Source organism: Delphinapterus leucas, chromosome 8 (genome assembly GCF_059928025.1).
Source record: "Delphinapterus leucas isolate spDelLeu-1000000601 "Yukka" chromosome 8, BTC_Dleu_Yukka2, whole genome shotgun sequence".
NCBI lineage: Eukaryota > Metazoa > Chordata > Mammalia > Artiodactyla > Monodontidae > Delphinapterus > Delphinapterus leucas.
Genome location: NC_143136.1, coordinates 60,793,646 through 60,852,130, shown reverse-complemented (window position 1 = coordinate 60,852,130; position 58,485 = coordinate 60,793,646). Strand labels below are relative to the sequence as shown.

At 36.1% G+C, this 58,485-nt stretch overlaps 1 protein-coding gene and 1 pseudogene across 3 annotated transcripts; one reads left to right on the top strand and one right to left on the bottom strand.

Moving 5' to 3' along the window:
- Positions 1–3,436: 3,436 nt before the first annotated feature.
- HAT1 (histone acetyltransferase 1) lies at positions 3,437–53,307 on the top strand. 3 transcript variants are annotated; one of them, XM_022570038.2, is made up of 11 exons: positions 3,437–3,528; positions 8,452–8,556; positions 20,685–20,760; positions 24,381–24,501; positions 33,488–33,667; positions 33,940–34,061; positions 34,562–34,666; positions 34,992–35,098; positions 43,777–43,928; positions 46,784–46,900; positions 52,927–53,307. In XM_022570038.2, the coding sequence occupies exons 1-11, from the start codon at positions 3,522–3,524 to the stop codon at positions 53,092–53,094; spliced, it is 1,260 nt and encodes a 419-aa protein (XP_022425746.1). In that variant the 5' UTR covers positions 3,437–3,521; the 3' UTR covers positions 53,095–53,307. The 3 variants fall into 3 exon arrangements, with proteins under 3 accessions (XP_022425746.1, XP_089772794.1, XP_089772795.1); XM_089916668.1 differs by lacking the exon at positions 52,927–53,307 and adding an exon at positions 52,200–52,489 and having other exon boundaries at positions 3,459–3,528; XM_089916669.1 differs by lacking the exons at positions 3,437–3,528; positions 52,927–53,307 and adding exons at positions 3,561–3,700; positions 52,200–52,489.
- On the bottom strand, positions 37,088–43,255 carry LOC149748572 (28 kDa heat- and acid-stable phosphoprotein pseudogene; annotated as a pseudogene).
- Positions 53,308–58,485: the final 5,178 nt, after the last annotated feature.

Sequence of the window (58,485 nt, the reverse complement as noted above, 5' to 3'; positions counted from 1 at the left end):
CCCTCCTCCTATCCTGAAGCTCTTCTACATTGAAAAACAACACAAAACAACAGCAAAAAAAAGTTTAAAACAGAGGAATAATGGTCATTTTTCTGTTGGCTAGAATGGAAAAAAGAATTAATATTTGAAGTAATTTTTAACTATGAAATGTCATAGGCATTATTGTGTTAGTCACCCTAAGTAGACATACATAATTAAAGCCATTTTTACAAACTATAGTTTCAAAAAGTAAAGCGGGCATCACTGGGTGGTCATTTTGTAAATAAGAATAAGCAATTATAGTCCTCTTCCCTCATTTTGACCAGTCTTTGCTTGTAAATAATGACAGAATGCAAAACTAGAAATATTAATTTTCAATTAACTGTTCCTTGTACCAGTTAAGCTGCTTCTCTTTAATTCTATGTATCATAATTTATAGAATGTAGAGTGTAGAGTTAGCCACCATGTTTAAAAACTTCCAAAAGACTGATAAGTTTCTAGTTATGAAAGAAACAAATACATCCTCATTAAAAGAAGCAAACAGCATTTTTTTAAAAATCCCTGATTAATCCCCATCTCCAAATTCCCTCTCCTAGAAGGAGCCACAGTTAAACTAGCTGGTTATGCTTCCGGATGTTTTCTATGTTTATATCAAAATACACTTTTTTATACAAGTAAAATAACATTATAATGTTGTTAACTTATTTTTTAACCTATTATATAGTATTTTCCCAAGTCAGTACATATTAGCCAGCCCATTTTGATGAATGTTTAGGCTATTTCCAATGTGCCAGTAAAATTAATGCTGCCTTGAACATCTTTGATCATTTATCTTTGCATTCTTGTGCAAATAATTTTGTAGGACAAATACTTCTAAGTGGAACTACTACCTCAAAGGATGTACAAATAGAAACGTGTTAAATTTTTTAAATTGCTAAATTGCTTCTCAAAAAGTACTAGTTTACACACCTATGGGTAGTGTATGAGAATTGAAATATGGAATTTGCAAACTGTTGGTGCTGTGCATCTTAATAATATACATACCTTCCTCTAACAGTAGTTTTCAATATGAGCTGGCCTATTTTTATTTTCTTTCTTTTATCCTATATGAAAGTCATCTAGCTGGATAGGGGATTCTGGATAATTGTTCTGGGAACTGAAACTCATACACCACACCCCCACCATTTGCACTATGAGCTAAACAAATGAGTTAACTAGCTATTCTTATTTGTCTGTAGAGATGTATGTATTTTGAATTAAAGACACATCAAGTACCTGCATTTTTCTTTTGGATCTCAAATTTCCTACATCCACTTTCTGATAACCATCTTTTTAATACCATGTTTTTTTAAAAAAAAATCCCTTCCGGAGGTTTCAAGACATGATGGCAAAATTTACTAGTCCATATGCAGTTGAACCTGTACCAAACATACAGTTGCTAGTTCATTCCTAACAGTGTAATATGGCCTTTTTCTATGGAGAAAAATGCCTTTTCCAAATTTCCTATTCTAGAATGAATGGTATCATACTAATACCACCTCATATTAATATAGGATTTTACAATTTACAAACCTCTCTCCTAAATTTTTCCATTTGATTTTCACAACAACTCAATGTAATGACTGGGAATTTCATCACTTAATAGATGAAACAAGGTCACACAATCACGAAGTAGTAGAACTGAGACTAGTAGGGCACTGAATTTTCCACACCACTATGCTGCCTCCTTCCTATACATGAGGACAGCAGATTCCTTTTGTAGAAATTGTATTCTATGGTGGTAACATTCACTTCCTAAATCCCCTTTAGAATAAGGTAAAATATAAATTGAAAAGAGTGGGAAAACCCTACAAAAATATTTTTTCCTTTTTGGTAATTTTATTTTTACCTTTCTGAAAGAAGTCATTCATTTAGGTTTTAGATAAACTAGCTAAACATGTATTCTGTGACATTTTTAATAAATATGTGTGAAGAGTTCTAAGACAAGGACAATTTAAAACTGTAACCTCAATTCTGCAAGCAGATCATATGAAATATTAGTCATATAATATATAGGTTTCATCGTATTTCTTATTCATATTCATCTTATTTCTTATTCATATTATCATATATGTTTCAACATATTTCTTCCCTACAACCAACCGTAAAGTCACATAAAGTCATAAAATCTGTTTCAGATTTGCGGCAGTTAAGACAAATTCCTCTTGATTTCTTATTTTAAGGATCATAATTGCCGGTCAGCTATTGGCCAATCTAAAGGTAAGGTAGTTTTGGAAAGAAATGCTGAATCTTGCCATTTTGAAAGAACGATTATATAAAAAGATTGTTTTCCATTTTTGATCTAAAATGTCATTACTGACAACGATTTCAGTTTTCTTCTTAACATTATGATTGTAATTTCTTATGTTTCAATAAAGCTTAAAGAAAAAGGATCTGAGCATTCTCAGTACCTTTTCTGATCTTTACCTTCAGGAGGGCCATCTCCATGTAGTCAAATACTGAGCTGAGTATCTGGAGAACTGGGCTCTTGTGTAGGCTGTACACTGAGTGTGAATTTGGGTAATTTCTCTTTTCTGGGCTTTAGCTTCCGCATCTCTAAAACGAGGAAGTGTGTTAGTCCTAGATTATCATCCCAAGGGTCCATTTTAGCTCTAGTATCATCATTGTAAAACCTATTAACCAACATTTGTTGAGACAAAGCATTCTAGTGTACAGACATCATGGGAGTATTTGTGGATACCTAAACAGTGGCTTATCCTCTGGGACAAACAGTTTCAGCAGCTACTAAACACTAACAAGCCCTATGGCCCAAATCAGGTAGCATCCTGTGATGTGGTTACGCCACGAGGACTTGAGAGATGTAGAACCAGAACAGTTCCGGTCACCTAAATTATTACTAGGTAGCAATTTCCTTACACTAAATTGTTGCCTCATAACCTTAAAATGCGAAAGCCGAGTGCCTAAGATATCACACCGTATACATACTGTTAAAAAAACATAAAAGAAAAACGATGTTAAACAACTATTTACCGCAAAAATAGAAACAAATAAATATGGGAAAATTTCTCTGGCAACTAGAACTCAATCCCTATATTTTACCTGTAAAACTAGGGCTCAGGTGTTTGGATCTACTGTCCAGGCCAAGGGAAAAGCTTTTCTAACAGTCTCCAAAACATCGTTAAGGGGGAACAGAAAACTGCCAGAGGTATGTATATTATGCAAATCAACCCCAAAGAAACTCTCCTCGAGCCAGCGAGCATCTCAACAGAGAAAATCCCTTTGCGGCCTCCTCCTCCAATTCAAGCCTCAAAGAGGTTGACTGCGCTGGCCGTGGCTAGGCAACCGTCCGAGCCTTCCCTGCCGTGTTAGCCCCGCCCCTCGAGGCGCTTCCATCACCCCGCGCCTCGAACCCCCTCCTCTCATTGGCCAGCACCAGGCCAGGGGTGGGCGGGGGAAATGCGTCAGAAAGTGTGCTCACTTCCGGCCAGGGAGCGCGCGGGTTGATTCGTCCTTCCTCGGCCGCGGGTCCTCGCAGCTCGGAAATGGCGGGTAAGTTCCCGGGAAAAGTTTACCAAGGGGAGGGGGCGGGCAGGTTTGGGAAAGAACGCCGAGACGGTGGTGACAGTGCCCGCCTGGAACTTTCGGGCTGCAGCCTGGTTTCTAGAAGGCCTGTTTCAGCCTGGAAACGCGGAACTCTCAGCTCAGCTCCTTGTCCGCCGAGGTTCGTGCCCCCGCCCCCAACGGCTCGGGGTTCTGCACCTTCTGCGGGGAACTCGGCCCTTAGGAGGGCCGAAGAGGCCAGGAGAAAGCGTCGTGATTTGGGCTTGTAAGGTGCCAGGTGCCTGGACGCCTGTTTCTCTTCTCGTTCCCTTTACCGACTGCTACCTCATCCACTAGTCTGGTTCTGTTCCCGCCAGCTGATTTTAATGCTCACTCTTCTCTTCCAGGTCTCTCTTCGCCTTCCGCTACAGTCAACTTCTGAGCTAGCGCATTGCTGTCTTGCCCTGCACTAGGGCTCTCATTTGAATCTTGATTGACTCCGTAATAGTCTCCTTAATGCCTCACACTTTAGTATTACTAAGATCTATTTAGATTTCCTTTGAGAGAGAGACAGTGAAGCATTCTTCCTTAATCTAAACTTCTCTTTTAGGGGGTGTCTATTTTAATTTTCTTGTGTTTATTCTATCCACCTCTTCTTTATTGAGTCTCTTCAGTTCACAACATTTAATAACTAATAATTGCCATTATTCTGTACGTTTATAAAGATTGTTTTGGGTTGAGTATATACTTTTTTTTAATCCATTTACATATCTTTTGAAGTGATGGACAGTTTCTTTTTCTTTTATCTTTCCCCATTGCCTTTATAGTAGTCTCAGTACACTTTTATGGATGTGCTGGATACATAGGCTATAGCATGAGCTCTACAGGTGTTTAAGGAAAGGCTCTTCTACCAAATAGAGACTGTAGGATTTGGGGGTACACTGGTACTATAAAAGAGGGGGGACGTGTATTGCACAGGGTGTAGTGTTATAAGAATTACACCTAAATTCGAATCTCAGTCCCACCGTTTAGTAATCGGGTTCCCTTTAAGGAATAAAACCTCTTTCTTTTTTAAATTTTAATTAATTTATTTATTTTTGGCTGCGTTGGGTCTTAGTTGCTGTGTGTGGGCTTTCTCTAGTTGCGGCTAGCGGAGGGGCTGCTCTTCGTTGCGGTGTGTGGGCTTCTCATTGTGGTGGCTTCTCTTGTTGCGGAGCACGGGCTCTAGGTGCACGGACTTCAGTAGTTGTGGCACATGGGCCCAGTAGTTGTGGTTCGCGGGCTCTAGAGCGCAGGCTCAGTAGTTGTGGCACACGGGCTTAGTTGCTCCGCGGCATGTGGGATCTTCCCGGACCAGGGGTTGAACCTGTGTCCCCTGCATTGGCAGGCGGGTTCTTAACCACTGCATCACCAGGGAAGCCCAACCAAACCTCTTTCTAACTGAGCTTTTGAATATGAAATAGGGCTGATAAAGTATCTACTTGTCTTATAGAATTGTGGGGATTAAACTAATGTATGATTTGTTTCTTAGATTATACATAAATGCCTTGAGGTGGGTTTTATTATCTCACTTTTATAGGTGATGTTTGAGATGGGTTCTATTATAACATTTTTATCCAGTAGGGTCAGAGAAACCAAATAATGTGCTTTAGTTCACAGATCTAGTAAGTAAATAGTGAAGCCTGGATTTGAATCCAGCAGTTCTGACTCCAAACCATTAAACTATACTGCTTCAAGTGTTCCCCACATTCTGTATATGTGTGTTTTAACCGCTTACTGAAGTTTGCGGCATGTCATTGTACCCCATTTTTCATTTCTGCTCATGACCTTTTTTCCCTGAATTTTTCCTAATTTTTATGATCATTTTGTCAGGAGATTTATTGTCATCTTTGCTTGAAAGTTTCTCTTCATAATGGTTTCTTCCATTGTTAATTATTATATACATTGATGGGTAGCCAGGTTGTACTAAAACCATTTTGTTACTCCAGTAGCCTATGACTGCATGCACATGGTTACAAAAATTTTGCTAATACAGTGAAAATTTTCTTTCCTAACCCTGTCCCCTTTCCTTCTCTTTATCCTAGAAGTAACAGTGGTTACTAGTTTCTTGTGTATCCTTCCTGAGATAATCTTTCTATGCATTATTAGTTGTTTTTTTTTAACATCTTTATTGGAGTATAATTGCTTTACAGTGTTGTGTTAGTTTCTGCTGTATAACAAAGTGAATCAGCTATATGTATACATATATCCCCATATCCCTTCCCTCTTGCACCTCCCTCCTACCCTCTGTATCCCACCCCTCTAAGTGGTCACAAAGCACCAAGCTGATCTCCCTGTGCTATGCAGCTGCTTCCCACTAGCTATCTATTTTACATTTGGTAGTGTATATATGTCATTGCTACTCTCTCACTTCGTCCCAGCTTACCCTTCCCCCACCCCACATTCTCAAGTCCATTCTCTACGTCTGCATCTTTATTCCTGCCCTTCCACTAGGTCCATCAGTACCAGTTTTCTAGATTCCATATATATGTGTTAGCATACGGTATTTGTTTTTCTCTTTCTGACTTACTCTAGGTCCATCCACCTCACTACAAATAACTCAATTTTGTTTCTCTTTATGGCTGAGTAATATTCCATTGTATATATGTGCCACATCTTCTTTATCCATTCATCTGTCGATGGACATTTAGGTTGCTTCCATGTCCTGGCTATTGTAAATAGTGCTGCAGTGAACATAGTGGTACATGGCTCTTTTTGAATTATGGTTTTCTCAGGGTATATGCCCAGTAGTGGGATTGCTGGGTCATATGGTAGTTCTATTTTTAGTTTTTTTAAGGAACCTCCATACTGTTCTCCATAGTGGCTGTATCAGTTTACATTCCACCAACAGTGCAAGAGGGTTCCCTTTTCCCGACACCCTCTCCAGCATTTATTGTTTGTAGATATTTTGATGATGGCCATTCTGACTGGTGTGAGGTGATGCCTCCTTGTGGTTTTGATTTCCATTTCTCTAATGATTAGTGATGTTGAGCAACCTTTCACGTGTTTGTTGGCAACCTGTATGTCTTATTTGGAGAAATGTCTATTTAATTCTTCTGCCCATTTTTGTATTCGGTTGTTTGTTTTTTTGATATTAAGGTTCATGAGCTGCTTGTATATTTGGGAGATTAATCCTTTCTCAGTTGCTTCATTTGCAAATATTTTCTCACACTCTGAGGGTTGTCTTTTTGTCTTGTTTATGGTTTCCTTTGTGGTGCAAAAGCTTTTAAGTTTCATTAGGTCCCCTGTGTTTATTTTTGTTTTTATTTCCATTTTTCTAGGAGGTGGGTCAAAAAGGATCTTGCTGTGATTTATGTCATAGAGTGTTCTGCCTATGTTTTCCTCTAAGAGTTTTATAGTGTCTGGCCTTACATTTAGGTCTTTAATCCATTTTGAGTTTATTTTTGTGTATGGTGTTAGGAAATGTTCTAATTTCATTCTTTTACATGTAGCTGTCAGTTTTCCCAGCACCACTTATTGAAGAGGCTGTCTTTTCTCCATTGTATATTTTTGCCTCCTTTATCAAAGATAAGGTGACCATATGTGCGTGGGTTTATCTCTGGGCTTTCTTTCCTGTTCCACTGATCTATATTTCTGTTTTTTTGTGCCAGTACTATACTGTCTTGATTACTGTAGCTTTGTAATATAGTCTGAAGTCAGGGAGTCTGATTCCTCCAGCTCCATTTTTCTTTCTCAAGATTGTGTTGGCTATTCAGGGTCTTTTGTGTTTCCATACAAATTGTGAAATTTTTTGTTCTAATTCTGTGAAAAATGCTGTTGGTAGTTTGATAGGGATTACACTGAATCTGTAGATTGCTTTGGGTAGTATAGTCGTTTTCACAATGTTGATTCTTCCAATCCAAGAACATGGTATATCTCTCCATCTGTTTGTATCGTCTTTCATTTCTTCATCAGTGTCTTATAGTTTTCTGCATACAGGTCTTTTGTCTCCTTAGGTAGGTTTATTCCTAGGAATTTTATTCTTTTTGTTGCAGTGGTAAATGGAAGTGTTTCCTTAATTTCTCTTTCAGATTTTTCGTCATTAGTGTATAAGAATGCAAGAGATTTCTCTGCATTAATTTTGTATCCTGCTGTTTTATCAGATTCATTGATTAGAGTTTCCTGGTAGCAGCTTTAAGATTCTCTATGTATAGTATCGTATCATCTGCAAACAGTGACAGTTTTACTTCTTTTTTTCTGCTTTGGATTCCTTTTATTTATTTTTCTTCTCTGATTGCCTTGGCTAAAACTTCCAAAACTATGTTGAATAATAGTGGTGAGAGTGGGCAACCTTGTCTTGTTCCTGATCTTAGAGGAAATGGTTTCAGTTTTTCACCATTGAGAACGATGTTGGCTGTGGGTTTGTCATATATGGCCTTTATTATGTTGAGGTAGGTTCCCTGTATGCCTGCCTTCTGTTGTTGGTTTTTTTAATAGTTGATCTGGAAGTACTCTGGGTAGAATTTTTTCAGTATTAGAAATAAAATGCTATCCTGTAATTATCAAAGGACATTCTCACCTTGATTCTTAGCGGAGCAGTAGCATCCTTTTTATATTTCTTTTAAAAAGGCTACTTAGGTATAAATTCTAGCAGGTAATTTATATTAATATTAAATATTCAGAAATGTCAGTAGTCTGTCATTTTAATTATCAGCTTTACTCATTTATGTAAAGCAGGTCTAATTCACAAGCCTCTATCTCAAAAGTGATTTTTTTTCTGTTTTATGATGAGACAGTCATACTCAGTACATTTATGTAGGAGTATATGGAGATCTATGATCTGTTAGCATGTTGTAAGTCTTACCTTTATTCCAGTTCTAATAAGAACTCTATTTGTAGGTTTGACTAATTAAGCCACTTCCACCTAGACTTTTTAAAAACGTTTTTTCTTAGGATTTGGTGCTATGGAGAAATTTTTGGTTGAATACAAGAGTGCAGTTGAGAAGAAACTGGCAGAGTACAAATGTAACACCAACACAGCAATTGAACTAAAATTAGGTATGTATGCCTTTTCTAAGTAGTATTACGTGTGTACTGTGTGTGTATATATAATCTTTCTTTTTAAATTTGAAGTAGAATTTTATGTAAGAGCAGTTTATTGCAGACATTTGTATAGTTATTGTATTGTTTTTGCAATTTAATGTTTAGTTTTCTACACTTATTGAACACATTCAGATTTTATTAAGTTTTGGTTTATGTCATGGTGTGGGTAGATGTTTGAGAGATGGCAGAGTTTACATATAGAAAGTTCAGTGTGGCAAAAAGTGACAGGTATAAGTGGTCTCAGCCTCTTAAAAGTATTTACTTTTACTTATTTGCTTATAAAAATAATAGAAAATAAGTGTTGGGGAGAATGTGGGGAACTTGCATATGTTACTGATGGGAACATAAAATGAGGCAATTACTTTGGAAAACAGTTTGGCAGGTTCTTAAAAAGTTAAACATATATATTTGCCATATGACTCAACAGTTCAACTCCTAGGTATCTACCCAAGAGAAATGAAAATGTTTGTCCATACAAAAACTTGTACATGAATGTTCACAGCAGCATCATTCACAATAGCCAAAATAAATAGCCCAGATATCAATCAGCTGGTAAGCGGTTAAACAAAGTGTGGTATATCCATGTGATGGAATACTATTTGACGATAAAAAGGAATGAAGGTCTGATACATGCTACAACACTTAAAGCACTTAAAGCAGTTGAGTTTATGGGATGTAAATTATAACTCAATAAAGCTATTTAAGAAATAATTATAAGCTCATTCTGGTTCCATCACTTTCCATTCCTTAGGTTTCTCATCTTTAAAATGGAGTTAATATTACTTACTGTATAGTGGTTGTAAAGATTACATATGAGGTTAAATACAAGTAAAGTGCTTAAACAATTTGATTTAGAAATTCACAATAAATGTTAGCTATTATTATTTAAAACAGTACAAACATAACAGAAATACAAAGAAAGTGACAGATAATGGTGCCCTGATGCCTCACTAAAAAGATAATACTGATCTAAGTTTTTTTTTCTTGTACATACATTAATTTTCTAAAACCAGGATACTGTTGTAAGGCTGTTTTGTTATTTAGCTTAATAGTATCTTGAATATCATTCCTTGTAACTATATATAGAGCTACCTCATTCTTTTAAATTATATAATACAGTATGACTGTATCATAACTTATTTAAGTATTCTCTGTTGGGAGATGTGCTTCTCCTCTTTTGCTGTTAAAAGTAATTCTCCAGTAAATATCATTGCATATGTATGTACCCACTTGTGTGAGTGATCTGTAGAGTGTGTGGCTAGAAATTGAAATGCTGGATCAGGGTTTTTCAGCTTCAGCACTATTGACATTTTGGGTTAGATAATTTGTTATTCTGTACTTTGTAGGATGTTTAGCAGCATTCCTTGTCTATTAACTAGATGCCAGTAACATTCTCCTTTAGTTGTGACAATCAAAAATGTCTTCTGGGGCTTCCCTGGTGGCGCAGTGGTTGAGAGTGTGCCTGCCGATGCTGGGGACACGGGTTCGTGCCCCGGTCCGGGAAGATCCCACATGCCGCGGAGCGGCTGGGCCTGTGAGCCATGGCCGCTGGGCCTGCGTGTCCGGAGCCTGTGCTCCACAACGGGAGAGGCCACAACAGTGAGAAGCCCGCGTACTGCCAAAAAGAAAGGTCTTCTAACGTTGTCACATCTCCTGAGGGTTGTGTGTAAAATTGTCTCTGTTTAAGAACCACTGTGCTAGGTCAAAGGGTTACAAACATATTCTACTTTAGTAGCCGTTGCTAAATTGCCTTCCAAAAAAGTACCTGTGCTTACACCAGAATTTGAGATTGCTTTTTTACTTATTACCCTGGTCAGTGTTGCATATTATCATTAAAAAAAAACAAAGCAGAACACCCTGCCCCTGTGATGGGTGAAAAATAGCTTCTTGTTTTAATTTGCAATTGTAGTGAAAAACACATAACTTAAAATTTACTATTTTTTACCATTTTTAAGTGTAGAGTTCTGTAGTGTTTAGCATTTATACTCACATTATTGTGCAGCTGATCTCCAGAACCTTCTCATCTTGCAAAATTGAAACTCTGTATCCCTGTTTTCCCCCTCCTGTTAGCCCCTTGCTAACACCTTTTTACTTTCTGTTTCTAGAATTTGACTACTTTAGATACCTCATATAAGTGGAAGCATGTAGTATTTGTATTCTTGTGACTGGCTTATTTCACTTAGCATAATATCCTCAAGATTCATCCATGTAGCACGTGGCAGGAATTCCTTCCTTTTAAGGCTGAATAATATTCCATTACATGTATACACCACGTTTTGTTTATCTGTTCATCCGTTGATGGACGCTTGAGTTGCTTCCACCTCTTGGCTATTGCGAATAATGCTGCTGTAAATAGGGGTGTGCAAATATCTCTTCGAGATCCTGCTTCAAATTCTTTTGGATATATACCCAGAGGTGGGATTGCTGTATCATATTGTAATTATATTTTTAATTCTTTGAGGAACCTCCATACTGTTTTCCATAGTGGTTGCTGCTCCATTTTACATTCCCACCAATAGTGCACAAAAATTCCAATTTCTCCACATCCTTACCAACACATTATTTTCTGAGGTTTTTCTTCCCCCACAGTTTTTGACCATTTTTTGATTTGATAATTAAAATTGATTTTTAATCCTAAGAGAAGTATATCCTTTATATTCTAAAAGAATCAGCCCTTCTTTGGTAATATGTTGCAAGTACTTTTTTCCCTGTTTTGAGTTTTGGTGAGTTTGTTATGTAGAAGTTAACATTTTTTATCTAGGGAAATTTCTTTTTCTTTTATGAGTTTTCACTGTGTCTTATAAAAAGGTCCTTCCTACTCTAAGATTATGAAAAGATTTATTTATTGTTTCTTTTAATAATTTGTCGATTTTTTTTCTCTTTTTAAATTGAAACCTTTGAATCTTTATCTTGATGAGGCATAGGGTAGGAGTCCAGCTTTATACTTTTCCAGATGGTTTAGTCAGTTATCTAGCTGCTGATTTGTTGTCTTCAACAATTAAAATTTCTTTTTTAATCATACTAAAATATTATATATATTCTTGGGTTTACTCTGGGGCCTTTTTATTTTCCCTGAGCCATTAGTGTACTGTTACAATAAATGTTGTGATTAGTATATGGTGTGACTAGGTCCCACTCATTTCTTTAAGAGTTTTCCTGAGTTTTCTCTAATGTCTTCTTCTAGGTGGACATTTTATCAGGTTCCAGAGAGGTGTTTGGTTGATTTTTTTTAATTGAGATCCTGTTAAAATTTAAGTTTAATATGGGGAGAACCAACATCTTTACATTGCTGAATCTTCCTTTCTAATAGCAAGAATATCTTTCTATTTATTCATATTTTTTCATATTTATTTATTTCATATTTATTTATATCATATTTATTTATTCATATATTTATATATTTATAGAGAACATACTGAATTTGAATAAATACATATTTATTTCATATTCATATTTATTTTTCTATTTTTCTATTTTTTCTATTTTTTCTATTTATTCATATTTATTTTTCTATTTTTCTATTTTTTTCTATTTTCTATTTTTCTATTTTTTTCTATTTTTCTATTTTTCTATTTTCTATATATTTTCTATTCATATTTATTTTATGTCTAGCTGTGGAGTTTTAAATTTTATGTACAGATGATATACATTGCTTAAGTTTATTCCAAGGTATTTCATCTATTTTACTGCTGTTATAAATGGGATCTCCTCGTCCATTATATTTTCTATCTTTATTGTGTATGGGAGAACTATGGAAAATAATTCTTAATACATATCTTTTTCCCACATCAAAATCTAGTTTACATAAATTTTATACATATTTGACAGAACTAAAATTGACTGGGTTATTTGGTCAGTCTAATCCCTTACAGTCAGCAGCAATAATTTGCTTCCCTCAAAACAATGTTTCTTCCTATCTCCCTCTTTCCCTTCCCCTTCTACTTTCTCTGGAGAAATGTTTATTGAAAGCTACCATGTGACAGACATTGTACTAGACACATGGGATAACTTTAACTCTTGACTGCATACCAATAATTCCACTAAGGTTTATCCCAAGATTCTTCTCCCATAGCAAGCTATTTTCACTTTGTGTGTGAGGGATTGATAGGCACACTTTTCCCACACGGGTCCAGTGCTCTGGGGGTAGGTTACTGTAGAAAGAGTGAATCTTTTTTTCTATATGTCACTTTAATTATGTTTAGGTATACAATTAGGTAGCATTAACTACCTTCACAGTGTTGTGCAGCCATCACCACTGTCTGTTTCCAAAACTTTTTTATCACCCCAAACAGAAACTCTATATACCTGTTAAGCAGTAATTCCCCATTCACCTTCCCCTCCAGCCCCTGGTAACCTCTAATCTACTTTCTATCTCTATGAATTTACCTATTTTAGATAATTTTTTAAGTGGGATATTTGTCCTTTTGTGTCTGGCTTATTTTACTTAGCATAATATTTTCAACTTACTTAGCAAATGTTTCATGTTGTAACATGTATCAGAGCTTCATTCCTGTTAATGGCTGAATAATATTCTGTTGTATACCACACTTCGTTTATTCATTCATCTGTTGATGGACACTTGGGTTGTTTCCTCCTTTTGGCAATTGTGAATAATGCTGCCGTGAACATCAAGATATAGTTGTCTATTGTCCTTGTTTTCAGTTCTTTTGCCATATAGCTAGGAACAGAATTGCTGGGTCATATGATAATTCTATGTTTAGCTTTTTGAGGAATTGCCAAATTATATTCCATAGTGGCTACACCATTTTACATTCCCACCAGCAATGTATGAGTTTCACTTTTTCCACATCCTTGTCAGCACTTATTATTTTTTTATATATAGCCATCCTAGTAGGTGTGAAATGACATCTTACTGCAGTTTTAATTTGCATTTCCCTGATAACTGATGACATTGAGCATATTTACATGTGCTTATTGGCTGCTTGTGTATCTTCTTTGTAGAAGTATCTGTTCAGATCCTTTGCATATTTTTTCATTGAGTTGTTTGTCTTTAATATATTTTTTGTTGTCATTGTTGTTTTAATATATTTTAAAAACAGATAATCTTACTGGATTCTTCTACGGTTGTGGAGAGTGGTTTCAGCTGATTTTCTTTGTTTTTCTCAAGCATGCAGTCATAGCATCTGAACATTTTAGTAAATTCACTTTCTTTTCTATATATACCTCTTACTTTGTTCTCTTTTCAGTTTGCATTGGCTAGCACGTTCAGAACAGTGTTAAAAAATGATAGCCGTCATTCCTCTTCCTTAAATTAATGATGCTTCTTGTTATTTCTCCACTAAACATGATCCTGGCTTATTACATTGGAGAGTATTTTTCAGTTTGCGAAGAGTTTTTATTCAAACATGCATATTAGACTTTATTGAGTGTCATTTTGGTTTCCCTGGAAATAATTTTTATTATATTATCTTATATACAATGTAAAACATAATATTTAAATAATTTTATTTTTAAATCTTTAGATTTTGAACCATCCTTGCATTTCAGTACCTCGAGATATTTTGTTTTGATGAAGACTATATTATCTTTAAATATTTTTACATTATTGTTTATAGATGATCTTGGTCTGTGTTTTTCTCCTCAAGGCTTTCTTTTTAGGGAAGGTGAAGGTCAGCTTTTGTACTCTTTGTAACTATTTCTCATGGCCTTCCCACTTTACCATTCCTACTCTCAGCAGTTTTTAAAGCATTAGGTATACTTGTTCCTTAAAGGCTTGAAATAATTCACCTTAATCATTTTGAAGAGATTGTCCTCTTAGGCCATTTAATGCTTTTCTTGCCTTAATACAATTTAGATTGCATTTTCAGGTTTTGTGTTTTACAGGCTACATTTTTTTGTCCTTCCATTTACTTTTAACCTGTCATTCCTTTTAGGCATGTCATTTATAGAGAACATACTGAATTTGATTTGTAAAAACTTTTTTAATCTAACCAGTTTATCTCCATTACATTTATTGTTTGTTGCTTTTGTCATATTTTTCTGTTGCTTCCTTACACTTTCTCATTCCTCTTTTCCTATGTAGTGTGTGTTTTGTTTTCCTTTATCCCTTACTCTCCAGTATACTCTTTTAAATTCTACTAAAAAGCCATATAACCAATTATAAAAATACAGTGTATTGTTAGTTCTACTGAGATGATCTTTGTTTTAAGTTTACTACCATTCAGCAAATACTTGTTTAGGTGTACTATGTGACAGGCACTTATCTTGGCACTAGAGGTAGAGCAGTATACAAACAGTCCCTCTTTTCATGGTCAGCAAATGAGAAACAGACATATTAAATACATGACACATTGTGATATGTGTTATGGAGAAAATAGAGAGTGATCAGGTCTTACAACTAAGGTGACATTTGAGTAGATGCTAAGTAAAGTGAATCTGTGAATCATGTAGATACCTCAAGGATATCTCAAGGAGTGTTCCAGGCTGTCTCTTTTGTCTCCTTCAGACTGGAACAGTTGTCAGTCTTTTCTTGACTTTCCTGACCTTAACACTTTGAAGATTACAGGCCAGTTATTATGTAGAATGTCCCTCAATTTGGGTTTGGCACATGTTTGCTTATCGTTTATTTCAGATTGTACATCTTTGTTAGGACTATCACAGAAGTGATGTGCAGGTCTCATTGCATCCTATCAGTTTTTCATTAAACTTTCAATTCTTTCATTTATTTCCTATTTTATTTAATGAATTATAACCTGTTACTATCATTTATTTTGGTGGTCAATTTGTCCTTGACTTGACCAGTGGGAGGCCAGATCAAGTTGGCTTCTGTGTCTTTTTTGTATGTCCTCCTTATTATTTGATTACTTCGTTTTTTGATTACTTTCTGGAACAAGATGTTCTAGGCTCGTGTGTTATTTCTGCCATAGCTCTGGAATTTAGTATACTCAGGAAAATATATGTTGGCCAGAACACAGGGTTATGAATAAACTTGTAGTCTAGAGTACAACTAGATACAGTGGGGAATATGTGGCATCTCTGAAGCTGCTTGAGAGCTAGAACCCATTATATCTGCAATATGAGCACCTGTTAGTAGGTTGTACATATGTTAAACGCCTAAGTATTTAATTAAACTTTAATAATTGATTAACATGCATTGGTGATTTCTTAATTTTGTTTTTGGCTAATAAGACATATGTAGAATGTATCTTCTTTTTTTTTTTACATCTTTATTGAAGTATAATTGCTTTACAATGGTGTGTTAGTTTCTGCTTTATAACGAAGTGGATCAGTTATACATATACATATACATATACATATGTTCCCATATCTCTTCCCTTTTGGGTCTCCCTCCCTCCACCCTCCCTATCCCACCCCTCTAGGTGGTCACAAAGCACCAAGCGGATCTCCCTGTGCTATGCGGCTGCTTTCCACTAGCTATCTATTTTACATTTGGTAGTGTATATATGTCCATGCCACTCTCTGGCTTTGTCACAGCTTACCCTTCCCCCTCCCCATATCCTCAAGTCCATTCTCTAGTAGGTCTGTGTCTTTATTCCTGTCTTACCCCTAGGTTCTTCATGACATTTTTTTTCTTAAATTCCATATATATGTGTTAGCATACAGTATTTGTCTTTCTCTTTCTGACTTCACTCTGTATGACAGACTCTAGGTCCATCCACCTCATTACAAATAGCTCAATTTCATTTCTTTTTATGGCTGAGTAATATTCCATTGTATATATGTGCCACATCTTCTTTATCCATTCATCCGATGATGGACACTTAAAAAACTACAAATAGAACTACCATATGACCCAGCAATCCCACTACTGGGCATATACCCTGAGAAAACCATAATTCAAAAAGAGTCATGTACCAAAATGTTCATTGCAGCTCTATTTACAATAGCCCGGAGATGGAATGTGTCTTCTTTTATGCTTTTTTGTCCCTCCAAAAATTACAGAAGTGATTCGGAGAACTAGGAAATATAGGAACTATATATATAGGAGTAGAAACAATAGGATGTATATTCAAAAAGAGAATTCATTGCAGGTCCTATGTTGGCAATAAGGTGCCATTTAGTATTCCAGGCCCTGATCTTCCATTTGTCTCCACAGATGTGAATGACATAATTTTTCTTGGGAAGAAAATTTTTAGTGCTTATTTTAAATTATTTCAGTTTTTATATTGTCTGTTTCTCTATTGGAATAATGCATATTTTGCAGAAATTTTTAAAAGTGCTGAAGAATATAAGAAATCAAAATTAAACCTGTAATTCTGTCACCCAGAATAACTACTTCAGTATTGTAATTTGGGATATTTCTTTCTAGTTTTTTAAATTATATTGTATATTCACTTATATTATTTCTCTTTTATAAAATTCAGGTCACAGTGTCATGCTCTGTTCACTTTAGGTACATTGTGAACATTTTTCTCTGTCACCAAATATCTCAGTAACATGATGTTTAGTGATTATATAAACCATTTCACATTTATATAATTTATTTAATCATTCTCCTATTGCTTGATATTTGGTTTGCTTGCTTGCTCTCTTGCTTTACTGACATAACAGCACTTCGTATGTGTTCTCATGTACATTTATATATGTCAGATTGAGTCAGCCTTAAACTCACTATTACCAACTTTGTAACCTTGAGCAAATTATTCTTTTTTGCATTATTCATCTGTAAAATGGAAGTAGTAATGTTACCTACCTTGTACAGCTCTTGCAAGGCTTAATTACAATAATGTTTATAAAATCCTTAACAAATTGCCTGGCACACAGTAAACGTTCAAGTGACAACTAATAATATTATTAGTAACATTATTAGTTTGTGTGTGACTGCTCCTTAAATGTATATCCAATAACAATGTTTTTCACACAAAAACTTGTGCACACACGTTCACAGCAGCATTATTCAGATAGTCCCAAATGTTCGTTAACTGATGAGTGTATAAACAAAATACGGCACCTCTGTACAGTAGAATAATGTTCAGCCACGAGAAGGGAATGAGCTACTAGTACATGCTACAACATGGATGAACCTTAAGAACATATTAAGTGAAAGCAGCCAGACACAGAAGCCCTCATATTTTATAATTCTGTTTATTTGATATGCCCAGAGTAGGCAGATTTAGAGATCTGGTTTCATCCCTTTCATAGTAATTACTACATTTGTATAAGTGTTGAGGGTTTTTAAAATGAGAATAGAAAACTCACATTTGTCCCGTCTATTAAAAGGACTAACCTCCGTTCTTTGTGCCCCTAGCACCAATTGTTGGTTCCTTTTGTCTAAGGCCCAGGACTTTTTACCTTAAAAACCCTCTTTTGAGGAGATTACTTTCATTCTAATCTCTGTCAAATTTAACCCATGGTATTTTCTCAATGTGTAATGCCAGGAACTTTTAGGCAACTTTTTAGAAATCTGCCCAGTGTGGTTAAAGGTCGTACAGTGAACAAATTTTCATGTTTCAAGTTTCACGATAAGGACTGATATAAAAACTTCACTTATTGGATAGTAAAAGAATCCTTTATTAACTACACAGCACTGGTTTTAAAGAATTTCTCTTGGATTCTTATATTTAAAATCTAATCAAATCTGCTCAAGCCAATAAATATTTAAGTATATATTTGCCTTAAGCTATTTGAGTTTTACTTCATTTTGGGGTTTTTTTTTTTTTGTTTTTTTGTTTGTTTGTTTGTGTTATTGCGGTGCGGGCCTTTCACTGTTGTGGCCACTCCCGTTGCGGAGCACAGGCACCGGACGTGCAGGCTCACGGGCCTCGCCACGCCGCGGCATGTGGGATCTTCCTGGACCGGGGCACGAACCCGTGTCCCCTGCATTGGCAGGCGGACTCTCAACCACTGCACCACCAGGGAAGCCCGAGTTTTACTTCATTTTAACTAAAAGATTCATCACTTTACTTTTTCTTTTAGTTCCTATCTTCTGTGGACTAAATTCCATGCTAAAATAGTAAAACCTCACTAATTTGGATGACAGGAGTGGGTATTGGAAGAAGGCCAATCCAAATTATAGAAATAGTTATCATAACTAACCTTACACTTTTCCTATTCATTACTTGTGTTTTTCTCTAACCATGTCTCTACCCATCATTACCAAAGTGCTATACATATTAGAAGCAGTAGCTTGAAATTGATTTTTTTTTTGAAATTAATTTTTAATAATTTCTAGAGACTTCAAGACATTTTAAAGTATTAGAGATGCAGTAGTTGGGAATTTTTAGGTTAATGAGTCTAGACATATTGGACTACTTTATTTTCTTATTATGAAATATTACAGACATGCAAAAATTACAAGCAACTAATGAATATCTCTGATTCAATCACTCAGCTTTTTCAAATCTTAGCATTTTGCTGTATTTTCCCAGGCCTTTTTTTTCTTTCAATTTTCATTACGAAAATTTGCAAACACAGAAAAATTGAGGGAATAGGATTATACCTGTATATCCTATACCTAGATTTAACAATTAACATTTTCCATATATGCTTTAATGTGTGTGTATTTTTGCTGAATTATTTGAAAGTAGCTTTCTGAACATCATGAATTTGCTCATAGCACATGTCCTAATATATGAATATGCACATATATAACCACAACACAGTTATTACACCTAAGAAAATTAGTGGTAATTCTTTGGTATCATGAAATTTTCTGGTTTCCCTGGTTGTTCTGTAAAGTCTTCAGTGGCTTAAAAAAAAAAAAAGATTTAAACCAGAATCCACTCAAGAATCATGCATTGTGTTGGGTGTTTCTTTAATCTTTTTTAATCCAGAACAGTCCCTCCTACACATGGAACTTTTCCCTCCCTATGCCATTGATTTATTAGGCAGAGTAAAGTCATTACATAGAATTATTAAACAAATCTGCATTCTGGATTTGTCTATTTCCTTTTGCTGGTATTTAATTTGTTCCCTTCTCTATTGTAAATTGGAGGATATAAAGCTGGATTAGAGCTAGGATAAAATTTTTCAGTAAGAAAACTTCATAGGTGATACTGTATGCATTATGTTGCATTGAATCAAGAGGCACATATTGTTGGTCTGTCCCACAATGAGTGATTCTAAGTTTGAGATCACTTGGAAAGATGGTGACCACCAGATCTCTACAGTGAAAAGATTGTCTTTCCTTTTGTAAATCAGTAAGCTGCTAGTTGATAACTTTGGCACCCTGTGAATGACCTGCTCTACGAGGACAGTGTTAGAAACTTTTCATCTGCAGTTATCTTTTCATTCTTCAATTGCTTAAGGGTTTGTTTGTTTTTTTTGGTAGTTTTTCTTCATAAGATAAATTATATTGGGAAAAAGTCCAGTAATATCAGTACTCATAATAAATGCAAATAAAAATAACAAGATACCCATTTCCATCTTAGATTGGTAGAAATTAAAGTTGAGGGTACAGAGTATTCTCAGGGATATGGGAGAAACAAAGGAGTTTAAGTAGCTGCTGGTGTGTATTTACAGTATTTTAAAGGGCACTTAAGCAGTATTTGCAAAAATATTTCAGTACTTTTTTCAGCACTTGTACTGCCAGGAATTTACTCTATGTATACTTGTAAAAGTATAGCACGGTTAAGGATGTCATTGCAGCGTTACTTTTAATAGCAAAAAAGAAAAGGAAAAAAACTAGGAACAACATAAACATCATCATCTTGCAGTCATAAAGAATGATGTGATGCTATGAGCTTCATCAAACTCAGATTGTTCTCGTTCTCAGAATGTTTCTTATAGCACTTTGTTTTTGTTTCCTTTGTACTGTAGCTTTTCTCATCTCAAAGTGCTTTTTTGGTTTTGTTTTCTTTTACTCTTTGCATTGTGTATAAACATACCAGAAAAGTAAAAATTAAATCAGATGCCTCTGTCATGCCTAGTTTTCTAATTCTTAGAATCAGTAGGGTTTTGACACTGAAGCACTCAAAGTAATATTCTGATTTTCATTGTTTGTTTTCCTCATGAAAATCCAGTGTAAATCATATAATGTAAAAGTGACATTTTAAGTAAGGAAAATGTCGGCTGTATCCTAGTTATACTGAAATTCTTAAACTGGAAATACCTGTCATCTTTAATATCGTTAATATCTCTATATTTTTTATTCTTTTAAACAGTTCGTTTTCCTGAAGATCTTGAGAATGACATTAGAACTTTCTTTCCTGAATATACCCATCAACTCTTTGGGGATGAGTAAGTAACTTAGTAAGATATTTGTCAAATTAGTATGGCAAAAACATTTTTTTTTTAATTTAGAAATGAGAATTTATTTTCTTTACTGTTATTTTTCATGTAATTTATTTTAAAATATATATTAGAATGGCATTTTTTACATTGAGACACCAATCTACTATATAATACCTATCATTTAGTGCTATAGGTGCATTATCTCATTTAATTCTCATAATCTTAGCAATGGTATTATCATTTGTAGCATTAACATTGGTGGGATTGGATAGTTGCCTAAGGACCTATGAATGGCTGAAGTTCAGATTTAGTCAGTCTGACTGCAGAGCCCATATTCATAACTACTCCTTTTTTCCTACCATTTTGCTATACTGCTTTTAGAAAACACTCCCCTAAATCTGGAAAGCTTAAGTTTATTCTGTGACAAGTAAATAAGCAATTAAGAGAAATTTATTTTCAGAAGCAACTTTAAAGATACGTCCTGGGCTATTCAGCACAATTCTTTAATTTCCTATACCTTCATTACATTATTAGAATAGTCCATCACCTTTTGTTTTTTTAACTTTTGATTTTGAAGAAAATTTCAAATTTACAGTAAGTTGCAAGAATAATATTCTGTATATCCTTTATCTACAATCATCAGTTATTAACATTTAGCTATATTTGCTTTAATCATTCTCTTATATAAATATATTGATAGGTTGTTGTTGAACCATTTGAGAGTAGGTTGCAGATATATCTTCTCTTACTCCTAAATTGTTTAGTATGTATTTCCTAAAACCAAGGACAGTAACCATAGTAGAATTATCAAAACTCAGGAAATTTAACATTGATACAGTACTGTTTTCTAAAATATAATCCACACTTCAAACTTTGCCAGTTGATTCCTAGTAATTCTTTTATAACAATTTTCCCCATCCTGGATCCAATCTAGAATCACGTATTGCATTTAGTTGTCATCTCTCTTTAGTCCCTTTAGTCTGAAACAGTTCTTCAGACTTTGTTTTCCATGGCACTGACATTTTTGTAGAGAATAGGCTAGTTTTATAAACCATTTTGGACTCATTTGATTGTTTCTTCATGATTAAATTCAGATAATGCATATTTTTGTAGTACCACAACAGAAGTTGTATATGTCCTTCTCAGTGTGTCAAATCAGAAAGTCCATGAGGTCAGTTTGTCCCATTGTTGGTTAAGCTAACTTGGGTCATTAAGTTTCGAGGTATCTGCCAGGTTTCTCCACTAAAAGGTTATTGGGCTTTTCTTTGTTATTTATATGTAATCTGTGGGGAGATAGTCTGAGAGTGAAAATATCCTGTTTCCCATCAAACTTTCACTCAGTAGTTTTAAAACTGTTAATGATTCCTGTCAGTATTTTACTATGATTGTAAAATGGCGATTTTCTAACTCTACCACACCTTCAGCAGTTATTAGTTTGCATTCTACTATAAAAAACAGCTTCTCTTCTTCCCCTTGTGTATCAGAATAGACTCAGGGATTCTTTTTTTAACTTAATGGGTTATAATCTTTTACTGTTATTAATTTGATGCTCAAATTATCACAGATTCAACAAGTGGCTCTTTCAAACTGGCTTTTTGAGTCCTTTTGATATATCGTCATCATTTTGAGGACATGTTACCTTGTGATACAATAAGGTGTTCCACGTTCACCTTGTACTTCCTCTGCTAGTTCTGGAGTCGGGCATATTCTCAAGGAACCATGTTTTTTTTAGTAGGAAAGGGTTTTTAGACATAGTTGACATTTAAAATATTCCCTCTTATTGCTATTTTCTCTATGCATTATTTCAACATTTTGGACGTATTTATTTAATGTGTTTTTAAATTGACAAATGTCTCTTCATGGAACAAGTTTCTTGAGAATTTCTTATTAATACATCAGATTAGGCATTTTATGTGCTTTTAAATATGAATAACTGAATTTTACTATATATTGATTTGTGCCAAAATTTGAGCCTTTCATATTTTAAACAGGTTTTATTACACCATAAAAATAAGAATGCTTTCTCTTTGTCTTTAAGGAGCTTTTTATTTTATTCTCTTCCTCTTACTGCTATTTAAAATCTCTTCCTATGGTAATATCTTAGTGAGTAGGATCTAATTTCACAGGTACTGCTTCTTAATGGCATTTTGCACACTCACTTTGCATGTCATTAAAAGTGGTGTGCTTGCATACCCCTCCTCTAAGGTAGGCAGATGACAATCACATAATCATGATAACTCTGTATCTTGGGACCCATGACATTGATCTTGATCCTAGTGTCATTGCCACTCCTTTCTACTACATATAATTTTCAGAGTCCTAGAATGGACACTGCTCATATTTTGTTTTGGTAGCCTAGACAGAAATCTGGAAATGACACTGCTTCTTTTAACCACTCTTTCAGTATTCACCTTCAAAAAAAAACCTCTGGGCTTCCCTGGTGGCGCAGTGGTTGAGAGTCCTGCCGATGCAGGGGACGACAATTCAGCTTTTTTTTTTTTGCGGTACGTGGGCCTCTCATTGCTGTGGCCTCTCCCATTGCAGAGCACAGGCTCCGGACGCGCAGGCTCAGCGGCCACGGCTCACGGGCCCAGCCGCTCCGCGGCATGTGGGATCTTCCCGGACCGGGGCACGAACCTGCGTCCCCTGCATCGGCAGGACTCTCAACCACTGCGCCACCAGGGAAGCCCTACAATTCAGCTTTTTAAAGTGTAAAGTTCCATGGGTTTTAGCATATTGAGAGTTGTGCAATCATCACCACTGTCAATTTTGGAACATTTTCATCACTCCCACCAAAATTTCCGTTGTGACCAATTAGCAGTTGTTCCCTCTTTCCCCTACCCTCCCTAGCCCTGGGTAGTCACTAATCTACTTTCTGTCTTTATAAATTTACCTATTCTGGATTTTTTTTTTGGCCAGTGTGCAGGATCTCTGCCTACCAAGGATCGAACCCATGCCCCCTGCATTGGGAGCGCGGATTCTTAATCACTGGACCGCCAGGGAAGTCCCAGAAGCCTTTTTTTTAAGCTGAAAAAGGGAATAGCAAGGCATAGATGGGTAGCAGGGAGCAAGGTTGGAAAAAAATAGCAGCAGCTCCATATCTACTTTCTGAGTTCATAAGTGGGGTGTGATCAGACAGGTACTATCACTCACCACTTTCAACAGCTCTGGATGTTGGTGATGGATGCAAGTGGTAAGTTGGAAGCACTGGGCTAAGGCTACATCTTAGCTGCTTGCCTACCCAGGAATCAATTTGAAATTGCTTGTCTCTGATTTGAAATGCCTCCTAGTAGTACCAACAGTAAGAGCAGCAACAGTAGCTGTAGTATACTTGTACAATGTGCCAGTCAATATTATACACAGTTTACATGTATTAACTTGTTCATTTAACCCATAAAACATCCTTGAGGTAGGTGTTATTATTCTCTCATTTTATAAATGAGGAAAGCGGAGGCACAGTTTCATTCAGTATGATTCCTTTGTGTATTTGTTTTTAATAAGTATAGTTTAAAATCTTGAAACTACCCATGAAGTTAAACTTGTTTATATGTAGGGTTAATACTTTGTCATGACTTTGTAAAGATTCACTTTTGGGTCTTAGATTACTGCTGTTTTTCCCCTTTTAGTGAAACTGCTTTTGGTTACAAGGGTCTGAAGATCTTGTTATATTATATTGCTGGTAGCCTGTCAACAATGTTCCGTGTTGAATATGCATCTAAAGTTGATGAGAACTTTGACTGTGTAGAGGTAAGAACAGAAATAAATTTATTTTTAACTGTTTTCCAATTGAGTATAAAACAGATTATAAGATGTAAAGGTTTGAGGGAGGAGAGAATCTGTTATATAGCAGCTTTAAAACCACATATTTAATATTTAGTTATGGAGATGATTGTCTGCCTGTCATTCCAGTTAACGCTGTGATCATGATCCTTAGCCTGATCTGTTTCCTGAGTGGACCTTTTCCATAAAAACCTTCACTTGGGCTTCCCTGGTGGCGCAGTGGTTGAGAGTCCGCCTGCCGATGCAGGGGACACAGGTTTGTGTCCCAGTCCAGGAGGATCCCACGTGCCGCGGAGCGGCTGGGCCCGTGAGCCATGTCTGCTGAGCCTGCGCGTCCAGAGCCTGTGCTCCGCAACGGGAGAGGCCACAGCAGTGAGAGGCCCGCATACCGCAAAAACAAAACAAAACAAAACAAAACAAAAAAAACCCTTCACTTGATCAGAGTTGCATTTTATTTACCAACTTTAGTTTTTTATTTTGAACATTAAAAGTACTTATTTTCCCCAAAGTTAAGATGGAGGGAACTAGCTAAATTTTCTGCATTTACTTCATGTACAATTTTCTTATTAAAATTTCTCTTGCCATATTTCTAATCCCAAATTTCCTAATGTATATTCCTTTATGAACATGGATAATTAAGCTGATTACATTATAAAACTATTTGAAGCAAATGAACCAAAAGAGGGTAAAGGCAGAGAGTATGAAGCGTATGCACCTATGGCAGGCTGAATTATGGCCCCACCAAAGGCAGCGTGACCACAGAGGCTGAGTAATGTGGCCACAAGCCAGAGAACGCTAGTAGCCACCAGGAATGGGAAGAGGCAAAGAACAGATTCTCCTTCAGAGCCTCTGGAGGGAGTGTGGCCCTGATGACCCCCTGATTTCAGCTCAGTGATATTGATTTTAGATTTTGCCTCTAGACTGTGAGAGAATACGTTTCTGTTGTTTTAAGCCTCCATGTTTGTGATAATTTAGTACAGCAGCCATAGGAAACTAATACAGATTTTTGTACCAGGGAGTGGGATACTACTGTAACAACTAAAACTGTAGAAATATCTTTAGAAATGTGTAATAGGTAGAAACTGGAAGAATTTTGAGACACATGATAGAAAAAGCAAGTTTGCCTTGAACAAACTGTTGGTAGAAATATGGATGTTAAAGGCACTGCTGGTGAGGACTCAGAGCAAAGTTAGGAACATGGGAGAGAAAACTTTTTTATCATCTTAGAGAATACATACTATATCATTATAATAGAGAATGTTGATAGAAATAGGAATGCCTTCTAGTACTAGTAACATTCCAGTAAAAGGTGCCTGTGGTGAGGGCCCAGAAGGAAATGAGGAACATGTTACTGGCAACTGGAGGAAAGGAGATCTTTTTTGTATAATGCCAGAAAGCCTGGCTGAATTGTGTCCTGCATTAATGTGGAAAGGAGAACTTGTAAGCAATAAACTTGAATACTTAGCTGAGTAGTTTTCCAAACAAAGTATTGAAGCTTTGGCCTGGTTTCCTGCTTTTCGTAAAATGTGAGAGGAAAGAGAGAAATTTAGGGAAGAACTGTTAAGCAAAAAAGATCTAGGACTTGATGATTTCGGAGATTCTCAGCCTGTTCTGAAGACACTAAAATTAGAAGATTCATTATCAGACAAGTGTGCTGTGGGGAGGAAGCCAAGAGTATGGCTAAGTAATCTTGTTTTGCTGAAGAGATAGTCATGTGACTCACTGTTCTCCTCAGTAATCTCAACAAAGCCAGGAATAGGGATTGAATTCTATGATATGAATTCAGGGAACATCTGTGGAGGACCATCTTGTCTATTGACATGAACCTTCATGGTATACACAGATTACCCACAAGGTTTTTCGCGAGTGTTATATCAGCAGAAACACGGCCAGTTTGGACTGACAGAATGAGGGAAGGCTAATGGGCTTCTAAAGTTCTATAGGCAGGAAACAGGCTGATAACACTATTCAGCTGCAAACATGTGCTACCTTTCAAGAAAAAGGAAGAACAATTTTGAAGGTGGAGCTTCAGGCTCAGAGGGTGGACCCACAGGCCACAGTATTCCCAGGTCTAATGGAATATGGATTAGATTAGCTGGATTTTGAAATTGTTTGGTACTGGTGACTTATTTCTTCCTACCATTCTCTCCCTTTTTTTGGCTGCCTTGGGTCTTGGTTGCTGCGTGTGGGCTTTCTCTAGTTGAGGCGAGCGCGGGCTACTCTTCATTGCGGTGGCTTCTCTTGTTGCGGAGCACAGGCTCTAGAGCACAGGCTCAGTAGTTGTGGTGCACGGGCTTAGATGCTCCACGGCATGTGGAATCTTCCCAGATCAGGGCTAGAACCCGTGTCCCCTGCACTGGCAGGCGGATTCTTAAACACTGCGCCACCAGGGAAGTCCCCAAAAATTATATATTTTAGACTTGTTCTGTTCCTGGGCATTCCTGTTTAAAGATATTGAAGCCAACTTTTTCAAGGCTTTAACTAACTTTAAATTTCTGACTTAAGCCTTTTGCCAACCTTGTGCCCCACCCTTTTATTGTAAAACCTTCTCTCATTACTTGCATTGGTTGATTTGCCCCCTTATTATTATTGTTTGGTTTTCTTTTATTGTAAAGGACTTGCCCAAAGTCCCACAACTAGTATCAATAAATGATTCATATTGTACATGGGAGAGAATCACTTAGTCATAGTATGCATAATATATAGTAATACCCTCTTAAAAGATGTGATTATAGAACTGTTTATGACCTGTTCTAAATGGGCCCAGGCGCTTGTGCTTATTAGTTTTTATTTCTGTTTTTTACAATGTGGATTTATTTTTGCCTGCTCCCATACTTTTATGCTGTTAGCTCTCAATTTACTGCTGGTGTGAGGGACTTCCCTCTTGCAAACAGTCCCCTTATGGGTAAAAATACCATATTAGTAAACTTAATGGAATTGTAACATGAATCATATATAGCATAAAGAGGTCTAAAATAGTCTCTTATATCCGTTATTCAAACTTCAGTGTCAGAAATACTTTGAGCACTTACTTTTTTTTGTTCCCATCCCACTCTGTTTGAGATGCCTAAGCTTGTCAGAGAAATAATATGTAACTGCACTTAACATTTGTTTTATTCAGTGGTTTGTGTCCCTTGGAAATTTTTGAAAATTTGCAGATATAAAAGTGATTCTGAATAATACTGTAGTTGTGGTGATTTGATACTTGAAAAGATTTAATCTTAGATAAACTAGCATTTAACACTGACTTAGTAAAATGGAGCTTTTTATAATCAAATATTTCTTATTAGATTGTTAAACTTTCAAGCCCGACTAGATACTCTTTAAAAATGCAGTGGTGGGGGCTTCCCTGGTGGCGCAGTGCTTGAGAGTCTGCCTGCCGATGCAGAGGACGCGGGTTCGTGCCCGGGTCCAGGAAGATCCCACATGCCGCGGAGCGGCTGGGCCCGTGAGCCATGGCCGCTGAGCCTGCGTGTCCGGAGCCTGTGCTCCACAATGGGAGAGGCCACACAGTGAGAGGCCCACGTACCGCAAAAAAAAAAAAAATGCAGTGGTGGGTTTTTTTCTTGTGTTATACAAAATTCACTTTTGTTTGAGGGGTTTGCTGGTTTGGGGTTTTTTTTTTTTTTTTTTTTTAAGTTTCGGCTGGTAGTGCTGAATTTCTTACAAAGGAACTATTGACTTAGTATTGATGAATCTTTCAAATATTATGTGCAGTGAAAATAGCTATGTATTTGCATTGACTTCTAATTGTTCCATTCTTGAAAACCAGCTTTCTCCATTTAAAAGTACTGTGTTAGGAGTAAGGAATCCATCTTTTATAATGCCTTTTTGTAGGACTATTTATTTGCTTCATGGTCGAAGATCATTTATTTAAATTACATGCTCAAGCAGAGACCTCTTTTTCCCCTTATACAAAAAGAATGGGTAGCAGATGTGGGAGGAATGGGCTTGCCTCTTCTCAGTTTGCAGTGAGAATGTTCATTTCACAATGCCTTCTGTGTTCTTGATGCCGGGAATCTAGTGGCAAACAAAGCAAAGTCACTGCTCTCATGAAGCTTACCTTCTTGCCAAGAGGAGCAGTCAATGAACAAATATTAAATAAACAAATTAATATGTATGAAAATACATTAATGTATGAAGAAACATTTTGCTGGTTTCTGAATGAAGAGGAGACAGCCATGTAATAATCTGAAGGGATCAATGTATGCAGAGGCCCTGAAATGAGAACATTCTTGGCATTTTTGTTGTCCAGAAAGATCACTGTTGTTAAGTCGTTGTGGTGATGGAGAGAAAGGTAGGAGATTGTTGAAGGGGGTTGGCAAAACTAGGTCATACGGAGTAAGAGTAGTTGATAGCCTTTGGAGGTTTTAAGTAGGTGGGGGTTATATGATAGGGTTTATATTTTTAAAAGATGATTCTGGCTGCTGTGCAGAGAACACACTGTAGGGGGCAAGAGTGAAAGAAGGGAGACCAGAATGTTGCAGTGTTATAGGCCACACTGCATTTAGTTGTCTGGTTAAGGATATCTTTGGAGGTAGAGCCAGTAGCATTTGCTGTTGAATTAAATGTGATTGATGAGGGAAAGAGGAACGAGGAGGATCCCATTGCTTAAGCAGTAGTGGTACTATTCACTGAGATGGGGAAGATAGGAGAAGTAGATTTAAGTGGAAAAAGCCCAAGATTTTTGTTTTATATGTATTGTTTTGAGGTTATTACATAATATATCATAATTGAGTTTTTGCAGACTCTACTATGTAGCATTATTTTTGCATATGAAAAATATAACCTTTTAGGTGGTCAGAAACCACAGCAAATCTGCTTAGAAGTTATTTGCTTGTTAAAATTTTGCCATTATATTAGTCTTTCATCATCCATTCTTTTTCTTTTTTTTTTCATTCTTTTTCTTTTACATGCTCTCCAGTGGCACCTGAAATTTTTTAGTTACAATTAAGATGCCTGTAAAACATCTCCACTAGCCGTCCTCTTTAAAGACAACATGATTATTTTGAATTTTGTGATACAATAAACTTGATTATTCAGACACTGATGGTTTGGTCATCTTATGGTTGTCCCTGATCTTTGCCTTTATCAATACCTCCTGCCCTCTCTTGAGGTAATTTCATTGCTTTTTAGTGGAAGGGTGTGTAACTAAGATTGTTCAGTCTTGCTAACTGCTAACATTTTAGGGAAAGTTTTGTTGGAGAAAGTTGAAGTACATGGATAAGGTTTGTATTATCTGTGAATTTCAGTCATCTGTTTTATCCTTGTCTCTCATTAATATGGATTGAGTTTGAGAGTAGATGAGAACAGATTTTTAAAATTTTCTGGATTCCTTAGGGCTTTTTAAATAGAAAAATCCTGTGTACTTATAAAAATTTAATCTTGAGGAAGCAAAAAAATAACTCTTTGGTAGACTAATAATATTTCAGTATATTCCACTATATTCTTTTTTTGATAATGGTGTCAGCATTTTTAATGAGTAATTTTTTATGAAGTATCATAAAAAGCTTTAAAATTATGTATTTAGATTTTTATCTTGGAACTTTGTTGTGAGTTTAGGTTGCAAAACACTAATGCAGTATAAATTAACATAATGCGACCTTTGTTTTTCCAGTAGTTGAAATATTCATGCTTTTTCTCTACTCTAACAAAATGGAAATTTCTACAGCTTAAATATTGTCAGAGAATGTAAGATTGAGCACGTTATGTAGATACGGAGTGGTTTTGCTTGTTTTTGTAGCATATCTTGAGCAAATTATGTAGATATGGAGTTTTTTTGCTTGTTTTATAGCATATTCTTAGAATTATAGTTAATGTTAAGTCTTCACCACTTTAGCCAAGTAAATGATAGCATGTACTACTATTTAACATGCCTCTAAAGTTGCTATTTCAAAAATAAAGCACCATAGACAAATTTAGACAAATGCTGCTGTTTAAGATAAGACACTAAAGAGGTAATTTGGTTTTCAGATGTGATAAGTACACGTGTACAAGTGTAAACATATTTGTATTACAGCAGACTACCAGTTAGTCTCAGGTACATTGCTTTATGCAGTGATGAAGGATAGTAAAAATTGCTTCATGGAAACATCTCATGTGTAACAAAGTACAGAACATTGGAAATTGAGATGACCATAGGCAGAAAGTATACAATCTAAAATATTTCATCTTGAGTCACCTGAAGAGAAGACCTGAATAGAAGAGTTACTTTTATGCTTTCCTTATTAAAAAGATATTGCCAAGTGTTAGGAAAACATTTGTAAGGCATATCCTTATTAAATATATCAGGTTGTATTCTAGATTCTTGATCTAGTCAGCTTAATTTCTTATTCTTTCTAGAACTGTATTTTTACATAATTTTACTTAAAGTTTAGAATATTCTTGAAGATAGGGAATTTTTCAGGGATCTTCAGAAACAATCTAAACGTTTAGCCACAAGCATTGGAACTAAAAGGTTTCAGTTAATCTTCAATTCTACATTAAATTGAAAATGAGTATATGGGGGTTTTCTCTAGTGGTAATTTTATTGTCTGGCCAGTAATCCAATATGAAAAATGAATATTTAACTGAACTAAAATATATTTATTCTTTTAGAAAAGAGTACAGATCTGTAAGACATGACAGTTATAGGATTTTTTTTTCTTAAAGCAGAATCCATTTAATAGAGAAATGCAGGCATTTTTCCTTTAGTGGTGCAAAGTTCTGAATTCTGGGTTTGAAGAGCTGTTTGGTTTTATGTTACGTATTTTATGTAATACATATACATTTTCTCTAATGATTATATGTAACAGATTCCTTGTTTTTAAACTTGGCCTTTTATTCCCCTGTAAAAGTTCTTAATGTGTAAACTTGCCCAGAGCAAAATATTTATTTGAAGATATTTATTACAATAAATAGGTATCCTTTGAAGGCTGAAAGTTAAACATTAACTCTCTTTCAACTTTGTTGAGCTCAAATCTTTGGCTGCTTTATCTGCTATCTGAACTGCTACTTGAAACTTAGAGTTTCTGAGAAATCTTTGAAATACATTTGGTGCCTGATATGTGAAGTTATTTGATCATGCTTTGCAATGCCTTGTTGAGAAGACAGGACACGGAAAGTTTTTAAAGTTAAAATTATATACACTGTACATGCCTTGAAGTGTTTTCTTTTAAATTGATAGATTGTAAACCTCTTTATTTAAAAGTAGTGTTTCTTGACTTTTTAAAACTTGAATTAATACTACTTTACCCATCGCTAGTTTGGATTTTAATTGCCACACAACAGACCTGTTAAACCTATCCCTTATTATTACACTTTCCTCTTGTAATTATTGAATTTGTACAAATTCTATAAAATATGCTTAAGATGGTCTCTTCACATTAGATAGCAGTATCAAGGAAAAATAATTTATCAAATAGTACTTTAAAAATAAGCAAACGTGGTCCTGTCAGATGCAGTTTATTTGATCTTGAGGGTGAATGGATTGTAAGGACTGGTGCACATATTAGAAATAAGCTGTTGGGCAAAATGTCGAAGAGCTATATTTTTAAATAATAGCTTTTTTTTTATAGCTATAAACAAGTTATATATAAATGTTGGTAGTACCAGAGCATTGAAAATAAAACTTGTTTGTGATAAATTCCATCCTTCGTTCTCTATCTGAAAATGTAACTGAATGATAATAAAGTGCTATTCATCTGCAGGTGCATTGCTTCTGCTTAGTTAAAAGATGTTTGAAAGGACAGGAATTAGTAGCATGTTGTATTAGCCTTTTGTAGTGTATTTTGTCCTAAGCATCTTAATTTCCCTGTTTTGAATGCTAAGTAGCAAGGGTCTTGGTTTAGAACTAATACCCATCATGCATGTAAACGGTATGAAAGAGCTGCTTAGTAAGTTAACACAAAGTGTTCTTGTGTCAGTCCTTGTGGAAATAGATACAATACAAACATTACAGCTGAACTCACGGCAAACTCCATTAAGTAAAAACCTGGCCTCATTGTTCAGGAAAAAGTTTGAATAGAATGCAAGCTCATTTTGTTGAATGTAATGTCAGGCTTTTAGGGACTGTATTGAGGGATAAGGTTTTGTTAAGTTGAGACCAATTCATTAAGTTTTATTGCCTGGTGAGAAGCAGTAATACTTTATTGTAAGACTTCATCAAATATTCATGGTTAAAGAGAAGTAGTAAATGTATTCAATCAAGTGGTCTTTGGGGTTTTGAAAAGGATTATGAAGTCTGCTCAGCTGATAGTTTAACATTCATTGAGGTTATTTAACAAGGATAATTTTAATCTCTGAGTTTAATTTTGTTGTCCAGGCTTGCCTTTTTTTACTGTCACAAATCCAGCTCTATAAAAATTGTGTCACATTATAGGATGAGTGGATAATATATCCATTCATATAATTTATGTATTTCCTAAGTGGGTATATTTTTTAAGTTATCTTAATTTTGAGTTTCGTGTATGAGGGAGTTATGACCTACTTGCTTATTGTGAGGTTGCCATTTGTTTGGTCAGACCCTAGCCTCACCTCACTACTGCTGGTGATCCTTTCATGTCTTGGATAATATACTCTCCTTGACACATGTAACATAATAAGCAGCTGTGTAAAATAATAAGCAGCCTTTTGTTTTGGCCAGTTTAAATTGTCTTGAAGGGACATAGTCAGCATTTTCTACATGATGTTAGAAATTTCTATAGGATTGCCCTCATTCTTGTAGTCGATTTCAGGCTACCCACCTCCTCTTTTTTATTTGTGTTATACTTGTGTTCATCTGACATTTTTGTGGCAGCATCCTGTACACATGAAACTCATCCTTTCCCAGTTCGCCGTGTGTTTGCACCTTTAGTTTAACAGTGAATTGAAGTTTTGTGATTTTTGTGGGTTTTGTGCATTTCAGAAAAACTACGCATGTTCAACTAAGTCAAATTTATTAATTTTTGTGTGTCCTTTAATCTCCATTCCTTAGGCAGATGATGTTGAGGGCAAAATTAGACAAATCATTCCACCTGGATTTTGCACAAACACGAATGATTTTCTTTCCTTGCTGGAAAAAGAAGTTGATTTCAAGCCATTTGGAACCTTACTTCATACATACTCTGTTCTCAGTCCAACAGGAGGAGAAAACTTTACCTTTCAGATTTATAAGGTAAAGATAAATCTAAATATTCCCTGGGTGAAAGTACCTCATTTGCCTGGAACCTGTATCCTGTTTTGATGTTTTTTTCTGTGATTTATTGTAACTTCAGGAAACAAGTCTTTGTCAGCATTAAAAACAAAGATCTGTTTTGTATGTGTGTCTGTGTACACATCTTAATCTGAGACTTCTAAACACTTTCCCACAGAATAGTTTTGTGTTCTACAGACTTTCACTTACCTCTGTGATGAGTTTCACCTGACTTTTCCTGGCTTTTTCCCTAGGCTGACATGACATGTAGAGGCTTTCGAGAATATCATGAAAGGCTTCAGACCTTTTTGATGTGGTTTATTGAAACTGCTAGCTTTATTGACGTGGATGATGAAAGATGGCACTACTTTCTAGTGTAAGTACAGTTCTAAAGCAACAGTAGACCTTATTACCTCCACAAAGCCAGCATTTTAATTGTGGCGGCCCAATTATTAGGACAGTATAATGATATTTTTCCCAGGAAAGAAAATCTATTGTTTATGAGGCTTGAGTTTTCCTTCATTATGCTTTGGGAGACCTTGAGAATAGAGTTGAATAAAATGCTGTTGTCCGTTAGGGCCCTGAATGTAGGCTTAAACAGTAAAACGAGCTTTGCCTGTGTTTTCTTTTACTTGCCACCTATTCATCTTTATAATAGGCAAGTGCACTGAAGTGATGTAAAGAGGTCTGATTTATCCAAGTTGCTGCACACCAATTAAGTGAATTGTATATTCAGAACATAGCAGGTGTACCCATTGGGCCCTCACAGAGTAGCTTGCTGACACTGAAAATTCAGTCAGAGAATGGAAAAGAAAATGGACACTGCATGGGAGCGCGACTGTAATTGACCTGCTTGGCTTTCTGTTTTATCTGCAGATTTGAGAAGTATAATAAGGACGGCGCTACACTCTTTGCGACTGTAGGCTACATGACAGTCTATAATTACTATGTGTACCCAGACAAAACCCGGCCACGTGTAAGGTAATTGGCAGTATAACACGTGCCTTGTCTTTTATTTCAGAAGAAGGAACTGCTGAAGTTTCCAATACTTTTTATAATAGTGTTGATTTGTTTTAAAAAAATCACCATTATTCATTGGCTATGTACTGATTTATTTCATTGTTCCCTTTGAAACAGTGTGGAAGATTGAATGTTTACAGTTTTGAGTATCTCAATAATTTTTGGAATTCTTGAAGGTGGATTGAAAAAAAAATCACACAAACTTTAAAGTGTTTATATTACTATAGTGACTTGCAATTTGTAAACCAGTCATGTTGTGATATTTTAATATAATTTCTTACTATAGTCAGATGCTGATATTGACTCCATTTCAAGGTCAAGGCCATGGTGCTCAACTTCTTGAAACAGTTCATAGATACTACATTGCATCTCCTTCTGTTCTTGATATTACAGGTATGTAAATTTTGATTTGTTGTTGAAAGAGCCTTTCTAAAAAATCTCTTCTTTACTAAATTTGGTTTTGTCAGAAATAACTATTTTATTTTAAATAGCAGCAGTCTCCTGAGGTCTTTTTGGAACTGTTTAAAAATGGCTTAAGGTTACATTTTAAATCATAAGCCTTTGTGGGATTGGATTGCATCTCTGAGTATGAAGTGCTCATTAATTGAACAAATTTAGGATAATGAATTGAATATATAATGGGAAATCTTAGGCATATATATGTTGCAAGTGTGGTATGACTTATTTGTTCAGTTTATTTGGCAGACAGTTTATAAAGTTGATGTATCTTTTCATCTAACTTTACTGCTACTGTTAAGTGATTTGGAAACTTGGGAGATACAGAAGTAATTACTAAAGTTAGTTTATATGAAAAGTTATAAATTGTTTAAGTGACACCTTCACTAGCTTAGTGACTTGCAAAATTATAGAAACATAGTACAAACAATAACACTTCTTTTTAGCTAAGCTCAAAATTGTTTAGCTTCTGTTTACTTATAGAGCTTGGACTTGGTACTACATGAAGGGACTTTTTTGGTGATTTTAATCTAGAGACTTAAGAGTTCACATAAGTAGTCTTTGTCTTCTCTAGTGGGTAATGTGCCAGCAGGGGTTGTTTCTGTGAAGCCTCTTAACCACTTTCTTCTTTCTACTCCAACCAATAAAGTCCTTGATACTTAGCACCAATTAGCAGATAAAGAATTTTATTTCTTAAATCTCAGTGAAGAGTCATCAATAATGGTAGCCTTTATTCATTGCAAACTGAAGTCTCTAAAGAGAAAATGCTAAACATGCTAAAGGACTTGTGAATTTGAAAACTGTGTATTGGCCTTTATTTTCAGTGTTAACATTTCTTAGCATTATAAATTACTAAATATGCCTTATCAGCTGTTCTAAGATATTTCTCCTCAATTTCCATACCCAGTCCTTTAAAAAAAGAAAAGTACAGAATTTTGTACTCTTTGGTTGTTTTAGTTGCCTGTAGCTCCATTATTTTGTATATTTTTTAAACTTTTTGGATCTTTATCAGGCTCTGAATTTCCCTTTGCAATCCAGGATATTCTTTATATTGAGATGGCCTTTTGCTTACTTGACATATAGCCAGATATAGTAAAAATTAAAACTTAACCATCAATGGCCTATGTTACAGGATAGATAGGTGTTTGTGGTGTAATTGCCACCCTTTTTTTTTTTTTTAGCACTTTTTTTTTTTGGCCGCGCCTCTCGGGTTGCAGGATCTTAGTTCCCCAATCAGGGATCGAACCCGGGCCCCGGCAGTGAGAGAGCCGAGTCCTAACCACTGGATTGCCAGGGAATTCCCTTTTTTAAGCACTTAAAGTAAAATACTGGAAAACAGTTCTTTATATCATGTGCCATCTTCCTTTTGAGGATGTCGGTATTCATAAGATATACAGCGTTTGAATACATATCGGTTGTATGACCTTACATATAGAATCGGTGGTTTGTTTCTTCCAGAATTATGAAGAGAGTTGCATTTGGCAATAGAAATTGATCTTGGGCTAGAATATATCTCACTATTATTAATCTATTAGTTGTATATTAAGAGCTAATTATATCTGTCCTTTAAATGTTCCTTGTAGTACTGGAATATGTTACATGGCTTTTTAGAGTGTTATCTATAAATTTTTTATAATATGAAATTTTTTTTTTTTTAATGATAGAAGAGCATTTATGTTGGTAGATGATGTATTTAACTTGGGAAAAAACTCAAGTTTTGATCCCACGTATCACTATAGATTTATATCCAAGCAAATTTCATCTTTTAAATGCATCACTCATCTGTGAAGGATGTCACAGATTAATGGGTGTTACCATTTTAGGTTCATTTTCAGGCTGACACCTTTAGTTAAAGTGCTGAAAGACTGAGTGGTGACTTGGCCCCTTATATTAAGCTGCAAACAAAATATTGTTAGTCTATAATGGCTTATTTAAAGCTAAGTGGAAATTTTTTTGCACAGTTTTTTAATATATGTGAAAATTTCTGATAAGACTGTGGCATGAGATTTTTTAGATTTTTCTCAACTGTAATTCTTTTACCTTTGATGTGCTTTTTCCTAAAATTCTGGGGGTATATAAGTTACTTAAGTTACTTAAGCTTTCACTCATACGAAATTTTATTTTAAACTGATATTAGCAGCACAGTTCTTTTTTCTAAACCAGTTCAAGAAGAGGTGGACTTGGAAAAACTGGTATTGAATAAGCATGTGCCTCACTATTAGCACTTAAAAACATTTTTTTTAAGAGATGCTTGCTTAAGAGTTTGTCACTTAGTAGAGATTTAATTAAAGCAGCTTTATTGAGGTATGATATACATAGCATTAAATTCATGCATTTTAAGTGTACAGTTCAGTATTCTTAGTACACTTGCCTAGTTTTACAACCTGTTTTAGAATATTTCTGTCACTGTAAAAAGATTCCCTCCTGTCCATTTGCAGTCAGTCCCCATCCCCAGTCTCTTGTATTGAGGATTGTGATCCATTTTGAGGTAATTTTTGTGCATTATGTGAGGAAAGTTTCTAAATTAATCTTCTTTACATGTGGCCATCCAGTTTTCCCAGCAGCTTGTTAAAAAGGCTATCCTTTCCCTTATTGAATTGCCTTCGTATGTTTGTTGAAAATCAGTTGCCCATAAATGTAAAGATTTATTTCTGGACTCTTTAATGATCTATGTCTATCCTTCTACCAGTACCATACTGTCTTGATTTTTTTTTTTTTTTTAAGAAACAGAGGCTGTTTATTCAGAATGCCGTCTTGATTTTTTATTGTAGCTTTATATATGAGTTTTTTTCGTGTGTGTATGTTTTGCCTTAATGATAATGTCAAGTTTAACCTGTTAAATATGTAAGTTGAATTTGTGGAGCATGTTCAGCCTGGTTGCTGTAGAATAACAGACGTTTCTTCGAATGATTGATGAGTAGAGTTAGAAATGGGTACTGGCCCTGGCCAGGTGGGTGGGAATGGAGCAGAGAGGAGAGGCCTCAGTCAGAGGGGCCTGGCCTGGGACGAGCCATGACCCTCAGGGACCCAGAGGCACAGGCTCCCAGAAGATAGTCCCTCTCTGAGTGAGCACCCAGACGACACAGACTAGGGCTGGTTGTCGCAAACTCATCAGCAGCTGACCCTGGTACAGCCACCCCGGAGGTGCAATCTGTGTGACCAGTGGAAACTCTTCTTACCCCACCTCTCAGACACACAATGCCCCTCCCAAAAAGTTTCCAGATTCTAAAAGCAGCAAAAACATTCAAATGGTTCCAGAAGAAATAGAGTCTTCATTTTTTGTCTCAAAGGTAGCAGCTGTTCCCTCACCGAAGCACAGTCCTCCTTTTCCCCCAAATGATTTTACATGTAAGATAATGAAGAGGAAGCCCCATGCAGTGAGGGGCTCCTAGCTGTGAGGGGCTACTACAGTGGTGCCAGGGTGTAGGGCGGGCAAGACAGGGCAGAGGTCCTGGCAGTGGGACCCAGTTGCCTGGTGTTTCTTCCTACAAGTCATGCTTACTTGTTCAGGGTGAGCAACTGCATTCATTTCCTGACAGAGTTTCATTATCATTTGTTTTCCTTTCCTCTTTCTTCCTAGCAACCTCCTGCCCCTCTTGCTTTCTGCTCTTTCTGAATGATCGATCACCAGCCAGGCAAGGTGGCCTTGGACTACTCCGTTTCCCCCGCTAAATACATTTTCATGTAATGCTCTTCTGCTTTTTCTTCTCAATGTCATCTTCTTCTCTCCTTGAAAGCTCCTTTGGCCTATCTAGATCTAGTTGCGTGATCTGTCTGATTGTCTGTGCCACCTGGTTGGGGTTCTTGATGTTAATGAGCCCTCCTACGCCTTTGCTGGTGGTCAGCTTCATCCTCACTGTCTTCTGAGGCTAGAGATTTCTTCTTTCTGGAGTCACCTGCAGCCCCATCTCTACCCTCTTTCCTTGGTCCTCTTCTTCCCTGGTCGCCTGCTTTTCAGCTTGGAGCTCTTTGTCAGTCTCCTTGGGACTCAAACACTGCCTAGCCCAGCCTTTGTGGTCTCCCTTTTGCCCTCTGGGCATCCTGGCTCCAGTGGCAGCAGAGCCTCGACCTTTATATTAAGTTTTGAAATTGGGAAGTGAAAGTCCTCTGTGTTCTTTTTCAAAATTGTTTTGTTATACAGGATCCCTTATATTTTCATAAACATTTCTATTTGTTTTCTACTTCGTTGATCTCCACTTTAATTTTCATTATCCTTATTGCTTTGAGTTTAATTTGTTCTTTTTCTAGTGAAGATTGAAACTTAGGTTATTGATTTGATGTCCTCCTTTTCTAATATAGACATTTAAATAATACTTAAATATATATTTATATATAAATACAAGTACTGCTTTTACTGATCACATAAATTTTCATAAATTGTGCTTTCATTTCATTCAGTTCAAAATATCTTCTAATTTCCGTTGTGATTTCATTTTGACCCATGGGTTGTTTGGAAACATGTTGTTTAATTTCCAAATATTGTGGATTTCCATATTTCCTTCTGTTGTTGATATCTAATTTAATTCCATTATTGTCAGAGAACATGCTTTGTATGACTTCAGTTATTTTTCATGTATTGAGTTTTGTTTTATGGCCTACGTAGGGGCCACAGACTTTTTCTTTAAAGGACTAGGTTGTAAATATTTTATGCTTTGCAAGCCACATAAATTCTCTGTTGCACAGTCTTACTGGTTTTTTGTTTTTTTGTGTTTTTTACAACCATTTAGAAACCAGTCTTAGTTTACATGTCATACAAAAGCAGGCCATGGATGAGATTTGACCACTGCGCCATAGTTTATAGACCCTTTGCCCAACATATAATCTATCCTGGTGAACGTTGCACATGTACTTGAAAAGAGTGTGTATTCTGCTCTTGTTGCGTGGAATGTTATATAAGTATCAGTTCAAGTTGGTTGATAGAGCTGTTCAAGCTGTTCTATCCATTATTGAGAGGATAGTGTTGACATTTCCAGCTATTTTTGTTGAATTGTCTGTTTCTCCCTTTAATTCTGTTAGCTTTCATTTCATGTATTTTGGGGTTTTCTTATTAGTTGTGTATATGTTTATAATTTTAATGTTGTCTTTATGAGTTAACTTGTGATAAAATGTGCCCTTTTTTCTCTTGTAATCTTTTTGTCTTAAACTATTTTTTCCTAATTTGTGTGGGGGTGGGGTGGGATGGGTAATGTCTTAAACTCTATTTTGCCTGATACTAATATGGTCGCTCCAGACCTTATATTGTTTGCATGGTGTATCTTTTTTCATCCTTGACTTTCAGCCTGTCTTTGAATCTATGATGTTTCTCTTGAAGATAGCATATAGTTGGACCCTTTTTTATTCAGTCTAACAATCTCTGCCTTTTGATAGGAGTGTTTAATATGTTTACACTTAATGTAATTATTGCTATGGTTGAAATTATGCCTGCCACTTTGCTATTTGTTTTCTTTTTTTCCCTTTAGTTATTCATTCATTTTTATTGAAGTTTTTTTTTTTTTAGTTATTTGCTTAATGGTTGCTCTGGGGATTACAATATGCATCTTAATTTATAACAGTCTATTCAGATTAATATTTAATTTCAGTAAAATGAATTGCTCCATCACAGTTATTCTCTCTCCCCTCCTTTGTGCTATTATTGTTATGTAAATTGATGTTGCCTCTTTATATCTTGTAAGCCAAACATTGGTTTTATAATTATTTTTTCATGTAATTATCCTTTAAACCAGTTGAGAGAAAAATAATATTTATTCCAGTTTTTATATTTATCTTCATAACTATTGGTGTTCTCAATTTCTTCTTGTGGACTTGAGGTACCATGTTTCTTTAGCCTAAAGAACTTCCTCAGTATTTCTTGAAAGGCAGGTCTGCTAACAACACATTTCTTCAGTCTGCTTTTCTGGGAATGTCCTTATTTCACTTTCATTTAGAAGGATAATTTTGCTGGATATAGAAATCTTGACTGACAGTATTTTTCTTTCAGTACTTTGAATATATCACCCCACTGATTTGTGGCCTCCATGGTTTCTGATGAGTTGTTTCCTCTTGCGGCTTTCAAGATTTTCTGTTTGTCTCTAGCTTTTGACAGTTTGATTATAATGTATTTAGATGTGGATCTCTGTGTTTTTCCTAGTTGAAGTTTGTTGAGCTTCCTGGATGTATAGATAAATGTTTTTCATCAAATTTAGGAAGTATTTGGCCATTATTTCTTCAACTATTCTTTCTGTCTCTTTCTCTCATCTTTCTTTTTGAGACACAGATTACAGTTATGTTGGTACACTTGAATGGTTTTAATTTAGGTTTATGTCAGTCCACTTTACATTTTATAAAGCTGCAGAGTACAAGTGAGGAGGTTATTGTAGTTGCTGGTGGCATCACATAGGAGAGGAATCAGAATGTCCTTCAGGTTTCTGGGTGGCTTGTATAACTCCATGGTGTGACCAGATTAATATGGAAAAGTCTGAAGAATGAGATAAAGTAACTAATTACATTACAATCTTATGTTTATTTGGTGATTTTCTTTGTAGATCTGCATTTGTTATTTTGTTTACTGTTGATTTTATTATCTGTACATTCCTGATAGATCATAATTTCATAACAAACTGATGCCATGACAGAATTTCACTTTACCACCTTAAAGCCACGGTCATATAATGTTTACCTAATAATTACATGTATATGAAGTGCTGCATAGACGCATAAAGATGGTATTTAAGTACATATGGATTGAATGAATAAATGACTCAATCATAAAACATCACCCTTAGCTCAGACTCTTTTATAAACAGCTTTATTGAGATATAGTTAACATGTCATTCAATCCACTTATTTAAAGTGTACAATTTTTTAAAATTTAATTAATTAATTAATTAATTTGGCTGCATTGGGTCTTCGTTGCTCGGTGCGGGGTTTCTCTAGTTGTGGCAAGCGTGGGCTGCTGTTTGTTGTGGTGCACGGGCTTTTCATTGCGGTGGCTTCTCTTGTTGCAGAGCACAGGCTCTAGGCATGCGGGCTTCAATAGTTGTGGCTCGCAGGCTCAGTAGTAGTGGCTCATGGGCTCTAGAGTGCAGGCTCAGTAATTGTGGCGCACTGGCTTAGTTGCTCCGTGGCATGTGGGATCTCCCCAGACCAGGGCTCGAACCCGTGTCCCCTGCACTGGCAGGCGGATTCTTAACCACTGTGCCACCAGGGAAGTCCCAAAAGTTATAAATTTTGATATAGCCCTGTTTATCTACTTTTTCTTTAGTTGCTTGTGCTTTTGGTTTGTTGTCTAAGAAACCATTGCCTAACCAAAAGTCATGAAGATTTACTCCTATGTTTTCCTCTTTGTAGTTTTACCTCTTACACTTAGGTCTATGATCCGTTTTGAGTTAATTTTTGTGTATTGTGTGAGGAAAAGGGATCCAACCAACTTCATTCTTTTTGCTGTGGAGATCCAGTTGTCCAAGTGCCATTTGTTAAAAGACTATTCTTTCTCTCATTGAACTGTCTAGGTACCCTTCTCAAAAATTAATGGGTCATAAATGTATTGGTTTATTTTAAACTCTCAACTCAGTTCCACTGATCTACATGTCCATCCTATGTCAGTATCACACTGTCTTGATTACTGTAGCTTTGTAGTAAGTTTTGAAATCAGGAAATCTGAGTCCTCTAACTTTTGTTCTTTTTCAAGGTTGTTTTGGCTATTCTGAGTTCCTTGCATCTCCATATCAGTTTTAAGATGAGCTTGTTAATTTCTGCAACAAAAAAAGCCAGCTGGGATTTTGATAGGGATTGCATTGAATAATTTGTAGAGTATTGATATTGTAACAAAACTGTCTTGTGAACTATGAACTAGCTCAGACGTTAACATTCTTTGTTTCAAGTCTTCTACTGATCAGAAAATGAGGGCTCAGAGAAGTGAGGTAATTTGCATAAAGTCCAACATCTGTGAATGACAGAACTGGGACTCAAACACATGTTCTCTGGCTGCAGTATTTTTTCTACCTATCATGTTTTGATATTTTCCTTGTCCACTACTTAGTCTAATGTAGCTAACATAGACAAACATAAAGGAACATCTATGCTATCCAGATGCAATGAAGAAAGAATCAAAATCATATTTTCATTTTATTCTCTAAATAAAAAAGATTTGTTTTGTAAAAGGAAGAATTTTTTTAATTGGGTGAAAGAAGCCTAGCAGACTATAAAGGTTATTAAAGTAAAGGAGTTATAAATTGAGCTTTGGAACCCTTAGGTATCAGAAAATACTTGCTTTTGGAGTTGATTTTGCAAACTTGAATCTCTTGTTTATACAGCTGCTTTAACTGAAAATAAAACTAAGGTACATATATATGATAACAGACCATTCAAAAAGTTTACATTTGAAAAGGAGTAGCTCTAATTTCACAAATAATATATATGTATTTGCAAAGGGATTGCATCTATAATTTTATTTGACAAAGATAATAGTGCTGTTGTTTGATTTATAAGGAATAATCCTTTCACATTGTAACTTTTGTATATATATATAATTCTTTTAAGAATATTTGCCTTTCTAAGCTTAGCATGTATATTGAGGTTGCAAATGATGAAGAAATTATGTTAGGTAAGGGAAATGTTATTCTGCTTTATTTCTTTAGCGGAAGATCCATCCAAAAGCTATGTGAAATTAAGAGACTTTGTGCTTGTGAAGCTTTGTCAAGATTTGCCCTGTTTTTCCCGGGAAAAGTTAATGCAAGGATTCAGTGAAGATATGGCAATAGAGGCTCAACAGAAGTTCAAAATAAATAAGGTACTTTTAGTCTGTAGGAGGAAAACATTCAAACTTTGAAAAAAAATTTTTTTAAGTACATATGTAATTTAAACATTGCAAATATATTAAAAATACAGGCCCTGAAGCCAAATTGCCTGGGGTCAAATTTGGCTTCACCACTTGCTCTTAGGGCAATTTAGTTTACCTCCTTGTGCTTCAATTTTCTCATTAATAGAATGGAAAGATAATTGATTTCATGGCTATATTAAGTGTAACAAGGAGAACAAAGATGGATAGTAGGATCTTATTTTTGCTTTTTAAGAAAATGTTTATCTAAACTGGTAAAGTAGTTAATGCCCCTGGAGACTGTATTGGTGGGGAGGAGGGTTGGAATAAAACACTTAACTTTCAGTTTTTATACTTCTGTATATGTTTGTTTGAATTTTAAAGTAGTAAATATCTTAAGTACAGAAAAAATAATATGGGAGTTCAGAGGAATTTGTTATATTTATGTAAGCAAGAAATCAGAGTATTTCATAGAAGGGATGCATTTGATCTAAGCCTTGAAGAATGGGTAGGTTTTGGATTATAAACGTATGAGGGATGAAGAGTATTCCAGTAATAAGGAGTAGCAATTAGTGGTGGTGGTGGTATGAATTGGGAGATTGGGATTGACATATATACACTAATATGTACAAAATAGATAACTAATAAGAACCTGCTGTGTAAAAAAATAAATAAAAAAAATTTTAAAAAAAAAAGGACTAGCACTTGATACTATTGACTTCCCCTCCCTTGGCTTCTAAGGTACTACAGTTCCTGGTTTTCCAGTTAACCACTGTGCTCATCTTTTTTTGAGATACTGTCTACTAGCTTCTACTCTTCCGTATGCTCTCTAAATATAATTCTTCCCCAGAGTTTTTTATCCAATCCTCATTTCTTCTCATTCTACTTAATTCTACCTGGAAGAGCTCATCTAAATCTTCAATCCAAATTTTCCTCCTGAGCTCCAAAACTGTATACCAAAAGTTTACTAGTCACTGACCTTCAACAAGCAACTTAATTTAAATTGAAACTTTCCATCTTCTTCTGCATAAAAACACTTTAATGGCTTCCGGGCTTTAAGATAAAATGTGATTTTAGAAATAATTTATATTTCCAGACTGTATTAAACCTTTATTAATGAGACTTTATTTAATAGCTCAGCCTTTAAAAGAAAGAGAATATGAGCACATTATTGGGATTAAAACTCCTTAGTATGGCACACAGATCCCATCATAATTTGGCCCCTGCCTACCTTGCTAGCCTCAGCTTCCTACCACTTTCCCACACGCTCTGGCTTTGCTGAACTTCTTGTCATTTCCCAACTATGCTACAACTTTCCTCCTTTTATGTCCCTGTATATAAGCTGCTCCCTTTGCCCTTATACTCCCCTTCTTCTGTTCCTCCATCTTTGCTTGGCCAGATAGTACTCATTTTTCAGGCTCAGCTCAAGTGTTTCTTCCAGAAAGTTCAATGTTATCTTCTCAACCTCTATATACCTGACCTCTTCCCCACTCCCAATAAATAGGTAAGTGAAATGACAGAAATAGGAGAACTGTAGACCTACTCCTTTGGCTTCAGTGTTACCCAAACTTCCTGATTCTTCTTATATTTCTTTGACTGTTTTTCTCTGTTTTTTGTCTGCTCCTTAACTGTCACTATACTACAGGGTTCTGACCTCTCCCCTGTCTTCACTGTGTATGTTTTCCTTGGGTGATCTTAACCATTAACTAGTCTTATGGTTTAAACTCTTGCCCTGTATACTGATATTGCTTAAATCCTTACCCTTAGACTAGAATTTTCTTCAGATTTATATGTTCTGCTGCCTCCTAAATCTCTCCTACTCTGAAAACTGTTATTCCATACCCTCCTCCACAGCCAGTCTTAACTCTTCTATATTTCTAGAATCCTTGGTCCCTTAGTATTCTTATTTGTGCTATCTCAGTTCATGCCCTTGTCTTTTTTTTTTCTGGCTGTATTGGGTCTTCATTGCTGCACGTGGGCTTTTCTCTAGTTGACGGGCTTCTCATTGCGGTGGCTTCTCTTGTTGCGGAGCACGGGCTCTAGGTACGCGGGCTTCAGTAGTTGTGGCTCGCGGGTTCTAGAGCGCAGGCTCAGTAGTTGGGGCGCACGGGCTTAGTTGCTCCGCGGCGTGTGGGATCTTCCCGGACCAGGGCTCGAACCCGTGTCCCCTGCATTGGCAGGTGGATTCTCAACCACTGCGCCACCTCATCATTTTTTGCCTGATTTAATAACTGAGCTTCCTAATTGGTCTCCCTCCCCTTCTTTTGCTACCATTTTTATGTAGCTGAGAAAATGCTTTATTTAAAACTCAAACCTGTTACCAACTAGATAAAACCCAGCTCTTTAACCCAGTATGTAAGGCTTAGTGCTCTTGCTCCACCCTCACTCTGCTGCTACTCCTCGCGTTTTTTTTGTTTGTGCTCGAGCAGTGTCAAACTGCTTCTGCATGTGTGTGCATGCGACATGCACACACACATAGTGCCCTCGCCTCTTTCAAGTATAGCATGCTCCCGTTCCTTTAAGATTCACTCAGGTTTTATTCCCCCAGGAATCCTCTTCTAACATTTCCCCCATTCCCAGGCTGTGCTACCATAATATCCTATGCATATTTCTATCATTAAATTAACCATACCTTAGTCATTTGTGTTACCCACTAGACTGCTAGCTCCTTGAGGACAGAGATTATATATCTTTTATTGCTTTTTGTCTGGCACCTAGCACAATTTCTGGCCTATGACAAATATTCAATATATGCTGTGTTCTTTTGGGAAAGTGTTACTGTTTTGTAATTTGAAATGTTCATATTTTTCTTTTGTTTGGTTTATTAGCAACATGCCAGACGGGTTTATGAAATTCTTCGACTACTGGTAACTGACATGAGTGATGCTGAACAATACAGAAGCTATAGACTGGATATTAAAAGAAGACTAATTAGCCCATATAAGGTAGGACTTTCAAGTGTCTTAAACATTATATTCTTGTCACTGTTTAAAATAAAGAAGAAAATCTAGCAGATGCCAATGTATGGGAGAGTCCAAATCGTTTTGCTAAATTAACTTTTACAAAAGTGAAAATATTCTTCCAGTTAGTTATAAGAATTCTCCCTGTCATAATTTTCCAATGTAAGCTATAAATCTGTTTCCATTCACTTAAAAATTAATCCCAAGGATAGTCTACTCATGATTATTTTTTTCTTTCATTTGTATGCATCTTTTTAAAAACTGAATGCCCAGAATCTTCCCTAACAAAGTTATCTTGTTAGTTTTTTCTAATTGTCTTCCCATTTGTCATATATATTCTGTTTACCTTTGCTCCTTTCTTCCTAAATATGGCCTTGATTGCCATTTGTAACCTCTATATTTGACCATAGCTGAAATTGCAACTTAGTGTTGTTTACCTCTTTTTTTGTTACTGTTGTTATTCTTGCTCCATTCCCCCCGCTTTTTTTCATCTCCTTTATTTTCCTCTAGCTCAAAAATCTCCCCTCCTAGATCAGGTCTGGCCTCATCATCATTTGGCCGTTATTAAGGTAGATATTGTCCACGCCAGCTTGTGTGGAGGAGGATTTGCTGTGATTCTTGTAGCTGGGCAGTAATCTGATTGGAGAGAATATTCATTTATTTATTCAACAACTAATTATTGAGCACCTGACATGTGGTTGCTGCATTTGAATACACTATACCTAGAGGCTTATACAGCACAGTAGCTGGGAACATAAATGACAAATTCGAATCTGTCTTAAGATTGAAGGAGAAAGTCAATTAATAATGAGTACTTAATGTATCAAGTACACATAGTTCTGATTTTTCTTTTTTTAAAATATTTATTTTATTTGGCTGTGCTGGGTCTTAGTTGCGGCATGTGGGATCTAGTTCCCTGACCAGGGATTGAACCCAGGCCCCCTGCATTGGGAGGGCAGAGTCTTAGCCATGGGACCACCAGGGAAGTCCCTGATTTTTCTAAATTAATCCAAGTTTTATTTATCATAGATTCTGCTTTATAGAGCCAGTCTTTTGAATGTTGATGGTATATAGGTCGTACTACTCGTTGAATCCCAGCTCTTTTCCTTTATCACATCTTGTTTGCAGTGCAACCGTATTTCCTAATTTGTTATTGTAATTCTAAACATATCACATTCTGAATATAAAAATAATTATTTGCCTATGACTATAAATCCTTGTATCTCGAATTCATATATATTTTTTTCTTCATAGTGCCATTTTATTAAGCAATTTAATGGATTGATTTTCTATCTTATGAACTACCATCTGCATATAACAGGTTGTAATAAATTATAATGGTCTCTGTTCCCAAAAATTGTCCGAAGTAACATTTTATTCTATATCAATCCTTATGTTTATCAATTCAGAAACATCAGAAAATTGGTAGAAATGGTACTTTCCAAAGATTTTGATCTTTAATATTAATTTGTTAGCTAGAAAATTTTTTATGATGAAATTAGGCATTAGAACAATATAATTAGGTGTTATCATGACAACATTTAAGAGTATTAAAACTGTTTTAGTAAAGTAAAATAATTTATTGAATTATGCATCTCAGATACTTGTGATATTTTATATAGGCAGATGTAGCGAATGAGAGAGAATGAATTATAAGTATATATAGTAGTCATGAAGTTAAGCCAAACAATGGGAATTTCTGTAGTTCATAAAAGCAAGTATTGTCTACTCTTAAAGAATGATGATTTTTTTTATATTAAGTATTCTCACCTGTCTAGCAAGTTCACCTTATCTAAAAGACAACCAAAGACTGGTTATTAAACTCTGTAAATTCTTAACAGCCAAAATGGGTATCACCATCCTTGCACTAAAGCTCATACACAAATTATAAATTCTTCAGATACTTGCTCAAACCCTAGTTATAGTATGCACATTTTAATGAGTTTAGTTATCCAGTATTCTTTCTCATTGAGAAAACCAAGAAATCTTGAGGGTCCTCTCCCCTACTTTGGGTTGATAGCCACAATGTGGTTGAAAACTTACCACAAACTTAGTAGAAGCCTAGAAATAGTTGAATGCCCTATAGGCATGGGAGGAGTTATAAGATTTCTTTGTTGAATGTACGCAAGTGATTTTCTCCAATTTGTCATTCCAAGTTGATACTCATATACTTTGTTGTGCTATCACAGCATTCTCAAATGCAAAATTATATTTAAGAATAAAGTAAAATTGCTTAATATTGAGTGTGGCTTCAAATTTTTTTAGGTCTTAAAATGTATGCCAAATGGGGAAAGTTTGGAGTTTAGAATTTCCATTTTTACTTCAACACATTTTATGAAAAGAAATTATAATTTAGATTGTCATAAGTTATTACTGAGGTATGAAATTATTTACTGATAGCAAAGTCCACCAATTCTGTGCTGCCTTTATTTGAGGGCTCAAATTTCTGTATCAGCTTAATCACACTGTCCCACTAAGAAATTTTTTGGGTAGCTATTAGAAGTAGTTGTACCTTACTTTAAAAGTTCTGTAAACACTGATAATTCATTTGTATCAGTGCCAAGAAGGGATAAAAATAACCTATATTAACTAGAATCATTTTTTAAAAGCACAAAAAGAAACTCTGTTAGTACAGAAGTAATTTTCAGGTGTTCAAAAAATAAATTTGAACAATTTGGCTAAAAAAAGAAAAGTTGGTACAGCTGCTTGATTTTAGCATTGAAGTTTTTATAGTGTTTCATGGGTTTTTTTTTGTTTTTTTTTTTTTTTTTTTGCGGTACGCGGGCTTCTCACTGTTGTGGCCTCTCCGGTTGCGGAGCACAGGCTCCAGACGCGCAGGCTCAGCGGCCATGGCTCACAGGCCCAGCCACTCCGCGGCATGTGGGATCCTCCCGGACCGGGGCACGAACCTGCGTCCCCTGCATTGGCAGGCGGACTCTCAACCACTGAGCCACCAGGGAAGCCCCAAATCAGTTTTTTGTTTTTTGTTTTTTGGGGGTTATTTTGGCTGTGTTGGGTCTTCGTTGCTGCGCGTGGTCTTTCTCTAGTTGCAGCGAGCGGGGGCTACTTGTCATTGTGGTGTGTGGGCTTCTCTTTGCAGTGGCTTCTCTTGTCTCTTGTTATGGAGCACGGGCTCTAGGCGCGTGGGCTTCAGTAGTTGCAGCATGTCGGCTCAGTAGTTGTGGTACACAGGCCCTAGAGCGCAGGCTCAGTAGTTGTGGCGCACGGGTTTAGTTGCTCCGCGGCATGTGGGATCCTCTGGGACCAGGGATCAAACCCACATCTCCTGCATTGTCAGGCGGACTCCTAACCACTGCGCCACCAGAAAAGTCCCAGTTTATTTTCTTAAGGTTTTTTTTTAAACACATTATTTAAAAGATTAATTTGTAATATTTCATACATAAAGTGTTGTGTATATATAGTTTCAGGAATATTAAAGTTATTTTAATATTCCTGAACAGTAAACAAGTTATTTTAAAAATTGAACCACAGTTTACATGCTCATGAGGAGCTTCTATATAATAGTTTCACATTTTTCCATAAAGCTAGTACATGTAGTTTTTATTCCAAGGTACTTAGAACTCTTAAATTTAATTCAGAGATGTACTGCCATGCCCATAAAAATTATAATAGAGATTAATTCTGACATCCATCTGAAAAAAACTGACAATGAAGAAATTGAAGGTGGCAAGGAAGGGGGAGATAAATTGGGGAAGTAAGCACTCTTAGAGATTTAAAAACAAGATAATTTAAAACAGTATGTTACTGGCACATGATTCATTCTATAGGTTATTTGGAACAGAATTGATAGTCAAGAAATATTTAAGAATTAATATGATGGTTCTGTTGTATATAAGAATTTAATATGATTGGAGGCATATTCAAGCAGTATGGTTAGATTATTTCATAAATGTTATAACTGGTTAGCAGTTTAGAAAAATAGCTTTTATTCCTGCCACATACCACAATAATTTTTGGATGCATAACCCTTTAGTTCCTGAGCTGTTTCCTTAACTTAGATGCTCTCATATAGGGCAGTTGTGCCTCTTGGCAGAAAAAATAACTTTTACAGCAGAAACAAAGCATTTATCATCCACATGATTGAAGAGTAAGAAATATACTGTCTTTCCAGGCCTTGGGAGCAATAAATTTGAATTTTCATCACTTCTCTAGAATATTCAAAGTGTGGTTAGAAGATCAGCAGCATTGGGAATTCCCTGGTGATCCAGTGGTTAAGACTCTGCACTTCCACTGCAGGGGGTACCGGTTCGATCCCTGGTTGGGGAACTAAGATCCCCCAAGCCGTGCTGGGGGGGAGGGGTCGGGGGGGGGGAGATCAGCAACATTAACATCACCTGGGAACTTGTTAGAACTGTAGAATCTCACCCCACCCCAGACCTGCTGAATCAGAATCTGCATTTTGACAAGGTTCCCAGGTGATCTTTGTGCACATTTAAGTTTGAGAAGCACTGTATATGTCTATATTCCAGAATTATTAGGGTTTCCTTTAAGGGGACATTTATTAGTTTTTAGGATGGATTTAAAATATCATTTTTAGGGTTTTGTGGGGTTTTTTTTTAATGTCTTTGGAAGTCAGTTAGATATAGGGACTCAGAATACAGACTTCCAAGCAGATCATTAAAAGCTGAATCCTGGCTTCTCAGCTTACTACCTCCGTAAGTTATTTAACTCCTGCACCTTTTTTTTCTTTATCAATTGAAGAAGATTATAGTGCCTATCTTATAGAGTTGTTAGGATTACATGAGTTAATATATGTGATTCCTGTTCTCTATGTAGAGTTAGCTCTTCGTTATATGCTTTAATAAAAGAGGATTGTTATAATCTAGAACAGTTTATCCAAAATGTATGAAGGTTTCATATATTACAGTGTTTTATATAATGCAGTGTTGCCACCCACCCAGGAATCCTGGAGTCCTTCTTCATTCTTCTTTCCCCACATCACCCAGTGTTTTCTTCCCTAAATCTGTTCTGTTTCTTCCATCTCTGCTGCTACTGACTTGGTCTAGACTTTCATCATCTCTTACTTGAAGCGCTGCAGGAGCTGCTGACCTGGCCCCCCAGTCCTGTCCTCAGCATTACTAACAGTATTGTTCTGATACAGTGTCCTGTTTAAAAGTTGTTACCAGCTCCTCAGTGTGGTGCAAACTCCTCAGCATGGTGGTTTCCTTCTCAGTAAAATGGAGAGGGTTTAATAAGATAATGTATGTCTGGACAGTAGAGACTCAGTAAATGCTAGTTAATATTGTTTTTTTAAATGTGACAGGGCTTCCCTGGTGGTGCAGTGGTTGAGGGTCCGCCTGCCGATGCAGGGGACATGGGTTCGTGCCCCGGTCCGGGAAGATCCCACATGCCGCAGAGTGGCTGGGCCTGTGAGCCATGGCCGCTGAGCCTGCACGTCCGGAGCCTGTGCTCCACAACGGGAGAGGCCACAACAGTGAGAGGCCTGCGTACCGCCAAAAAAAAAAAAACAGTGACAGTTTTGGGCTCATCTTTCTGAAACTCTTCCAACAATTTATGTTGAAATTAACATGTGGCTCATAAATACATCTCTGGGTAAGGGAACTCGTAAATGAGCCTAGTGGCAGAAGCCAGTTTGGAATGAAAATTAATGTAATTAATTATTAAATAGTGAGATGAAATAATAGCACTTAATCTCAGTTGTCTTTCTTCAGTTAATATATTTTTTTTTATTAAAGAAGTATTTGAGTGTCTGTACTGGCCAGTTCTTTATTATGCTTTGGAGAGGGGGCTGTTAGTCACATATCTATATTTACCATTAATTGACACAAATTACATGTCTTCTGGAACCTTTCTTTTAGAGAGTTTATAATTCACGGTTAACATTATGTTTAGGCTTCCTTAAGAAAAAATGTATGGGACAAATTTGGGCATATTCCTTCTATTATTTTTAACATTGGAGACTTATATTTCTTTATATTAGAATTTTATTAGCTTTCTTAGTCTAACCAATAATTGTGTTTGTTGCTTAGAAAAAACAGAGAGATCTTGCTAAAATGAGAAAATGTCTCAGACCAGAAGAACTGACAAACCAGATGAACCAAATAGAAATAAGCATGCAACATGAACAGCTGGAAGAAAGCTTTCAGGAACTTGTGGAAGATTATCGACGTGTTATTGAACGCCTTGCTCAAGAGTAGAGGTTATACTTCTCTGTACAGGAAGTTTGAAAATTTCTGTACATGTGTTGTGAAAAATCAGATGATTTTAATTTTAAAATCTTGTAACATTTTACTTACATTAAAAGTTATCTTTAGTTAAATATTTTCTTTTGGAGAGATTGTATATTTTAAAATACTGTTTAGAGTCTATGAGCATATATTACATTAAAAAAAGATATAGCTTCTAAAATACCACTGCACTTGCTTCCCTTCTTAAACAGTGTAATAAATGCTTAGTTGTGATATGTGAATGTGTACTGATATAATTCTTAAATACTTATGATAAACTTCTTCAGTCTTGTTAAAAAACGTTAGGTTTTAAGCTTTTACTATAATTCCTCCCACACTTTGCTTCTAAGATTTTACATCTGGCACCTTTAAAACACATTTCTTTAAGGTCTTCCTAGTACTCTTGGTCTTACTATGTGATTTTTCTAAGTAGGAAATGTTCCTAGTGTAGAGTTGTTTTAAATAAACTATTAACCACTTGTTGGAAGTAGGGCAGGTAATAGAAGGGAAACTAAATACAGCCTAAAACCTAAATGTTTGGCATCAAATATTAATTGAAGATAATTTGGAAGTTACCATAAACATTTTATAAATAATAATATAAGATAGAAATCAGTTCATAAATCCAGTTTACACACCATTGTTGAAATATATCTTGTGTAAAATGAGGTATATATCTGTTGTGATTTGATATAAGGTTACCAAGATGTTGAAGTCCAACAAGGAAAAAAACAAAGTAATGATAAATTGCTTAATATACTCTTTATTTTATTGAAGTAGAGCTAAATAAGTTGCTTGATACAGTCATTAAAAGTTAAAACTTGGGCTTCCCTGGTGGCGCAGTGGTTGAGAATCCACCTGCCGATGCAGGGGACACAGGTTCATGCCCTGGTCCGGGAGGATCCCACATGCCGCGGAGCGGCTGGGCCCGTGAGCCATGGCCGCTGAGCCTGCACGTCCGGAGCCTGTGCTCCGCAACGGGAGAGGCCACAACAGTGAGAGGCCCGCGTACCGCAAAAAGAAAAAAAAAAAAAAAAAAGTAAAAACTTCATTTTTCAATGTGTGCCAGTAAGCCACGTATTGTATAACATCAAAAATGAGATGTAAGTTAAACTTTACTTTTAAAATCTGATGTGTTCAATGCTCAAGGCAAAATCCCAACTTGGACAAGCACTGTCTTATCCTTGGATCAGCCTTCCATCAGTACAATCTGTCAAACATAGAAGGACAGTGACTAGTACCCTCTGGACACAAAATAGCTGTGGCCGTCAGCATACCAATGGCACTAAACCATCCCCTTAAAATGAGGGTGTTGCAAACGTTTCAGGCAATCTCATCTCAGAAGCTTACATATAGATTAAATTTGTTGATTTCTGAAAGAGTATATACATGTACATAACTTGTACAGATTGAATGAACCAGTTCAGAGTCCTTCCGAAACTATATGAAAACAGTTTGTTTTCCATCTAAATTAGCAGATTTAAAATTTTTTTATTGAAAAGTCACAATTGATACCTAAAAAAGAGCTCGGAGGAAGAAAATCAGTACAACCTAAATAAATTATCTTTCAACATCCTTTTTTATATAGAAACCAGAAAAAGCCCGTGTGATACCAATTTCTCTACCTTGTTTTTAAACAGTGTTCTATGTTCCATGGTTAAAGATCTCGTTTACCATTAATCTTTCGGACTTGAAAGACTGTACCTTCATTTTGAGTTAGAAGAGTACGTCTGTTAGATCTGCACCTTGTGCGGGCTAATTAAATACCAGGATAGATGTACAGGACCGTGTGTGAAACCTAACACAGCCACCTTCTAGGTCTTAGCAGTCACTTTTCACCCTGTGGTAGTAGCCTTCCTCCGCTTTATCACCCACATACACATTGACTGTATTTACTTTCTGCCTTTACCTTTTTCCCTTCCCCCGTCCACCACCCTTATTTTTTTCCCCTATCTTCTCCAAGTTGCATTTTCTCTACGTGTAATATGTTTCCTTTCCAAGCATCAGTGTTTTTCATCTGTAAAATGAGGTGGTACTAGAATTATCTCAAGGCTCCCTCCCTGTTCTAAGATCTGTGCTTAATCCTTTTTACATCTTTTCTCATCACTCTTAAGCTTTTCTACTCAGATGTCGGTGTAGGTGTAGTATATGTCTAAAAGTATTTTTATAAGTCACACAAAATTCAGTTTATACGTTAGTTTATGTGTGAGAGGAAAAAAAAACAAACCCACTATATGTCCCTGACTCCAAATTGCAGGGGCCTCAGCTTGCTGTACCAGAGTCTTGTCTATTCTGAAGATTTATCTGATCTGTTTTCTTGCCTACTAAAGGAAAGCTCACAGCAAAGCCTCCAGTGCCATATCAGAGAATTAGAATCACAGACCTCAGAGGTCAAGTGATTTACTTCCTCAAATTCATTCTTACGTTCTTTTTATTAGAATTGAAAAGCCAGTTTGAGAATATTAAATACTGATTAAATAATAAGGTACCCTTAGTTCTTCCTTCTAAATGAAATTATATATTATCTCTATTTACATTGAACATAGTAGCATTTTGTTTTTAACAAACATTTCTAGTGTTCAAAATGGTTCTTATAGACGTACAATATTTCATGTTGATGTGCCCATATTAAACCATTTGCCTAGGTTTTTTTCTTTTATTATTACAACATTCAAATGAATTAGTGTCTTCGTGTATATATATTTTTGTATCTGTTAAGAATTCCTCAAGATAAATTCCTGGGAAATGCAGTTACCGAGTCAAAAGGTAGGAATATCTCTATGGCTCAGTTATATAAACATGCCGTATTTTCCAGAATGCTTTGTAAATTACTAACATATTAATGTGTATACTGGTTTTAACAGAATTCCCATAGTATGGGATGTTGATTTTGTTGTTGCCTCAATAGGTATAAAATCTCACATTTATATTCCTTTTGCTTAATGGGAAGGCTGAATATTTTTCCATGATTTTGTGAAATTTTTTCCCTGATAGGAATTATCCATTTGATTTTTTTTCTCTTAGAATTATTTATTCAATCTCCCAAACAGAATCTGTCACTCCCTCTCTTTCCTACTTCTTATTGCACTCCTGTAGTGACTTGGAAGCCATAGACAAAACACTCTTACATTTATTTATTAAGCTCCTTTGAAATACCTTAGCATATCAACAAAATATTTCAAAATGTTATAAGGTATATTTTTAAACAAAGGAATTTCATAAGTTGATTTAGCTTGGACACAATTGCATTTATTAATCCAACCTTTCCATTTGATTTTTTAAATTTGTCTTTTAGGATCTACACTCTCATTTTATAGATGGACAATAGATCCAGAGGTTCACTTGCTTAAGGTCACACTGTGAATTAGTGGCAAAGCCAGGACTATATACCCTAGGCTCCTGGCTTCCACTCCTCCATCTCATCTTCCATCAAGTAGGCCAGCCAAGTCTTAAGCATGCCAGGAGGGGCTTTTCTTTCATCACCATCTGGGAAATACCTCACCTGCATGTTTGCCCTAGTCACTAGACAAATACCCCAACTGCCCTCTTGTTTTTATAACCTACAGGAAGAAGTATTAGGAAAAAGGCTGTTTATTTGTAATGACAAATTATTGGTGCCTTATTTGAAGTATGGCTTGAAGTTCCTCGTTTCCTCTCAACATTTTCAATTTTTCAACATCTACAACTTTTCTGTTTCCATATGCCTTTACATCTTTATTGTAATACATATTTCATTCTCCTTGTATTATGCATTGCAGTGGTGTTACACAGTGCATTAACTCATTGACTTAGGCAGAGCTGTCTATGTATATAAAAAGTAGTATGCATATAGTACAAAAATGCAAAAGGGCATACTGTGAAAAGTTCCTTGCCCCAGTCCTCTAGAAACAACCGCTATTTCTGAGATCTTGCATATCTTTCAGAGATATATGTATAAATGAGCATATATATCTTCTGTGTATCATATATACATATGGTAACCTCCTAGAGATATTGTTCTCTAACTTGCTTTTTAAACTTAATGATATCTTGGTTTTGGGGGGTTTTGTTTTTTTCTTTTTTTTTTTGGCTGTGCCATATGGCTTGGGGGATCTTAGTTCCCTGACCAGGGATTGAACCTGGGCCCCCTGCAGTGGAAGCTCAAGAGTTCTAACCACTAGACCACCAAGGAATTCCTTAAACTTAATGATATCTTGGAGATAGAGCTATGGCTGCATGGTATCCATTGTATGGATATACCATAAGTTACTCTACCAGTCCCCTATTATTTAGGTTGTGTCAGTATCTTCCGTTACAAACAGTGCTGCAATGCATGCATGTTCTTGTACATGTGCTGTGCATACATGTGCAAGTATACTTACAGATTAAAGTCTAGAAATCATGGACTTTAGTCTGACGTACTTTTTTTTTTTTTTTTTTTTTTTTTGCGGTACGCGGGCCTCTCCTGTTGCGGAGCACAGGCTCTGGACGCTCAGGCTCAGTGGCCATGGCTCACGGGCCCAGCCGCTCCGCAGCATGTGGGGTCCTCCCGGACCGGGGCACAAACCCGTGTCCCCTGCATCAGCAGGCGGACTCCCAACCACTGCGCCACCAGGGAAGCCCTGACCTCATTCTTAAAGTGACCGTACTACTGTTCACAACAGTTAAAATTATTAACACCAACTAAGGTTACAGAAGCATAATACTGTATCAGTCTGGAATCAGCTATGCAAACGAGCATATTGGACTTCTCCAACCTATACTTCTTTCCTATACTACTAGAAATATGATGTACCTTAAAGGCACGATGATAACGCTTAGGCATATGCACATGACTTTCTTTTTGTTTATTCCTTTAGTCTTGCTTAGCTCTTCTCAAACCTTATCATCCAGAAGAATTGCTCTACAGCAGGGTTTCTCAACCTCAGCACTATTGGCATTTTGGGCCAGATCACTCTGTTTTGCCAGGCTGACCTGTGTATTGGCTGGTTAATAGCACCCCTGGCTTCTATGCACTAGGTGCCAGCAGTACTATCCCCACCTCCAGCTGTAACAACCAAACATGTCTCCAGACATTGCCACATGTCCTCCGGGGGGCAAAATCACCCTTGGTTAAGAACCACTGCTATATGGGATTGGATATTCACCCACATTAAGCACTGACTATTTTTTATTATGTAACATGGACATAGTACAAAATTCAAAATGAATAAGAGTATTTGATAAGAAGTAAACTGCCCTCCCTTCCACGCAGTCACCTAAGTCACTTCTCCAGAGGCAGTTACTTTTCCCAGTTTCTCTTTTGTCCCTTAGAGTTAATTATCAGTTTCAGAAAGCCGTCATTTTTTGTTTTAACACAAATGGTGATATACTACATGCAGT

Excerpts from the sequence above, each read along its gene's own strand:
- HAT1 (XM_089916668.1), top strand. Across the intron at positions 8,557-20,684 it reads AGCAATTGAACTAAAATTAG|TTCGTTTTCCTGAAGATCTT; the intron begins GTATGTATGCCT and ends TCTTTTAAACAG. Across the intron at positions 20,761-24,380 it reads CATCAACTCTTTGGGGATGA|TGAAACTGCTTTTGGTTACA; the intron begins GTAAGTAACTTA and ends TTCCCCTTTTAG.